Below are 56326 nucleotides of genomic sequence, written 5' to 3' on the forward strand. Positions count from 1 at the left end.
CCTGCGGACTGAAGGGACCCGGGTTCGATTCCGGTCAAGGGCATGTACCTTGGTTGCGGGCACATCCCCAATAGGAGGTGTGCAGGAGGCAGCTGATCGATGTTTCTCTCTCATCGATGTTTCTAACTCTCTATCCCTCTCCCTTCCTCTCTGTAAAAAATCAATAAAATATGTTTTTTAAAAAAACACACAAAAAAACACAAAACAGTTGGTTCAGGCATTCCAGGATCTGCACCCCTTTTAAATCCCAGGTAAATCGCGAGAGGGATAAAGCCCCTGTGGATGGCATACCGGCTCAGCTTTACCATGGTGAACGGACCCGGTGGCACAGCGAGCATCCACTCACAACTGTGCTTGAAATGCATCCCAGGCAGTGAACAGAACCAACACAATTAAAGACAGAGGAGCAAAAAGAGCTTTGCAAAAAAAAAAAAAATCATAAACCAGACACACGTACAGCAAGAGGTATCCAGGTTGGTAAATTATAACCTGAAGAAAATTCATCTCCGCATACTGTGAGAACCACAATGTCGCCGAAAGGGGTAGCAATTCTGGGCTGAGGGTGGGCGTTCTTCACCAGCTCTGGGTCAGGTCCATTCCCTAGTTAGAGAGAAGGAATTAAAGATCCTGGCAAGAGTTCGGTCTTCATCATTCCTTCAAGCAGAAGTGAGGGCACGGAATACATTTCCCTACGCACGCAGGGGTGGTTGTGACTGATGCACACTCTTCAGGTGAGGCAGAGGGTAGAGATGAAAGCTCTTCAGCCTCTGCTACTCGCAGTGACACTAATCAGGTAGGAGGCCTGAGCAGGTTAGCAAGTGCATTACAGCTCCTTCAAGCCTCACGTGTTCATCAAACTTTTGAGGAATCTACTAGAGTGCATGTTCCAATAAAAGGGGTTTATATACAGGTAAAAGCGTTTAAAAGTATGTCATTTTTTTTTTTTTCTGAATGAAAAGATAAAACATTGCCTGTATATTTCAATCTTTTCTCCACTGTGAACCCTATCCAGGGGTGGGCAAACTTTTTGACTCGAGGGCCACAATGGGTTCTTAAACTGGACCGGAGGGCCGGAACAAAAGCATGGATGGAGTGTTTGTGTGAACTAATATAAATTCAAAGTAAAGGAGCGGAGGGGAGAGCAAGAGAACCCTCCGCTCTTTCGGCTCCGCGGGCCGGATAGAACAGCCGAATGGGCCGGATCCAGCCCGCGGGCCGTAGTTTGCCCACGGCTGGAGGTGAGACCTTTGACTGAATGACTTCCCACAAGCACTACACTCATATGGCTTTTCTCCAGTGTGAATTCTCTGATGTTGAATGAGGGCGGAGCTATGACGGAAGGACTTTCCACAATCTGTACGCTCATATGGTTTTTCTCCAGTGTGAACTCTCTGATGGTGAATGAGGATAGAGATATCCTTAAATGACTTCCCACAAGCACTACAAACATATGGCTTTTCCCCAGTGTGAACTCTCTGATGTCTGAGAGCATAATTTCGCCTGAATGACTTTCTACAATCACCACATTCATATGGCTTTTCTCCAGTGTGAGTACCAGGTGTTGAACTAGGCTAGATTTGTGGCTAAACGATGTCCCACATTCACTACACTCATATGGCTTCTCTACAGTGTGAACTCTCTTGTGGGCACGAAGGTGACTATTGCGCCTAAAAGAGTTCCCACATTCACCACACTCAAAGGGCTTTTTTCTAGTGTGAACTCTGCGGTGTTTAGTGAGGCGAGACTTTTGAGTGAAGAAGTTCCCACAATCACTACACTCTTAGGGCGTTTCTCCAGTGTGAACTCTCTTATGTCGAATGAGGTTGGAGATTCGTCTAAAAACTTCCCCACATTTGTTACACTCATAATTCACTTCTGCAGAATACAGACCCTGATGTTGAACAAGTTTCTGTGTGTGGCTGGCAGCTTTTCCACCTTCACCCCAATGGTGATGACTTTTTTTTCCACTGAGAAATTCCTGTGAAATCTCACTGCCACTGTGTGGCTCCTCAGTGGTGAGAGGGGCCTGGTGCTGGAGAAGGTCTGAGATGGCTGGGAAGTCTTCCCCAACCTCTCTACTGGTTGAAGGCATCCTTGATAAGTAGAAGATGAAGTTGGTCACAAACGAGGCCCTGTCCACAGCGTCTTTCCAGGGCTTCTCTCCACTGGCTTCCCTCTGCTGCTGGGGAGGGTTTGCAATGAAACAGAACTCTCTCACACATGCATCACTGAAGAAGCCTTTCTGCTCAAAGTCTGCTGCTGGTGACTCAGTCAGGTGCAGAATATCGTTCAATATTGAGAAACACCACTTACAGCCCTAACCGGTTTGGCTCAGTGGATAGAGCGTCAGCCTGCAGACTGAAAGGTCCCAGGTTCAATTCCGGTGAAGGGCATGTACCTTGGTTATGGGCACATCTCCAGTAGGAGGTGTACAGGAGGCAGCTGATTGATGTTTCTCTCTCATCGATGTTTCTAACTCTCTCTCCCTCTCCCTTCCTCTCTGTAAAAATTCAATAAAGTATTTAAAAAAAAAATAGAAACACCACTTACAGCGATGAGTCTCTTGGGTTGCTGGAGCTGTCTTAGAGGCCCTGACCTGTGACTCCCCCTGTACAGATACACTGTGCTCACAACCGGCCTCCGCATCATCTATTTTATGCCAACCACCTGCAAAGAGAAAAACGGTGAGGAAATGAATGTTGACTATGGTGACAGGGTGAAGTCCCTTTACACAAGTGTGTTGCGTATAGTACGTGGGTTCCATACAATTGTCTGAAAATAAGAGAGGTGCGGGAAGAATGAATAAGACGCTGCTGTGAAGTTCTGGGCTACTGACGATCACAAAACAAGGAAGACCTCACCAGGAATATCACACACACACACACACACATGGCAGGTACCACATTGACGAGAAGCAGGAAGTCCCGTTCATTCTTCTGCTAACAGCATTCAGTATGGCTTGTCTAATGGGGACATGGGCAAGCTGGTCTGAAATCCAATGGACCAGTACCTGGTGTTTGTGGAATACGTAGCAATGTATGCACACCTCATAAACCATGTTCAGGTCTGTGTAGGAGAATACCGCCGAGGGAGCGGTGAGGAGGAACAGGTAATGAAAAAAGCAAAAGTGAAGGTAGCCAAAAGCCAATATGTTAGAAATAAAAAAAAGTCAGCAAAGTGTCACGTATGGGAAGGAAAAAGCAGAAATGAGGTGTGGCCAGTGGCACCTGCACCTAAACATCGTTGGACAGGAGCAGGTTCCTGGCGTGATACCAACAACTCCCCTATGGCCCTAACCGGTGTGGCTCAGTGGATAGAGCGTCGGCCTGCGGACTGAAAGGTCCCAGGTTTGATTCCGGTCAAGGGCACGTACCTTGGTGGCGGGCACATCCCCAGTGGGAGGTGTGCAGGAGGCAGCTGATCGATGTTTCTCTCTCATCAATGTTTCTAACTCTCTATCCCTCTCCCTTCCTCTCTGTAAAAAAGCAATAAAATATATTAAAAAAAAAAAAGCTAAATATTCTGAGTATTAGCGAGAGACAAAAGAGCTGAGCAGCCAGCACTGGCCCAGAGCAATTCAGTGTGTAAACGGTGTGCAGGGAAGAGAATATCGCAGACACTTGAAGGAGGGTCTGACAAGAACAGCCCCCGGTTCACTTCACTAAAACCATAACCTGGTGCAAGCGGCCTCAAGCAACGTTTTGCTAGAGGACGGGGGCAGAGTGGAAGCCACGGAAATGGACACAGTCACCCTCTCAGGAAGAGGAAGCGCAGGTGGGACCCACTAAGCCAGGGGTGGGCAAACTTTTTGACTCGAGGGCCACAGTGGGTTCTTAAACTGGACCGGAGGGCCGGAACAAAAGCATGGATGGAGTGTTTGTGTGAACTGATATAAATTCAAAGTAAACATCATTACATAAAAGGGTACAGACTTTTTTTTTTATTTCAATAGTTTTATTCATTTCAAACATTTTAACAAGAAGAATGTAAACACTAATTATTATAATTTGAAACTTCAAATAATGGAGGAATCATAGCACAATAACATACCTTATATTGAAGATGGCAAAGGCAAAATAAAATTGCCTAACAAAGGAAAGGTACAAAAGCCTTTCAAATTAAACTTAAATATAGTAAAATAATTTAAAACTAAAACAAATAGAAAAGAACAAAATGTGTAAACAGTAAATTAAACATTTTCTCTAGTGCAACTTCCAAATTATGCCCGGGACGTAGATGTAGATGGCAATGTAGACTGGGTTGAAAGGTGTTTGGTCTTTAAAACATCCACTTCAGTGGGAACAGTGTTGTTGGTCTCCTTTTTAGCTAATGCTTTGATACTGTGCTCTCCAGGGGCGTGTCTCCCTCCATCACCACGATAAGGTGTCTCCGTATTCCCAGGGTGATGTTGGGGACGCGTCCGCGGGCATTACCAGGAGCCTCTGGAAGATGGAGAGGTTGTTCCTTCTACTGAATGGGGGATATAAATCAGCCCACTCAGAAGAAGGAGCTGCGGCCGTGTTTCCCCACGTTGCCATGTTAACACTGCTGCTGGTGAAGGAGCGGAGGGGAGAGCAAGAGAACCCTCCGCCCTTTCGGCTCCGCGGGCCGGATAGAACAGCCGAACGGGCCGGATCCCACGGCTGCACTAAGCTCACGGCAAGACTCCCGATTCCCAGACGCTTCCTGCAGTTTTTGAGGCAATGGAAGTTAGGGATGTTGGTGACGCCCTTCCCCAGGGCTCTTCACACAGCTCAGCACATTTGAGAAGAAAGTGGGGGACTTACCAGAGCCCGTGGTCTGGCTCTGGGTGAAGAAAAGCTACCTCTGGAGAATAAAGGAAGGAAGGACCTCACCTCAGGACACTGGGACAATGTGAAGGCCTTACGTACAGATGAGACCAGTGCCAACACTTCCAGCTTCACGTCGCAGCACAGAAGTCTCTGAGCCTCATCAATAAGGAGCCCCCACTCCTCCTGAGAGAAGACCACGTCCTCAAAGTCCATATCCTAAGCGGGAGAGTTCAGCCCATGATCAGCTTCTCATCAGACAGTTCAGCCTGATCACCCCTAACCCCTCTGCCTGCCTGCCTGATCACCCCTAAATGCTCCCCTACCAGCCTGATTGTCCCGAACTGCTCCCCTGCTGGCTTGTTCGCCTCTAACCGCTTCTGCCTCACCCCACACACGAGACCCAGTACTCCCTCCTCCGGCTGGTCGTAGTCACCCGGGACCCGTGCTTCCCTCTCTCTGGCTGGCCGCAGGTACCCAGGACTGTGGGGCGTATGGCTTGTCCCTCTCCTGGGCCGTAGCCGCTGGCACCTGTGACCTCACGATGGGTGGCTTGTCCCTCTCCCAGGCCACAGCCTGGCTGGTCCCCATTCCTCTCTCGCTAGCTCATTTGTGCCTGGCTGGTCCCAAATCCTCTCTCCCCAGTGTTGAGTGACTGAGCCCATTTGGCATTACAGCCTGAGGGCCTGATGACCATTTGCATATTAGTTCTTTGTTATATAGGATGAACGCTTTGTCTTCTCACAGCAATGAAGGTCAGTAAGCAGATGGATTATATCTGAGCTCTGGACCTCCCATGTAGGCCACACTGCCTCTTGCTCTTGTCAATAAAGTTGATGTCAGGAACATTAGGTAACAAGAAATGTTGGCCAGCCCTAACCGGTTCGGCTCAGTGGATAGAGCGTCGGCCTGCGGACTGAAAGGTCCCAGGTTCGATTCCGGTCAAGGGCATGTACCTTGGTTGTGGGCACATCCCCAGTGGGAGGTGTGCAGGAGGGAACTGATTGATGTTTCTCTCTCATCGATGTTTCTAACTCTCTATCCCTCTCCCTTCCTCTCTGTAAAAAATCAATAAAGTATATTTAAAAAAAAAAAGAAAGAAACGTTGGCCATAAAGAGAGTGTAAGTGATTTGACACTGGTCTTGTCAGGCAATACCATTCTTGTCCCCTAGATTCTTCCTCCAATACACCAAAGGAAAACGTGGCATCACAGTTCACCCTTTTGAACCCAACCCCAGGGTGCTGAGGCCGTCACTTTGCATGACCTGTGTACATAAATCTATAAACCACACTTCTCTCACACAGCGTCATTCCCAGAGGCACAACATCAAAGAGAACGCAAATATGCTGAGAATCCTTGATCGGCTGCCTCCTGCATGCCCCCTACTAGGGATGGAGCCTGCAACCCGGGCATGTGCCCTGACCTGGAATTGCACCGTGACCTCCTGATTCATAGGTCAGTGCTCAACGACTGAGCCTCCATGATCAGGGTCACCCCAATTTTTAAAAAAATATATATTTTATTGATATTTTACAGAGAGGAAGGGAGAGGGAGAGAGAGTTAGAAACATTGATGAGAGAGAAACATCCATCAGCTGCCTCCTGCACACCCCCTACTGGGGATGTGCCCGCAACCAAGGTACATGCCCTTGACCGGAATCGAACCTGGGACCCTTCAATCCGTAGGCTGACGCTCTATCCACTGAGCCAAACTGGTTAGGGCAACACCCCAATTTTTAAAAGTGTTATTTTTAGCCCTGGCTGGTTCGGCTCAATGGATAGAGCATTGGCCCGCGGACTGAAGGTTCAATTCCGTTCAAGGGCATGTACTTTGGTTGCAGGCACATCCCCAGTGGGGGGTGTGCAGGAGGCAGCTGATCGATGTTTCTAACTCTCTATCCCTCTCCCTTCCTCTGTAAAAAATCAATAAAAAATATTTTTTAAAAAAGTGTTATTTTTAAAGCGAAGGCTGCACAGGTACCGTGTGAATGAGCACAGGTTGTGACTTAGTGGAGTTTTAGGCGGTGCGTGTCCTGTGCAGCCTGGTCAGGACGCAGCCTTTGGCGTGTGTTCGTGTGTTGAGAGCATGCATGTTTGTGTGTGCTGAGCGCTGAGCTGGACTTGGGGGCACAAAGGTGTGTTTGCCCCCCCCCCGCCCCCCCCCCCCGCTGAGCTCCCTGCTGCTCCGGGTCTGCAGTCTGTTCTGGCTTCTGGGTCTGTGTCGCTGTCCCGGGTGGGTGATGAGAAGGTCCCGTGTGACGTGCCGCTGTGAAAGGTGGTGTCCCCTCCAGGTCCTTCCAGCCCCGGGGGCGAGGGCGGGGAGGTGGGGGGAAGAGGAAGCAGGTGGGGTGCAGCCCCAGGAGCAGTGCAGTGTGAGGAGGCTCCCAGGGCTGAGGACCTGGCCCTGGAGGGACCGGGGAGGGGGCGCCTGACCCCTCACCCCTTCCTTTGCTACAGTCACGCCCCTGCTGGAGGCAGGAAGGGCCCGGAACTCCCCTTCTTCTCGGGTCTGTGCGCCCCTGTCTGTCTGCGTTCCCGCTGCTTAAAAGCAAGGAGGAAATCTGCCCTTTTCTGTGTTTACCTTGTTTTTATCTCGTGTAGACTTTTTCTTTTTTTAAATATATTTTATTGATTTTTTGCAGAGAGGAAGGGAGAGAGATAGAGAGTTAGAAACATCGATCAGCTGCCTATTTCACCTGTTGTTAGCTCTAGCCGGAAATGAGGAGGTCCCCGACTCTTCCGGAACATGGCCCTTGGGTGGAAACATGCCAAGAAACATAGATTAGCACAACACCTCTTCCTGCCCTTCACAGTGATCAAGAGTTGAGCCCTGACTGGTTTGGCTCAGTGGGTTGAGCGTCGGCCTGCGGACTGGGGGGTCCCGGGTTCGATTCCGGTCAAGGGCATGTACCTTGGTTGCGGGCACATCCCTGGTAGGAGGTGTGCAGGAGGCAGCTGATCGATGTTTCTCTCTCATCGATGTTTCTAACTATCCCTCTCCCTTCCTCTGTAAAAAATCAGTGAAATATATTTAAAAAAAAAAAAAAAAAAAAAAGAGTTGAGAGCTGTATTTGAAGTTCTGTTTCCTGAGAAGCTACTGTGGGTCTCTGCCGTAAGGAATGCTTCTACCCTCCCTAGGTCGGTGCGACGTAACTGCAAATTGGGTTCCACCCCCTAAGCCCCGCATACGATTATCATGATGCTCGGGAAAAGCACCATCCTTCTGAACCCCAAATTAAGGCCACTTCCCCGGCTAGAGGGGCATGAGGGTTGGCCGTGTACTAAAACTCTGCTTCTAACAGGAGAGAGCACTGGATTAGAGCCAAAGCCATGGTCAAATTCTTCAAACCAAAGAAAGAAGGTTGTGGAGAATGAGTGAAGTCAATCCCAGACAACCCTCCTGGGCCCTTGGAAGCCATGCTATCATGCTCATACTAGTGGAGGGGTGAGAAGACTGCACTGGGCTCCAGCTGGTGTGGCTCAGTTGGTGGAGCAGGCGTTCCGCACCGTGCTAGCCGCTCTGGGCCTCCGGGCAACGTGGGAAGGCGGAAAGGCGCCTCCAGGCCGGAGAGAAAAGGAGGGTCCAGCGGAGCGGAGGAGGTGCCGGCAGCTAGGGGAAGGAAGGCCCGTTCTTGCACGCATCTTCATACATCAGGACTCTAGTTAATAAATAATAGAGAAAGAAACGCTTCCCGGCCAGTGTGCCTCGGTTGGTTGGGCATCATTCCTTGCCCTGAAAGTCTCAGGTTCCATTCCTGCCTGGATGCCCTGTGGGTGGTGTGCAGGAGGCAGCAGTTTGCTGCATGTTTTCCATATTGACATTTCTCATTCTGACTCCCTCCCTCTCTTTCTAAAAAGTCAGTTAAAGATATATAAAATACTTATTTTTAAAAAGAGAATAAACACTTGGTTTTGCATATTCACATCTCTAAGCCTATTTTTGACCTAACTTGTATGTGAGAGATAAGTTTATTTCACAAGTGATGGTTTTATAGATTGATCCCTATGTCCAAGCTCACAAAATACACACGAGAAAAGTGCATTTTGTTACATTTCAGTTTTTTTTTTTTTTAAAAGACCAGCATGAGCGTGAGAAGTGTGCCGAGGATTCAGAGGCACTCACAGAGTCAGAGTCTTTTTTTTTTTTAAAATATATTTTATTGATTTTTTACAGAGAGGAAGGGAGAGGGAAATAGAGTTAGAAACATCGATCAGCTGCCTCCTGCACACCTCCCACTGGGGATGTGTCCGCAACCAAGGTACATGCCCTTGACCGGAATCGAACCTGGGACCCTTCAGTCTGCAGGCCAACGCTCTATCCACTGAGCCAAACCAGTTAGGCTACATTTCAGTTTTAAAGATACCTAAATAAAGCCTTAAAAGAACTTTCAAATAAAGACCTAGATATACCTGTCTTATTAGAAAATTAAAATGTCAACCCTATATGGGCTCTACCATCTCTTTCCTAATTTCCTGAGAGGACCGGCCTTGCCTCAATGGCAGCAAATATTGTCAAGGAGTGAAGACTACTGCCATTGGAATCAACAGGAATCACAAAAGACTCGTGGTGGGACTGATTACAGGCTTATTCTTCCTCTAGCTCTGAGGTCTTGCCTGCTGAGCAAACCCTGAGGTGAACACCCTAGATGGGCAAGGGGAATCCAAACAACCATTACATTATTTTTTCTGCCAATTATTTCAGCCACAGGAGACAGTGATGGAGGTCCTCAGAATGTACGTACACAGAGATCACACAAGCCACAGCCCACTGACCATTCGTGGATAACGCTGACAAGAGGCACTTTTCATCTAATTTACTCCAGTCTTATCCACTCATTACGAACACGGTGTTTATCTCCTAATTGTGGTTCAATCTAAACCTGTGTGTCTTAAAACAAATGGCACCAGCCTATGACATTTTAAACATTATGGCACTTGGCTCCTTTAAAGTATGTGGGTAGGAATCCCTGCTGCGAGTTGTGTAATAAATGCTGTGAATAGAGAATACAATTGATATTGTTCACAGAAGTACAACAAAGGCCTTCTTTTCTGGGTGACCATGACATCACCATTAATAGAGGCACCAGGCTGCAAATTAGAACCACAAAGTCATGCAGACTCTCTCTCAAGGCCTTGGTCAGCAACACAAAATAAGCCAACACTGGACAAAGAGTGCTGTTCTGAAATCATGCTGTGCTTTCCAAAGCACAAAAAGCTTGGGACCCCACCATATCTGTTCACCTCTCCATGCTGACAGAGCACTACTTTCCTTTTTATCATCCCAGGGAATTAAAACAACCAACAAAATTAAAGGTTGAAAAGAAAAAAATCCTTTACATAAAGATCATAACCCAGAGCAGAGGAAAGCAAGAGGCTTGCATGTTGGTGATTTGAAACCTGAAACCCTTCATCACAATGTAATGTGAGACCCACAGTGTCCCTGAAAGAGGTACCACTTCTTAGCTGAGGATGGGTGCTCTGGACAAAACCTGGGTCAGGTCAATTCCCTAGTTAGAGAGAAAAAATTGAAGATACAGCCAAGAGCTCAGCGAATTCATAAATTTCTCAAGCACAAGTGAGAACACAGAATTCCTTTTCCCTGAGCACACAGGGGTGGTGACTGATGCACACTGTTCAGGTGAGCCAGGTGGTAGAGGAGGTCACTTCAGCCACAAATACTCGCAGTGACATCAATGTGGTAAGAGTCCTCAGAAGTTAGCAAGTGCAATGCAGCTTCTTCAAGACTCACTTGTACCTCAAACTTATGAGGAATTTTGCAGAGTGTATGTTCAGGTAAGAAGGGTTTATATTCAGGTAAATGGATTTAAGTCTCCTCCAGTGTTGTAGAGTGAAAGATAAAAATCCCCTACACATTTAAGGACTTTCTCCAATGTGAACTCTCAGATGTCTAACAAGGCTTGGTTTGCAGCTAAAACATTTCCCACATTTACTACAATCATATGGCTTTTCTCCAGTGTGACTTCTGTGGTGGTCCATGAGCGAACGTCTTTCTCTAAAGGACTTTCCACAATCACTACACTCATATGGCTTTTCTCCAGTATGAACTCTGTGGTGTTCAATAAGGTTAGACTTTCGTCTAAAGAACTTCCCACAATCACTACACTCATATGGCTTTTCTCCAGTATGAACTATGTGGTGTTGAATGAGGTTCCCCTTTAGACTAAAGAACTTCCCACAATCACCACATTTAAATGGTTTTTCTCCAGTGTGAACTCTCTTGTGCCTAAGGAGATTACTATTGTTCCTAAAAGATTTTCCACAATCAGTACACTGATAGGGTTTTTCTCCAGTGTGAACACGGTGGTGTTCAGTGAGTTGAGAGTTTTTCCTGAAGGACTTTCCACAATCACTACACTCATATGGCTTTTCTCCAGTGTGAACTCTGTGGTGTGAAATGAGGTAGGACCTTTGTCCAAAGGACTTCCCACAATCAGTACACTCATAGGGATTTTCTCTAGTGTGACTTCTGTGGTGGTCCATGAGTGTAGGTGTTTGTCTAAAGGACTTTCCACAATCCCTACACTCATACGGCTTTTCTCCAGTATGAACTCTGTGGTGTTGAATGAGGTTCCCCTTTAGTCGAAAGGACTGTCCACAATCACTACACTCATATGGCTTTTCTCTGGTATGCACTCTGTGGTGTTGATTGAGGGTAGACTTTCGTCTAAAGAACTTCCCACAATCACTACATTTAAAAGGTTTTTCACCAGTGTGAATTCTCTTGTGTTCAAAGAGGACATGGCTTCTCCTGAAGGACTTCCCACAATCAGTACAGTCATAGGGTTTTTCTCCAGTGTGAACACGGTTGTGTTCATTGAGGTGAGAGCTTAGCCTGAAGGACTTTCCACAATCAGTACACTCATACGGCTTTTCTCTGGTATGAACGCTGTGGTGTCGAATGAGTGAAGACTTCTGTCCAAAGAACTTCCCACAATCACTACATTTAAAAGGTTTTTCACCAGTGTGAACTCTCTTGTGGTTGAAGAGGTTATTATTGTTCCTAAAAGATTTTCCACAATCAGTACACTCATACGGCTTTTCTCTAGTGTGAATTGTTTCATGTCGAATGAGGTGAAAGATTCGTTTAAAAATTCTCCCACATTTGTCACAGTCATATTTCACTTCTCCAGAGCAGGAACCCTGATGCTGAACAACTTTCTGGATGTGGCTGCCTAATTTTTCACAATTACAAGTCTGCTGAAGACTTTTTCCACCAAGATATTCCTGTGAAATCTCACTGCCAGTGTGTGGCTCCTCAGTGTTGAGAGGACCCTCCTGCTGGAGAAGGTCTGAGCTGGCTGGGAAGTCTTCCCCAACCTTCCTATTAGTTGAAGGCACCCAAGGTAAGTAGAAGCTGCACCTGGTCACAAACGAGGCCCTGTTCACAGCTTCTTTCCAGGGCTTCTCTCCACTGGCTTCCCTCTGCTGCTGTTGAGGGTTTTCACTGAAACAGAAGTCTCTCACACATGCGTCACTGAAGAAGGCTTTCTGCTCAAAGTCTGCTGTTTGTGACACAGTCAGGTGCAGAATATCTTTGAACACATAGAAACACCTCCCACAGATATGGCTCCGCTGGGTTGCTGGAACTGTTTTAGAAGCCCTGATCTGTGACTCTGCTTGAACAGATATGCTTTGCTCAAGACAGACCTCCTCATCATCCATTTTATGCCAACAACCTGAAAAGAGAGAATTGAGGAGGAACTGAATGTTGACTGTGCTGACAGGAGAAGTGCTATTGCTAAAGTGTTTTGGAGATAATACATGGGTTCAATGCAACTGTCTGAAAATAAGAGATGTGCAGGAAGGATTAACAAGAAACTGTTGTGAATGTCTGGGCTTCTGAAGGTCCCAAAACAGGGAAGACCTCACCTGAAACATGACACATACATGGTAAGGACCACATGGAAGAGAAGATGTATTTTCAGCTTATTCTTCTGCTAAGAGTGCTCAGCAGGACTGGTCTGCTGATGACAGGGGCAAGTTGTGAAGAAGGTTGGTTATGTCTTATTCCAAGTAAAATTCAATAAATGAGTAGCAGGCATTCAAGACGATTTAAGCATATATGTGCAACTCATAACACATGTGCAGGGCCATGTAGGAGAATACTGCAGAGGAAGCAGTACAGTGGGAGAGGTGATGCAAAATGGTGACAAAGGTGAAGGTGGTCAAAAGCCAGAAAGTCACAGATGAAATGCAAGTCAGCAACGTGTCAACTATGGGAAAGAGAAGGTAGAAATGGGGTGTAGCGAGTGGCACCTGCCCCTAAACCCTGTTGGAAATTAGCTGGTTCCTGCTACCATCTGACCACCACATGTCATACCTTCCCCCCAGTTGTCATTCAGCATGGCCAGATCTCCTCTTGAGACTATCTTCCATGTTCACCCTGTAAGGAAACCAGGTTTTCCCCGGAATCTTCTACTCTACCTATGCATAAACCCTAAATATTCCAAGTATTAATGAAAGGCAACAGAGGGGAGCATCCAGCTCTGGCCCAGAGCAATTTGGCCCACAATAGTCCTCAGCTAAGGTGATATTACAAACAACAACTGAAGAAGGTCTTACAAGAATAGCCCTCGGTTCATGTCAGTGAAGAACATAACCTGGCACAGGCTGTCATAAAGCACCTTTCCCCACAGGAAGAGGGAAGAAGGGAATAAATGTGGGTATTGTCACCCTCCCAGGAAGAGCAAGGGGAGGATGGGACCCATTAAGCTGCCTGTAAGACTCCCGATTTCCAGACACTTTCTGCACTTTTTGAGGCAATGGGTGTTATGGATGTTCCTGGAGTCAATTGTAAGGGGTCTCCACACAGCTCAGCATGGGCAGCCACAGCACATTTGACAAGACAGGGGCAGAAATCAGCACAACCCGTGTTCTGGATGTGGGAGAGAGGAAGCTGTTTTGAGAATAAAGGAAGAGAGGGCATCACCACAGAACACTGGGACAATGTGAAGCTCTTACCTACAGATGAGACAATTGCAAACACTTCCAGCATCACCTCGCAGTACAGAAGTCTCTGAGCCTCATCAAGGAGCCCCCACTCCTCCTGAGAGAAGGCAATGGCCACGTCCTCAAAGTCCATATCCTGTCATAATGGGCACAGTTCAGTCCATGATCAGCTTCTCTCCTAGGCTTTAACTTTCGTCATATGTCCCAATCTCCATATCCATCTGCTCCCTCCACTCCCCACATCACAGAAAATAGTGGACCTTGCATCCACCAAAGTCACTCTCTCCTTATATTCCTACTCATACTGTGTCTTCCCACAGCAATAGAGCAGATGCCCAGATTGATGATACCTGACCTCAGGGCCTCACATTTAGAGTCAACACAATGGGTGTCACCAACATAGGGTACAGATAAATGTTGGCCATAAAAAGAGATGTGAGTGATTTGACACTGGTCTTGTGTGGCAATATCCTTGTTGTCCAATGCATTCTCCTTCCAAGACCCCGAAAAACATGGCATCACATTCCACCCTTTCGATTCCAATCTTAGGGTGCTGAGGCCAACACTTTGCCCTACCTGTTCCACATAATTCTTTGTATCACACTTCTCTCATACAGCTTCATTCCCAGAATCACAACTTCAAAGACAACACATATACGCCATGAAGAATAAGGCATGTTCCTAATAACCTTCTTTCAACATTCTAACTCACTTCCTCTGTAATGTATTTCTCTCTCACCCTTCTCCCCTCCCCAAGCCAGTACAGATTTTCAAGCCCAGGTGACACTGATGTATGCTATCCCATTCCCATTGATCACTGTATCAGCCCAACTACAACAGGCAGGTGTGCACCTATATGACACCTAAATTCTGGACCTGGTGTGTAGCGCCACACACCCGTCTTTTCAGGAATTACCCTAAAATTCCCCATGTTGTATCACCCAGTTATCACAAGAAATAGACTCAACCTTCATTCCCTCTATGTCAGGATCAGGGATCTGTGGCCATGAATTCACACTCCCTCTCCAAGAGCACATCACTCCTTCACCCACACCTCTCTCACACCTGCACTCCCGTAGCCCCAGCTCCCATAGACATCTCCTTGGTCTTAGTCATAACTCAGCATGTGTGTTCCAGAGAATGCATGGCAAGTTCAAACAGTATCACGTACTAACATGACTCTGATTGCCCACACCCAAGACACAGCCTTCAGTTCTGCTATGAAGGCCTCCATCCCAACTTCTTTTTTCCTTCAACCTCACCTACTGAGAACCACATCAGATCTCAGTTATCCAGAGCCCACCTCTACTGCTGCTGCAGTTGATGTCCCTTCTCCACTCACAGCCCTCAGTACTCAAGTCCCACTGCCTATGGCCCTCTACCCCATGCCCAGTGAGTCTCACAGATGCCCACTCAGGCCCATAAGCAAATCAACCAAACTGGATGCAACACACCAGGCCACACAAAGGGTCACAAGAAATCCTCGTGAGTGTTTAAGAAGTAAATATGCACCAGCCACAGTCCCACCTTTTTTGAATTACTCTTCAACCTCCAATAAAATAAAATAAAAAGGTGATCCACAACTCCTCCCTGCTCCAAGGTCTTTACTATTTTTTTAAGTAGTCTTCATCTTGAACTACTCCTCAGAGTTCCAGATGGTCATGAACTGGTCTCTGAAATATCTCATACCCTAATAAAAAAAACAAAAGATTTTATATTCCTCATGAATATGACTGTTCCCACTATGAATTTCTCCATGTCAGTTGATGGAGCTTTCATACCTTCAGGTGCTAAATCCAAACCTTTACATCATCTCTGATTCTTACCTCTCTCTCCAATCCTCAAAATTAGAAAATCCAGGTGGCCACACCTAAATCACTGATCCATGATGGAACTGCTTCTTCCACATCCACAACCACCACTGAGCTCCAGGTACCATCACACTCACCAAGACCATTACAGCAGCTTCCGTCCTGGGCTTTCTACCACCGTCCTCACACCCATATTGTGCATCATGCTGCAGTCACAGGAGTCTAATGAGACCTGGGACACATCACCTGCTCTACTGCTCCAATGACCTCAGTGATCCCATCACCAGCAGAACAGACACCCAAGTTGTCACAAAGCTCCTCTGGACTCGATTCCTGTCCCACTGTTTCCAGCTCCTATTTTTTAAAAATGGACACCTGCTCGTCCCTGAATCAGCTTAGTCTTCACTTCAACCCTTTGCCCATTCTGGAACCCATGCATGGAAGGACCTATCACCCACAATTCCACTGGATGCCAAAATCAGCTGACACTCATCTGACCCTTGACGTGGACTTAGGATTCTGGGCTTGGTGTCCCTTCAAGGTCCCCAGGACCAAGGTCCCCGAGAAGAGCGGCTGGACAGCCCCAGGACCCCACTATCTCAGAGGCCACGACAGTGTGAGGCCCTGACATCAGCCCCACAGCCCAGCCCCTAAGCGGCTCTGCACCTGCAGGAACCTGTGGGGACGGAAGGCCTGTGGAGGGCCTGGCACCCACCGCCAGGACCCGGGGGCTCAGGCTGCTCAGGGCCCTGGCCCAGCCCCGGGGCCGGTGACGCCCGCACCCCTCGGGGCCCAAGGTCCCTCTGTGGTTCCCACCGCCCACAGCCCCGTCCCCTGAGGAGGAAGGGACGCTCCTCCCGGAACCGCCTCTCCTCCTCGCTGTCGCCTTTAGACACAAACAGGCCTGGGCTCCCCACCTCCCGGCTCAGCCCCCCACGGCCTTCCCCGGGGCATCGCAGCCCGTCGCCCTCCTCCCCTCACCCCCTGCGTCCCCCACGGGCACTCACCGCTCTGGGCGCTGCGACCTGGGCTGCGGGGCCTGAGCGGCGCCGGCCCCGAGGCTGGAGGGCCGATGGGGTGACGCCGAGTGAACTCTGTCAGCGGAGAGGAGGCGGGGAGGCACGGGGACCCCAGTCCCGCCGGTTGGGGGTCACCCGGCCTCAGACTCACCCTGCCCAGCGGGGACGCCGCCTCCCGCGTCTCCTCCCACTCGCCACCAGAGCGCTGACGCTGTGAGTCTGTGAACCCACAGAACAGGCCAAACGGCCGCCAAGAAGACGATGCAGGAAGTCCCGCCCTAACCGGATGTGCAGGAACCAAAGTGGTCTTTACCGCCTCTCACTCTGGCGCAGTGCTTTCTGGGTAATGTAGTTTTCGCAAAGGCCCAGAGGAGGGCTCCTCCCAGCCAATGACCTTGGTGAGTAAGGTGTTGAGGCCCCACAAGTGGTGCTGGAGGAGGAGGTGGGGCTGGAGGTCTGCTTACCTGGTCCGTATGGACAGATCCACCGAAGAATACATATAAGGGGGAAATGGGGGACATCTGTAATACTATCAACAATAAAAACCACAAATATATATATTTTTAAATTTAAATACTATAGCCCAGCTGGAGTGGCTCAGTGGTTAACCATCGACCCTGAACCAGGAGGTCATTGTGCTGTTCATAGACAGGGCACATACATGGGTTGCAGGCTCAATTCCCAGGGAGAGGGGACGTACAGGAAGCAGCCTATCGGTGATTCTCTCTCATCATTGATGTTTCTATCTCTCTCTCCCTTCCTCTCTGAAATCAATTAAAAATATTTTTTAATGTATGATTTAAATCAATTGTACTTAAATCAAACTTTAAAATAGGTTTAAAATTTGAGGATCCCAATAATTTTACTGTGTTATTATGAACGTTCTGGGGCATATTTGTTGCTACTGTATCAGTTTGTTGGAAAAAAAAATCCAATGATGTGCTACTAAAGTATCTTATCGTGACAATGTTCACTGCTATCATTTTGGCAGTTTAAAACTCACCATGATGAGAATATTTATGCCATGGAAATGGATAAATACTGCAAAGCTAGACTTCATTTAATGTATTAATAAATTCTTAGAGTTACATAAGAGTGGCTCTGAATGTTAGCAATGCAGATTAGATATATAAGTATATGGTATAAGTTGGCTTCAGTTGTACAGAGCATTAAAACTGAGTAAAACAACTTTCCTTCCAGGATTCAAAACCAATGCTTTCATATGGCAAGGGCGTCATTTGAGTCACTGAGGAATGAGGGACATTTAAGCGGATGTAAATGGTGCACAGCCCTCCTTCAGTTAAAATAATAAATTTAGCCGAAACCGGTTTGGCTCAGTGGATAGAGCGTCGGCCTGCGGACTGAAGGGTCCCGGGTTCGATTCCGGTCAAGGGCATGTGCCTTGGTTGTGGGCACATCCCCAGTGGGAGGTGTGCAGGAGGCAGCTGATCGATGTTTCTCTCTCATCGATGTTTCTAGCTCTCTATCCCTCTCCCTTCCTCTCTGTAAAATATCAATAAAATATATTTAAAAATAATAATTTAAAATAATAAATTTATTTAAACAATTTGAAAAAGATTCTCAGCAGACATTTTAACAAAGCAGATAAAGACAGTGCAAATACATATATGAAAAAATGTTCATCATAAAAAATTCTTAGGTAGATGGAATTAAAACAAAAGCGAGTTAACATTCTATGCATTTCCGGGGTTACTATTTGAAAACCATTGTATGTCCTTGAAGGGTAGCAGAAAAATTGGAATTTTTATATTCTGTGGGATAGGGGGAAGGCAAAGGAAATGACCATTTTGGTTCACAGTTCTGCATATCTTTTTTTTTTTTTTTTTTTTTTTTTTTGCAGAGACTGCAGCAGTCTGTTAATGCTGCAGTATTTATTTATTTATTTATTTATATTTTATTGATTTTTTTACAGAGAGGAAGGGGGAGAGATAGAGAGTTAGAAATATCAGTGACAAGAGAAACATTGATCAGCTGCCTCCTGCACACTCCTCACTGGGGATGTGCCCGCAACCAAGGTACGTGCCCTTGACCGAAATCGAACCTGGGACCTTCCAGTCCGCAGGCCGATGCTCTATCCACGGAGCCAAACCGGTTAGGGCAATGCTGCAGTTTATATTTAAACACAAACATAGTAAAATCATTTTCTTTTATCCTGTGAAATTTCAGTAAATAGAAATGTGCATGCTTTATGTTAACTTAGACATGGTGATAGGAATTAAGACCAAAGAAGGGCTTTGGGGGAAACTCCCACTATTTCTTTCAGAAGATCTTTTTTTTTTTTTTTTTTTTTTTAAATATATTTTATTGATATTTCACAGAGAGGAAGGGAGAGAGATAGAGAGCTAGAAACATCGATGACAGAGAAATATCGATCAGCTGCCTCCTGCACACCTCCCACTGGGGATGTGCCCGCAACCAAGGTACATGCCCTTGACCGGAATCGAACCCGGGACCTTTCAGTCCGCAGGCCGACGCTCTATCCACTGAGCCAAACCGGTTTCGGCTCTTTCAGAAGATCTTTGAGGCAGGGGCTGACTTCTCTCAGCTTCCCCACACTCCTGCCCATAGGCCTGAATACACACACTGGCCTAACTTGCAAAGTAGCTTCTTGAAGATGGACCATCTGTTCAGAACAGCCCGTTCACCTGCTCGGTTTCTGGGTCCAAATCAATGTCATAGAAACAGGGCCGGGTAGGGAGTCCAGGCATTGTGCTCATCGTTCCAACCAGGGGGTACAGAAAACCAGCCCCGATGCTGGCACGGATGTCACGAATGGGCAGGACGAAGCCGGTAGGTACACCTTTTTGCTCTGGATTATGAGACAAGGACAGGTGTGTTTTGGCCATGCACATAGGCACATGCCCAAAGCCCGGCTTTGTGTAGACTTCTGCCTTGCGCTGAGCCTCAGGGAGCAATTCAAGGTCATCTGCCCCATAGATCTTCTGTGCGATGATCCTGATTTTATCCGCAACGGGGAGCTTGAGGTCATACAGGACCCGGAAGCTGCTGGGTGCCTGAGCTGCTTTCTGGACGGCCTGAGCCAGGGCTAGGGCCCCCTTGCCTCCTTCTGCCCAGTGAGTACACTTCACGGCGTCGAAAGCCCCATGTTCTTGGGCAAGGCGGCTGACGAGGTCCAGCTGGGTCTCTGTATCTGTCTTGAATGCATTCACAGCCACCACTACTGGGACCCCAAACATTCTGGCATTTTCAATTTGTTTCTTCAAGTTACTGAAGCCTTTTTCAACCAGCTCCAGGTCCTGCTCTATGGAAGCCTTGGGAAGAGGCAGTCCGGCAGGAACCGTGGGGCCACCTCCGTGCCTTTGAAGAGCCCTGACAGTGGCAACAAGCACCACTACGTGAGGGCGGAGACCGGGATACCGGCATTTGGTGTTAAAAAACTTTTCCATTCCAATGTCTGCTCCGAATCCTGCTTCCGTCACTACAGATCCTCCAGGCCCAACAAGCTTGAGTGCAATGCGGTCTGCAATGATAGAGGAATTTCCGTGTGCGATGTTGGCAAAGGGTCCAGCATGAACAAATACTGCAGTGCCCTCCAGTGTCTGCATGAGGTTGGGCTTGGTGGTGTCCTTCCTGAGCACGGCCAGCGCTCCACTCACCCCCAGGTCCTCGGTACTGATGGGCTCCCCTTTCTTGCTGGATGCCACCACCGTTTTGCTCAGTCTCTCTCTCATGTCTTCCAGGGAACTGGTGAGGGCCAGGACAGCCATGATTTCACTGGCCACAGCTATATCAGACTGGGTTGTCCGTGTGTAACCTTTCTCCGTTGGAGCCTGTCCAGTTGTGATCTCCCTCAGGAATCGATCATTGGTATCCAGCACCCTTGGCCAAGTTCTGGTTTCCGGATCAATAGCCAATCTTGCAAATCTGTTTATCTCTTCCTCTGTCAATGTGGTAGGGTCGGTCTTTTCAATGCCTGGTCTCCGTAACCTTCGGATTTGGATATCAGAAAACGTTCTCACTCCATTTACTGATGGTACCAAACGATTAAAGAGAGCTTTGTCCACCTGAGTCTGTTCATGGAACATCCGGGCATCAGTGGCCGCGGCAACGAGGTTATTAGCTGCAGTGATCGCGTGGATGTCACCAGTGAGGTGCAGATTAAACTCTTCCATGGCAATGACCTGAGAGTAGCCACCGCCTGCAGCGCCACCTTTTATTCCAAAGGTGGGGCCCTGAGAAGGCTGCCGTACACACGCGAAGACGTTCTGATGGCCGAGACCGGTGTGGCTCAGTGGATAGAGCGTCGGCCTGTGGACTCAAGGGTCCCGGGTTCGATTCCGGTCAAGGGCATGGACCTTGGTTGCAGGCACATCCCCAGTGGGAGGTGTGCAGGAGGCAGCTGATCGATGTTTCTCTCTCATCGATGTTTCTAGCTCTCTATCCCTCTCCCTTCCTCTCTGTAAAATATCAATAAAATATATATTTTTTTTAAAAAAAAGACGTTCTGATGGAGGTGGGCGCCAAGGGCTTGCACCAGCCCAAAGTGTGGTCGTGCTTTTCCCTTCTCCAAGGGGCGTTGGAGTTATTCCAGTCACCACCACGTATTTGCCATCGGGCTGCTGTCTCAGGCGGTCCAGCACCGACAGCAGTTCCGCATATCTTAAATGTAAAACATTCACCTACACAACAGTTTGATAAGTAAACCATATGTCTATATAGAGAACTGAATGCAAATATTCCCAGAAGATTTATTTATAATACTCCAGCCCTGACCAGTTTGGCTCAGTGGATAGAGCATTGGCCTGCAGACTCAAGGGTCCCAGGTTCGATTCTGGTCAAGGGCATGTACCTTGGTTGCATGTACCCAGTGGGAGGTGTGCAGGAGGTAGCTGATCGATGTTTCTCTCTCATCGATGTTTCTAACTCTCTATCCCTCTCCCTTCCTCTCTGTAAAAAACCAATAAAATATATTAAAAAAATAAAAAAATAAAAAAAATATAATACTCCAAACCTGAAAATAACAAAAAACATAGATCAATAGATAAAGTGATTATTCACCAAACACAGTACTACTCAGAAATAAGTAAATTATCTCTTCACATGAGCCTTTGTGTTAAATCTCAAAATGACTGTGTACATGGAGGAAACCAGTATTTGTTAAGGAGTACACACCAAGTAGTGCCTATAAAATTATGAACAGTGTGAACTATTCCATTGTAAAGAAAAGAAAACCCATGACTGCATGGGGGGGGGCTGAGAAAGGCAGAGAGAGAGATTACAACAGGGCAGTAGGAACATAGAGGGTGTGGCAAAAGCAGGTATAGAGTTGTTGGTATGGAAAATAATACATTAATTAATAATAATAAACAGGAATAAACGCTGCCCCGGCCAGTGTCCTCAGTTGGTTGGGTGTCATCCCATTCACGGACAGGTCTCTGGTTTGATTCCAGGTCAGTGAACATCCCCAAATGGATTTTGTGGTGTGCAGGAGGCAGCAGATCTATGTTTTTCTCTCTCTTACAGTCTCTTACTCTCTCCCCCCAAAAAAGAATAAAACTATTTTCTAAAATATTTATTAAAAACAATAATCTCTGTGTTTTCCAAACATACAACTGTGAGCCTATTGTTGCCCCACCCTGTGTAGGAGTTACAGGTGGTGAATGTCACATGTGACAGTTTCACAGCTTTCTCTCTAGGTCAGGGCTCACCAAATAGCACACATGAGAAAGGTGCACTTTGTTGCATGTGAGTTCTCATTTCCTGGGGGAACAGCCTTGCCTCAGTGGCAGCAAATGCTGTCAAGCAGTGAAGACTATTGCCATTGGAATCAACAGGAATGCTGACTGGTTACGAAAGACACATCCTGGGACTGATTACAGGGTTATCCTTCCTCTAGCTTTGAGGTCTTGCCTGTTGAGAAGAACCTTGAGATGAACACCCTAAGGGGCCAGGGAAATGCACAAAACCATGAGATTACTTTATCTGCTAGTGATGCCAGCTACAGGAAATAGTGATGGAGGTCCTCAGAAAGTTCTCAGAGATCCTACAAGACACAGGACATGAAATAATTTTAATTTATGTCCAAAAGAGGCAGTCTTTATCCAGTTTAACTGCAGTGTCTGCCATGACTATGAAAACAGTGTTTATGTCCCAAACTACTTCCACCTCAGAGTCTTACAGTAAATGACACCAGCACACGAAATCTCATACATCATGACACATGGCCTCTTTGGAGCGCGTGGACAGTAGTTTCCCTAAACATTGCTGACACTTATGTAATACATACTGGGAACAGAGAATATAATTCATATTGTTCACAGGAGCACAATAAAGGCCGCCTGTTCAGAAAGACCATTGACCTCTACAATAAAAGAGGCACCACAGAGCACATTAGAACTACAAAGTCATGCACACTTTCTCTCAATGCCTTGGTCAGCAATACAAAATCAGCCAATATTGAACAAACAGTGATTTTCTGCCATCAAGCTGTGCCTTCCAAAGCACAGAAAGTTTGGGACCCCACCATATCTGTTCACCTGTCCATGCTGACAGAACACAACTTTCCTTTCAATCATCCCAGGGAGAGAATAGAACCAACAAAATTAAAGGTACAAAAGAAAAAACACCTTTACATAAAGGTCATAAACCAGAGCAGAGGACAGCAAGAGGTTTGCAGGTGGATAAATTGGAACCTGAAACACTTCATCACAGCCTAATGTGAGACCCACAATGTCCCTGAAAGAGGTAGCTCTTAGCTGAGGATGGGTGCTCTGGATAAAACCTGGGTGAGGGCTATTCTCTAGTCAGAGAGAAAGGAATGAAGATCTAGCCAGGAGCTCAGAATATTCATACTTTTCTCAAGCACAACCTCAGAGTGTGCAGGGGTTGTGAGTGATGCACTCTCCTCAGGTGAGCCAGGTGGTAGGGGTGAAAGAGCTTCCACACAAATACTTCCAGTGACATCAAGCAGGTAGTAGGCCTGACTAGGTTAGCAGGTGTGATGCAGTTTCTGAAAACCTCAAATGTGCCTGAAACTTATGAGGATTCTAGCAAAGTGTATGTTCTGATAAAAGAGGATCCTATTCAGGTAAATGGGGTAAAAGCTTCTCCTTCAGTGTTGTTATTCTGAGTGAGAAAGTTAAAACATTCCCTGCACATTTAAAGCTTTTCACTTGATTTTTAGATTCACTTGTTGATAGATATATATTTGTTGTTCATAATTTTTATCTTTACCTTTTTCTTGTTCTTCCTCTTCTTAAAGAATACCTTTCAGCATTTCATAAAATACTAGTTTGGTGTTGATGAACTCCTTTAGCTTTTTCTTATCTGTGAAGCTCTTTATCTGACCTTCAGTTCTGAATGATAGCTTTGCTGGGTAGAGTAATCTTGGTTGGAGGTTCTTGCTATTCATCACTTTGAATATTTAAGAATGTTTCTGGAAGTGGAAAGCATTATTTAAAATATTACTGAAGACTACAATTTTTTTGGATATATATATATATATATATATATTTAATTGATTTTTTATTTTTTTTTTTTTTTATTTTTTTTTTTTTTTTTAAATATATTTTATTGATATTTTACAGAGAGGAAGGGAGAGGGATAGAGAGCTAGAAACATCGATGAGAGAGAAACATCGATCAGCTGCCTCCTGCACGCCTCCCACCGGGGATGTGCCCGCAACTAAGGTACATGCCCTTGACCGGAATCGAACCTGGGACCCTTCAGTCTGCAGGCCGACGCTCTATCCACTGAGCCACACCGGTTAGGGCTATTTAATTGATTTTTAAAGAGAGAGGAAATGAGCGAGAGCGAGAGCGAGAGAGAGAGAGCGAGTTACACACTGATCAGCTGGCTTCTGAAAACCCCACTCTGGGGATTGAGCCCTCATACCTCCCTCCTCCCCCCCACTCCCCCGTGCCCTCACTGGGAATCAAAGTGAAAACTTCCTGTGCATGGCACCCTGCTCAACCAACTGAGCCACTCCGAAGGCCGATTTCTTATTTTTAATATAAAACATCACATTAGTAAGAGAAAATGCAGGCCACGAGAGAATATGCATCATCTTATCCTATTCGTTTAAAGACGAAATTTGAAAGTATGCGTACATAGGTGACCAAGTTGACATTCCCTACATTGTCTGCATGTCTGTGGTCAGTACCCATTGTGAAGCTAAGGAGCTAACAGTTACTGAATGTTTTACTACAGGTGCCAGGCCCGGTTTGATGCTTTACCTGCATTATTATTTCATTTAATCCTCTCCGCAACCTGAGATGGTTTAACCATCTATTTAATGGGGAGGAAATCCAGGCTCAGAGACTCAACGTAAATTGAATGATTGTAGAGTTAATAAAGGCAGGGCTGGAAGTCAAACCCATGTGTCTCTAATAAAATAGGTTGCTAGGCTTACAATGTTAGGATCTGCTGCATTCTTTTTTTTTTTTAATATATTTTATTGATTTTTTACAGAGAGGAAGGAAGAGGGATAGAGAGTTAGAAATATCGATGAGAGAGAAACATCGATCAGCTGCCTCCTGCACACCTCCTACTGGGGATGTGCCTGCAACCAAGTTACGTGCCCTTGACCGGAATCGAACCTGTGACCTTTCAGTCCGCAGGCTGACGCTCTATCCACTGAGCCAAACCGGTTTTGGCTGCATTCTTTTTTTAAAAAATACATTTTATTGATTTTTTTAAAAAAATATATTTTATTGATTTTTACAGAGAGGAAGGGAGAGGGATAGAGAGTTAGAAATATTGATGAGAGAGAAACAGCGATCAGCTGCCTCCTGCACACCTCCTACTGGGGATGTGCCCGCAACCAAGGTACATGCCCTTGACCGGAATCGAACCTGGGACCCTTCAGTCCACAGGCTGACGCTCTATCCACTGAGCCAAACCGGTTTCGGCTCTGCTGCCTTCTTGACAGTAGAACTGTTAATGAATCACCATGAGGACAGGCTAGATGTGACAGTGAGTAATAAACAGGTGCAAAGCTTTAGTGGCGTATAGTAATCACAGGTGTCTTTCTTTTTGATGCCTCATGTCCACACTGGTTCTATAGGGACCAGGATAAAGGAGAGACCCCCCCATGGAGGCACTGCTGGGTGTTATCAGGGATGGACAGAGAGGATGGCCAGTCTCAGTGCTGCCAGACTCTTCTGTTAGAGGTGACAGGCTTCAATCCCATCACATTTCATGGGCCAAGCACATCACAGGCTGCAGCCAACATCAGCGGGTCAGGAGGAGAAGAGGGCATACTTGACTAGCAAACGTAAGGCCACCACAGGGTGCAAACCTGTTTGGGGGACTGTGCAGGGGTGCAGGGAGGAGGGGAGATTGGTAGGGAAGGACAGCTGGACTCAGGACGGTTCGCTTTCTCTTCATCCAGGTGACTAGGTCCCGGAACTGCCACCTACAGCCATCGGCCAAACTCACAGGAGTGGATTTTGGAAAAAGGGAGTTTGGACAGGTGTCATCGGCAGCAAACTCACACCCGCTTCTGAGTGTGACCGTGTTTACATCCCTGGCTACGTCGGTTCCCCCACTGTGGTGGCGGTGAAGACCCACATGTTACGTGTGTTGACTGGGGAGGGCCCAGGGCTGCCAGCATCCGGCATCTACGTGCTTTTACATTAACATCAGTCGCCGCCTCGCCTCCGAGGCTCTGTGCCTTTTGCGTGGCCCAGGTGAGTGCCCCAGCAGCTGGGGCTGATGGGAAACACGCCGCCATGAACACCGATGGTGACCCTGTGGTTTCCATTCGTTCTGCGCAGGAACGTGTGCTGGCCATGCACACCCAGTTGACCAGAACCCAGAGGCTCAGATGTGACACCTGAGCAGCCCCCAGGCACCTTCTTCTATTAGGTGTCAGCCTAGCTTTCACGTGGGCAAGGGAGTGACCTGCTCTCTAGGGACCAGGAGTCCCACAGGACGGCCCAGTTCTCCCCAGGGGTATCATTATTTGGGTGGTGGGGGGAACTTAAGATCCTAGGAGTCTTCCCCCTCAGTTTTCCCCCATATGCACCCATCCACTCCTTCCTGGCCAGGGATGCAGGATCCTACAGCTCCTTCCCGAAGGACCAGAGTCCTACCCACACATGCCTCCCTCCGCGCTCTATATCTCCTGTCGTTCATCAGAGTCTCCCCCAATTCCCCACCTTCTCACAGCCTGGGGAACTGACCCTTCACTTCATCCATCTCTGGGGCTCTGATGGATCCCCCAGGGGACAGCAGATGCTGGGAGAACAGGGGCAGAACGGGGTCGGCCAGGGGGCTGGGAAGAACATATTGTCCTCTCCGTCGCCCTCAGCAGATTGCCTATGCATTTGCTTTCAGCTGGGGTACACAGACACAGGAATTCACAGGCATACATTCAGACACACAGACTCACAGGGAAACATACAGACACCACAAGCACAGGATCACACAGGTACACAACCCTCACCGCCGATGGCAGGCACTCAGGTGCAGAGCTTATGGCCAGGCCCACGAAGATGCACACTGTAGCCATAGGCAACACCTTGAGGGGAACACACACACATACACATACTTACGGGCAAACACACATGTATAAGAATACATGCGGCCACCCAGACAGCACAAAACACACACACACACACACACACACACACACACACACACACACACACGATAACAGACATACAGTGACACAAAACAGACACAAAGAGGTCACAAACACACACAGATACCATCAGGAACATCCAAAGAGGCGGCAAATTCACACATACAACCAATCCACATACATGCAAAACACACACTCCTGGAAACGCTGGGTCATGCTAACACCACACTAGTCCACTGTAATGACGTGCTCCAGCCACTGACCTGCCAGGGGCGGAGAGGAGCTCTCTCTGCAGAGGCTGGTTCCCTGTCTGCCCAGCGGGTGGCGATGCTGGCTGCTGAGCCACGTGGTTGTCTGCTGGGTTGGAAGTGTCTTGAAGATCAGAAATTAAAGGAGATGGTAGATACGTATCCATCTAGTTAGAGAAAATGGCCCTGTACAATGTGTTGAAGGAAACATCAAGAACGAAGGGGTTGCTGAAACCGGTTTGGCTCAGTGGATAGAGCGTCGGCCTGTGGACTGAAGGGTCCCAGGTTCGATTCCCGTCAAGGGCATGTACCTTGGTTGCGGGCACATCCCCAGTGGGAGGTGTGCAGGAGGCAGCTGATTGATGTTTCTCTCTCATCGATGTTTCTAGCTCTCTATCCCTCTCCCTTCCTCTCTGTAAAATACCAATAAAATATTTAAAAACAAACAAACAAACAAACAAAAAAACAAAGGGGCGCGCCTGGTCTGGTGGCTCAAACGGGTGTGGGTTCGACTCCTGGTTGGAGCACGTACCTGTGTTGCCGATTCCATGGTGACTCCAGGACTGCCCGGGGGAGAGCTTTTAGCTTCGTTACATCGCAGCGGGAAATGACCCCCAAAAGGCAAAAACAGAGCCCCAAACCATGGCAGTGGGAGCTCAGGAGTGAGTGTGGGCTGGCCAGAGGCAGGACTTTGCAAAGGTGAACTGATGTGGGGCCCAAAGCATCAGGGGGCTTCTCCCAGACACAGAAGTAGATTCAGGTGCAGCGGGCCAGGGGCCTGGGGGTGGGGAGAGCAGGCTGGGGAGACCTCTGGATGGAGACAGCAGAGCCCTGGCCAACTCTTCTCAGGCAGACACAGAACTCCAATCCCTCCCAGGGACCTGCCTCGGGCTGCTCTCTGCCAGCTCCTGGGAAGGACACAGTGTGCCCAGCTTCAGGGGGGAACATCCCGGGCAAAGGCAGGAGAGAGTGAGGAAAGGTGGGCTGGGCAGCACAGTGGATGGTACTTTAGTTTATTTGTCTTATAGTCCTCACATGTGGATATTTTCCCATTGATATTTAGTCAGAGTGGAAGGGTGTGTGTGTGTGGAGATGGGAAGAGAGAGAGAGAGAGAGAGAGAGAGAGAGAGAGAGAGAGAGAGAGAGAGAGAGAGAAATAGAGGTAAAGAGAAACATCAATGTGAGAGAGACACACTGACTGGATGCCTTCTGCACGTGGCCCAGTAGGGCCTGAGGATCGAACCTGCAACACAGGTACATGCCGTTGACTGGCCATCTGATCTGCCACCCTCCAGATGTGGGGGGTGAAACTCTTACTATCGAGGCACATTAGCCAGGCCAGGGTGCATGTTCACCCATTAAGGAAAGTTCAGGGCCATTTTCTCTAACTAGATGGATACGTATCTACCATCTCCTTTAATTTCTGATCTTCGAGACACTTCCAACCCAGCAGACAACCACGTGGCTCAGCAGCCAGCATCGCCACCTGCTGGGCAGACAGGGAACCAGCTCTGCAGAGAGAGCTCCACTCCCTCCCCTGGCAGGGCAATGGCTGGAGCACCCCCTCATTACAGTGGGCTAGCTTGGTGGTGACACCACCCCCCTCCCGCCCCCCCCCCCCCCCGGGAACTCCTGCAGCAGATCTTACTCCATTTCCCACTCACCATGGCCCCCAGGAACAGAGCGGCCACAGCCTGGACTGGGACGAGAGAGAGCCTTGGAGCCACACACATGGCCCAGCACCCACTCCCCGTGGGAACTGCCCTGAGTTTTCCTGCCCACACCCCCCCCGTCCAGCTGCCACCGCTGCTCCCAGCCCTGACACCTGAGAGGAAGGAACCTGAGCTCCTCAACCCCCTGAAGGTGCAACAGCCCAGGCTCAGCCCCCGGCTGGAAGGTGCGGAGACCGCAAGGGGCACGTGCAGGCCCAGAGCGTCTCCCGGCCGCTGAGGTTTTAGTCCAGGGAGCACACTGACGTCATCGACCCCTGTGGGTGACTGTGCAGCTCAGCCCGGGGCCCCCACCTGCTACACGGACAGCCCTGGCACCGCCCTTCCTGTTCCCGGGGTCACTGCCTGCTCTGTCCCCAGGAGAACCCTGGCTGCTGGTCATCACGGGGCCCTGGGCGGCTCTGGTGTTCACAAGTGTGTGGACGGACTGGGCGGGTAAAGCATATATATTGACTTTGAGAGATAAAAATAGGGATGTAGAGAGAAACAACCATTTTTTTGTTCCATTACTTTCATACCTTCTTTGGCTGATGCTTGGAATGGTCCTGACCTGGGATGGAACTTGCAACCTTCACATTATTGAGATGATTCTCTGACCCGCTGAGCCAGTGGTCGGCAAACTCATTCGTCCACAGAGCCAAATACCAACAGGACAACGATTGAAATTTCTTTGGAGAGCCACATTTTTTAAACTTAAACTCTATAGGTAGGTACATGGTTATTAACTTAATTAGGGTACTCCTAAGCTGGCCTTTGCTAAAAACTCAAGGGGCCAAAGAGCCGCATGTGGCTCGCGAGCCGCAGTTTGCCGACCACTGCCCTGAGCTATTTGGAGACAGCCAGCCATATGTGACTGTTTAGGAAAGATAACCCAACCATGTGCCTGAGAAGAGATACAAACAGATACCATCACGATGACACATAGTGGTGGGAGGCTGGAATGGGATTCGTAGGGTTTCCTGCGTCTTTTTTCCATGGATGTATTTCATTAGCTACTTCAAAGGCAGACTGTATTTTTCTTCAGTTACTTTAAGTGCCATGATTGAAGCACTGATAAGGACAGGAGGAACTTGGTTTCAGCGATGCAGGAATACATGGAAACACCAAAAGCGTATGTTTAAATAGACACTGAGCGGCCAGATTATGAGGACCACCGGACGTTTGTAGGCAAATGAGCCGTACGCTGCGTTGTATGGGATATGGAAGCCGAGGGCCTGTTCGAACACTGAAGTCTGCAGTTACCAAGATAAAACGTCTCCAATTCGCACAGGAACACAAGGATTGGACAGTCGAGCATTGGAAAAAAGTCATGTGGTCTGATGAATCACGTTTCCAGTTGCATCATGCAGACGGCAGAGTGAGAATTTGGCGGACACAGCATGAAAGCATGCACCCCACATGCATGAGTGCAACCCTTCAAGCTGGTGGGGGCAGGGTTATGGTTTGGGGCATGTTTTCCTGGCATGATTTGGGCCCTTTAATTCGTGTGGAACAACGTCTGAATAGCACAACATACCTAAGTATCATTGCTGGTCAAGTTCATCCCATCATGTTGATGGCGTATCCCCATGGAGATGGCTTCTTCCCACAAGACAATGCGCCATGCCACGGTGCTCATGTTGTGCAGGAGTGGTTTCAAGACCATGAGGGAGACTTTACCTTGCTTAGGTGGCCCCCACAATCACCAGATCTCTATCCAATTGAGCATTTGTGGGACGAAGTTAAAAGAGCCATCAGGCAGCTGGTTCCACAACCATCCAATCTCCCAGAACTGGACAGTGCTATCCATCAGGCATGGTGTCAGATTCCTCGCATCACCTTTCAACATCTCGTGGAGTCAATGCCAAGAAGAATCGCCGCAGTATTGAAGGCAAAAGGTGGCCCAACGAAGTACTGATGGGGTGGTCATAACAATCTGGCCACTCGGTGTATATATAATATATATTTAACATATACTATATATATAATCAATCATACTTAAATCAAACTTAAAAAAGGTTCAAATCTTGAGGATCCCAATAATTTTACTGTGTTATTAGGAAAGTGTTGGAGCATATTTGTTGCTACTGTATCAGTTTGTGGGAAATACAATACAATGATGTGCTACTGAAAGATCTTATCACATCCATGTTCAATGCCATGGTTTTGGCAGTTTAAAACTGACCATGATGAGAGTATTTACACCAGAGAAATTGACAAATGCTACAACCCTAGACTTACTAGTATATAAGTTGGCTTAATTTGTACATAGCATAATAATTGAGAAAAACAATTTTCCTTTCAGTATTCCAAACCTATGGTTCCATATGGCAAAGAAGTCTCTTGAGTCACTGAGGATCGAGGGAAATTTAAGCAGATGTCTTAGATGCTGCACAGTCCTCCTTTGTTAAAATAATAAATTTATTTAATCAATTTGAAAAAGATCCCGAGCTGACATTTTAACAAAGCAGATAAAGACAGTGCAAAGAAATGTATGAAAAAATGATCACCATAAACAATTCTTAGGTAGATGGAATTAAGATGAAACAAGTTAACATTATATGCATTTCTGGGATTACTATTTGAAAAGGTTAACCATTGTATGCCCTTACACGTTAGCAGAAAAACTGGAATTTTTATATACTGTGGGTTAGTGGGGGAGGCAAAGGGAATGACCATTTTGGAGAACAGTTCCACATATTTCAAATGTAAAACATTCATCTACACAAAGTTTGATAAGTAAAACATATGTCTATATAGAGAACTGAATACAAATATCCCCAGAAGATTTATTTATAATACCCCAACCCTGGAAATAACAAAAAACATAAGGCAGATCAAAACATAAGGCGGTTATTCACAGAACCCAGTACTATTCAGAAATAAAAAGATAATTAACTCTTTACATAAGCATTTGTGTTGAATCTCAAAATGATTGCATAGCATGGAGGAAACCAGTATTTGTTAAAGAGTACACATCAAATAGTGCCTATAACTATGCTATTGTAAAGAAAGGAAAATCCATGACTACTAAGAGGGCTAAGAAAGGCAGAAAGAGAGATTATAACAGGGCAGTAGGAAAATATAGGATGTGGCAAAGTAGGTTTAGAGTTGCTGGTATGGAAAATGATACAACCTATACTAATAAAAGGGTAATATGCTAATTAGACCAGACAGCTTCCGGATGTCCTTCCAGACAAAGCCACAATGGTGGGGCTTGGCAGAGGGGGTTAGGGGCAATCAGGCTGGCAGGGGAGAACAGTTAGGAGGATCAGGCAGGCAGGCAAAGTGGTTAGGGCAGGCAGGCAAGTGAGCAGTTAGGAGCCAGTGGTCCTAGATTGCGAGAGGGATGTCTGACTGTCCCTGCAGGATCAGGCCTAACCCGGCAGTCAGACATCCCTCTAGGGGTCCTGCATTCGAGAGGGTGAAGGCTGGGGTGAGGGATTACCCCTCCCCCCCCGCCCCGAGCACAAATTTCATGCACCGGACCTTTAGTAATCTACTTAATAAAAGAGCAACATGTTTTGGAAACAGCCTAGGTGCCCGCCAGCAGATGACTGGATCAGAAAACTATGGTACATCTACACAATGGAATACTATGCTGCCATTAAAAAGAAGGAATTCTTACCATTTGTAGCAACCTGGATGGAATTAGAGAACATTATGCTAAGTGAAATAAGCCAGGCAATGAAAGAAAAATACCACATGATCTCACTCATTTGTGGATAATAAAAAACATTATAAACTGAAGAACAAAAAGATAGATACAGAGGCAGTAAAGCATCAAACAGACTGTCAAATTACAGCGGGAAGGTTAGGGAGAGGTGGGGGAAATAAGAGATCAACCGAAGAACTTATATGCATGCATATAAGAATAACCAATGCAAAACATTGGGGGGTGAGGGCATGTATGGGAGTGGGGGGGGGGGGCAATGGTAAGATATGTACACATATAATACCTTAATAAAAAAAAAAGAGCAACATGTTAATTGACCGTACCTTCACAACACCTACCAGCCAATCAGGAGTATGCAAATTAAGACAACGAAGATGGCAGGTTAATTTGCATATGCAGGCACTACCGCCTGGGGGCAAACCAGGATGCTTGCATCGTTGCCATGGCGACGATGCAGGCATTCTGCACCACCCCAGCCGCTCCGGGCCTCTGGGCAGCGTGAGAAGGCAGAAAGGCAGCTCCGGGCCGGGGCGGAAAGGCTACTCGGGGTCAGAGTGGAAAGGCGGATCCGGGATGGAGCAGAAAGGCGCCTCTGGCCAGAGTGAAGGTGGTGCTGGCAGCCAGGGGAAGGAAGGCCCATTCTTACATGAATCTTCATGCTTCGGGCCTCTAGTTAATAATAATAATACAGACAAACCAAGATGGCGGCATAGGTAAACACCTGAAATTGCTGCCTCACACAACTTCAAAACTACAACTAAAAGACAAAATGGACATCATCCAGAACCACAGGAAGGCTGGCAGAGTGGAAATTCTAAAACTAGAAGGAAAGAGAAAAGCACACTGAGACTCAGATGAGGTGCGGAAGTAAAATGCAGAGGTACGGTGGCGCGCGCTCGGAGAGGGCTGGTAACTGAGTACGCGGTTGTCTTTTTCAGTCGGGAGGGAGACACAAGCTCCCGACTGCTCTGAACTCCAGTTCCGGGTGAGACTCTGGGGACCCAGACTCATACGGGGAGAAACTGGACTGGCATAGGGTGGAAATAGAGGGCGGCTTTCTCTCAGAGGTGCTTGCAGCGATTACCGAGGGACACTGAGACCCGGGGGCCTCTAAGGCAGGGCTGAGGATCAGCCATGGCAGTTTGCTCCACCCTGTTAATTCCCTGAGACCCTGCCCAACCCAAGCTGTGTGCAGAGGCTTTTGCATATGAATGGCCTGGCCCTGTGCAATATAAAATTACCTAACAAACTGCAGCTGGGTCAGAGAGACCCAGAACATCCAAAAGAAGGCCCAAGGCCCCACAGCAGCTTGCATTGCGGGCCTCATCTGGGCACCTCCAAACCCCAAACAAAGAGGAGGAATCTGCAGATCTCTCTGTAGCTCCTGCTGGGTGGCCTCAGGCAGAGGCTAAATTAGCACCTCCTTGGAGATCCAAGAGCCAGTGTACCCAGTGGTCAGAGTGGGAATATCCAGAAAGGACACACTCCTCAGATCCATAAGGGACACACTTAGGGGGCAGACTCAGTAAGCACCAAAGCCCCACTGAAGCAAGTCTTGCCCATAAGGGTGTCTCCAGCACTGAAGTTCTCCCATTGTAGACACAGCTGATTCTCACAGCCCATTGGCCTGGAGGCCAATTCCTCCCAGTGATACCAACAACAATCAAGGCTTAACTACAACAAGACTGTGCACACAGCCCACAAAGGGGTGACCAAGAGTGTCCACCTCAGGTAACTGGGGAGGCTGAGCCACTGGGCCCTATAGGACACCTTAGCACACAAAGCCACTCTATCAACACAGGGAAGCAACCAAAATGCGGAGACACAGAAACAGGTCACAAATGAAAGAAATGGAGGAAAGCAAACTACTGGATATAGAGTTCAAAACCACGGTTATAAGGTTTTTCAAGAATTTTCTAGAAACCACCCACCCTCAAGGATATGAAAAAGGACCAACTAGAAATTAAGCATACATTGACTGAAATAAAGAATAATATACAGAGATCCAACAGCAGACTACAGGATTGCAAGAATCAAGTCAAAGATTTGAAATACGAAAAAGCAAAACACACCCAACCGGAAAAGAAAAAAGAATCCAAAAATATGAAGATAGTGTAAGGAGCCTCTGGGACAACTTCAAGCGTACAGACATCTGAATTATGGGGGTGCCAGAAGAAGAGAGAGAGCAAAATATTGAAAACCTATTTGAAGAAATAATGACAGACTACAGCGGGAAGGCAGAGGAGGTTTTGGGGGGCGGGGCTGTAAGAGATCAACTGAAGGACTTGTACGCATGCATATAAGCATAACCAATGGATAAAAGACACTGCGGGGGGCGGGCAGGTAAAGGCATGTACTGGGGAGAAGGAGAGGCTGGGGGGAGGTCAATGGGAAAAAAAAGAGACATATGTACTACTATTTGTAATACTTCAAACAATTAAAAAAATAGATAAATAAACAAATATAAATTTACCCATTTAAAAATATTAAGGAATTATGTACAATAAAACTTAGACATTTAAAAAAAAAGAAAAGAAAATAAATAATGACAGAAAACTTCCCCTACCTGGTGAAAGAAATAGACTCACAAGTCCAGGAAGTGCACAGAACCCCAAACAAAAGAATCCAAGACACATCATAATTAAAATGCCAAGAGCAAAAAAGACAGAGAGAATCTTAAAAGCAGCAAAAGAAAAACAGTTAGTTACCTACAAGGGAGCACCCATACGACTGTCAGCTGATTTCTCAACAGAAACTATGCAGGCCAGACAGGAGTGGCAAGAAATATTCAAAGTGATGAACAGCAAGAACCTCCAACCAAGATTACTCTACCCAGCAAAGCTATCATTCAGAACTGAAGGTCAGATAAAGAGCTTCACAGATAAGAAAAAGCTAAAGGAGTTCATCACTGCCAAATCAGTATTATATGAAATGCTGAAAGGTATTCTTTAAGAAGAGGAAGAAGAAAAAGGAAAAGACAAAAATTATGAACAACAAATACATATCTATCAACAAGTGAAACTAAAAATCAAGTGAATAAAAAAATCTGATGAACAGAATAAACAAGTGAATATAATAGAATCAGAGGCATAGAAAGGGAGTGGACTGACAATTCTTGCGGGAAGAGACTGGACAAAAAGCGTACACCTATGGATGAGGACAGTGGCGGGGGGGAAAGGGCAGAGGGTGGGATGGGAACTGGGTGGAGGGGAGCTATGGGAGGAAAAAGAGGAACTGTAATAATCTGAACAATAAAGACTTATTAAAAAAATAAAATAAAAAATTTAAAAGAGAAAAAAAAATAATACAAGAATAAACTCTGGCATGGCCAGTGCCCTCAGCTGCTTGGGTGTAATCCCATTCACTGAACGGTCTCTGGTTTGATTCCAGGTCAGTGCACATCCCCAAATGGATTCCCAGTAGGGGGCATGTAGGAGGCTGCAGATCTGTTTATCTCTCTCTTCCCCTTACTTCATCTCTCTCCATCCCCAAAAAGAATAAAAGTAGTATCTAAAATATTTTTTAAAAAGAATAATATCTGTGTTTTCTGAACTTACAACTGTAAGACTATTATTGCCCCACCCTGTGTATTTATCTCTAGGTCAGGGCTCACCAAATAGCACACATGAGAAAGGTGCACTTTGTTGCATGTGAGTTCTCATTTCCTGGGGGAACAGCCTTGCCTCAGTGGCAGCAAATGCTGTCAAGCAGTGAAAACTATTGTCATTGGAATCAACAGGAATGCTGACTGGTTACAAAAGACACATCTTGGGACTGATTACAGCGTTATCCTTCCTCTAGCTTTGAGGTCTTGCCTGTTGAGTAACAACCTTGAGGTGAACATCCTAAGGGGCCAGGGAAATGCAAAAACCATGAGATTATTTTCTCTGCCAGTGACTCCAGTTATAGGAAATAGTGATGGAGGTCCTCAGAATGGTCTCAAAGATCATACAAGCCACAGGCCCTGGAATGATGTGGAATTATGTCCAGAAGAGGCACTTTTCATCTAGTATAACTGCAGTGTCTGCTATGACTTATGAAAACAGTGTTTCTGTCTCAATAATAATTGCACCTCAAAGAGTTTTACAACAAATGACACCAGCCTATGAAACTTCATAGATTGTGACACATGGCCTCTTTGGAACATGTGGTGAGTAGTTCCCGTAAACATTGCTGACACTTAAGTAATACATATTGTGAACAGAGAATATAATTCATATTGTTCACAGGAGCACAATAAAAGCCGCCTGTTCAGGGTGACCATTGATCTCTACAATAAAAGAGGCACCAGACAGCACATTAGAACCACAATGTCATGCACACTTTCTCTCAAGGCCTTGGTCAGCAATACAAAATCAACCAATATTGAACAGAGTGATTTCCATCAAGCTGTGCCTTCCAAAGCACAGAAAGTTTGGGACCCCACCATATCTGTTCACCTGTCCATGCAGACAGATCACAACTTTCCTTTCAATCATCCCAGGGAGAGAATAGAACCAACAAAATTAAAGGTACAAAAGAAAAAACTCCTTTACATAAAGATCATAAACCAGGGCAAAGGAGAGCAAGAGGTTTGCAGGTTGATGAATTGGAACCTGAAACACTTCATCACAGCATAATGTGAGACCCACAATGTCCCTGAAAGAGGTAGCACTTAGCTGAGGATGGGTGCTCTGGACGAAACCTGGGTCAATTCACTGGTCAGAAATAAAGGAATGACGATTCCTCCAGGAGCTCAGAATATTCATAATTTTCTCAAGCACAACCCCATAGTATGCAGGGGTTGTGACTGACACTCATTCTTCAGGTGAGCCAGTTGGTGGGGTGAAATATCTTCCACAAAAATTCTTCCAGTGACATCAATCAGGCTGTAGTCCTGAGTAGGTTCCAAGTGCGATGCAGTTTCTGAAAGTGTCACTTATACCTGAAACTTAGGAGGCATCTAGCGGAGTGTATGTTCTGATAAAGGGGTTTGCATTCAGGTTAATGGGGGTAAAGCTTCTCCTTTGGTGTAGTTCTTCTGAGTGAGAAAGTAAAACATACTCTGCACATTTAAAGCTTTTCTCCAGTGTGTTCTCTCAAGTGCTGAACAAGGACATAGTTGTAGCGAAAAGATTTCCCACATTCACTGCACTCATTAAGGTTTTTCACCAGTGTGAACTCTCTGGTGTGGAATGAGGTGAGCCCTTTGACTGAAGCACTTCCCGCAATCACCACATTGATACGGCTTTTCTCCAGTGTGAACTCTCTTGTGGATAAGTAGGTAACTGTTGTGCCGAAAAGATTTCCCACATTCACAACACTCATAAGGTTTTCCTGCAGTGTGAACGCTGAGGTGTTGAATGAGGTTAGAGCTTTGACGGAAGCACTTCCCACAATCACTACATTGATGTGGCTTTTCTCCAGTGTGAACTCTCTTGTGGATAAGGAGGTGAGTACTTTCCTTAAAAGATTTACCGCATTCACTACACTTATATGGTTTTTGTCCAGTGTGAACTTTGTTGTGTTTAGTGAGGGAAGACCTACGATGGAAGGACTTCCCACATTCACTGCACTCATAAGGTTTTTCTCCAGTGTGAATTTTGCGGTGTCTACTGAAGTTAGCGTACTGACTGAAGGACATCCCACAAACACTACATTGATATGGCTTTTCTCCAGTGTGAACTCTCTGGTGGGTAAAGAGGACAGAACTGCGGCTAAATGATTTTCCACATTCACTACATTTGTAAGGCTTTTCTCCAGTGTGAACTCTCTTGTGGATAAAGAGGTCATAATTGCACCTAAATGATTTTTCACATTCACTACATTTGTAAGGTTTCTCTCCAGTGTGAACTCTGTGGTGTTTAGTGAGGTGAGCTTTTTGATTGAATGCCCTCCCACATTCACTACACTCATATGATTTTTTTCCAGTGTGAATTCTGTGGTGTTTTGTGAGGGAAGACCTGTGATTGAACAGCTTCCCACAATCAGTACACTCAAAGCACTTTTCTCCAGTGTGAACTGTTCTATGTCTATTGAGGTTAAAGTTACATGTAAAAACTTTCCCACATATATTACACTCATATTTCCCTTCTCCAGAGCAGACACCCTGATGCTGAACAAAATTCTGGTTGTGGCTGGTTGCTTTTTCACAATCGTCCCATTGGTGACCACTTTTTCTATTGAGAAATTCCACTGAAATCTCACTACGACTGTGTGGCTCCTCAGTGGTGAGAAGGGCCTGGTGATGGAGAAGGTCTGAGATGGCTGGAAAGTCTTCCCCAACCTCCCTACTGGTTGAAGGCAGCCCTGATAAGGAGAAGATGCACCTGGTAACAAACGAGGCCCTGTCCACAGCTTCTTTCCAGGGCTTCTCTCCACTGGCTTCCCTCTGTTGATGGGGAGGATTTGCACTGAAACAGAAGTCTCTCACACATGCGTCACTGAAGAAGGCTTTCTGCTCCAAGTCTGCTGCTTGTGACTCTGTCAGGTGCAGAATATCTTTTAACACAGAGAAACACCTCCCGCAGAGAAGGGTCCTCTGGGTTGCTGGAGCTGTCTTAGAGGCACTGACCTGTGACTCTCCTTGTAGAGATACACTCTGCTCAGAACAGGTCTCCACATCATCTGTTTTATGCCAACAACCTGAAAACAGAAAAATGGTGATGAAATGAATGTCGACTGTGGTGACAGGGAGAAGTGTCATTACAAAAGTGTGTCCCACATAACATGTTGGTTCCATGATATTGTATGCAGTAAAATATCTGAAGGAAATATTGGTAAGATGCTGTGAAGATCTGGGCCTCTGAAGATCACCATACAGGGAAGACCTCAAACAAAATATGAAACAAACATGGCAAGACCCACATGGAACAGAAGCTGGATCATCTGTTCATGCTTCTGCTAACAGTGCTCAACAGGGCTTGTCTGCTGGTGACATGGGCCAGCTGTGCAGAAGGTCGCTTACATCTTATTCCACGTAAAATTCAAGAAACGAAAAGCTTGTGTCGAGGTCTAGTGAAGCACATCTGTGCACCTCATAACACATATGCAGGTCAATATTTGAGAATACTGCAGAGAGAGCAGTTCAGAGGAACACGTGATGGAAAAGGGCAAAAAGGTGAAGGTAGCTAGAAACCAGGAAGGCACAGATTAAAAGATAAGTCAGGGAAGTGTCAAGCATGGGAATGAAAAGGCAGAAATCAGGTGTTGCCAGTGGCACCTGAACCTAAAGTCTGTTGGACATGAACACGTTCCTGGTATGATTTAAATGCCACCCTTATGTGATACCTCCCCCCAGTAGCAACTCAGGAGGGACAGGCAGCCCTTTAGATCATCCTGCATGTTCACCCTGTGAAATAACAGGGTTCTCCTTGCACCTTCTCCTGTACAAGCACATAGAACACAAATATTCTGAGTATTAGTGAAGGACAACAGAGATGAGTCGCCAGCACTGGCCCAGAGCAATACAGCATGCAATAGTATTCAGGGAACAGAACATTACATACAATGCAAAGAGGTCTTTCAAGAACAGCCGATGGTTCATGCAAGTAAAGACCATAACCTGGCACAGTGAGTGACAAAGAGCCTGTAGCTGGAGGAATGGTGCAGAAGTGGAAGCCATGGATGTGGACACAGACACCCTCCCAGAGAGAGAAAGTGCAAGCTTGGGTCCATTAAGCTGTTTGTAACAATCCTGACCCCCAGACACTTCCTGTCCTATCTGAGGCTATGGGTTCAAGGGATATTCACGGAGTCCTTTGCTCTGGGCTCCCCACACACTCAGCACTCTCAGCCACAGCACATTTGACAGGATAATGTGATTAAATAGAAGAGCCCATGGTCTGGCTGTGGGAGAGAGAAAGCTGTTTTGAGAATAAAGGAAGAGAGGGCATCACCACAGAACACTGGGACAATGTGAAGCTCTTACCTACAGATGAGACAAGTGCAAACAATTCCAGCATCACATCGCAGTACAGAAGTCTCTGAGCCTCATCAAGGAGCCCCCACTCCTCCTGAGAGAAGGCAATGGCCACGTCCTCAAAGTCCATATCCTGTCATAAGGGGGACAGTTCAGTCCATGATCAGCTTCTCTCCTAGGCTTTACTTTCGTCATAGGTCCCACTCTCCATAACCATCTGCTCCCTCCACTCCCCCATCACAGAAAATAGCAGGCATTGCATCCACCAGAGTCACTATCTCCTTATATTCCTACTGATACTGTGTCTTCCCACAGCAATAAAGGCAGATGCCCAGATTGATTATACCTGACCTCAGGGCCTCACATTTAGGGTCAACGCAATAGGTGTCACCAACATAGGGTACAGGTAAATGTTGGCCATAAAGAGAGATGTGAGTAATTTGACACTGGTCTTGTGGGGCGATATCCTTGTTGTCCAACAGAATCTCCTTCCGAGACCCTGAAAAACAAGCATCACTCATCACACTTTGGATTCTAATCCTAGGGTGGTGAGGCCAACACTATGCCCTACCTCTTCCACATAATTCTTTGTAACACACTTCTCTCATACAGCTTCATTCCCAGAGTCACAACACAAAGATAACACATATACGCCATGTAGAGGTGGGGTTGTGTTCTAATCTCCTTCTTTTCAACATTCTAACTCACCTCCTCTGTAGTGTATTTCTCTCTTACCCTTCTCCCTTCCCCAAGCCAGTAGAGGTTTTCAAGCCCAGCCGACTGATGTATGCTATCCCATTCCCATTGATCACTGTATCACCCCAACTACAACAGGCAGGTGTACACCTACATGACACCTAAATTCTGGACCTGGAATGTAGCACCACAACACCCGTCTTTTCAGGAATTACCCTAAAGTTCCCCGCGTTGTATCACCCAGTTATCACCAGAAATGGACTCAACTTAATTCCCTCTATGTCAACATCAGGGATCTGTGGCCAAGAATTCACACTCCCTCTCCAAGAGCACATCACTCCTTCTCCCACACCTCCCTCACACCTGCACTCCCGTAGCCCCAGCTCCCATAGACATCTCCTTGGTCTTAGTCATTACTCAGCATGTGTGTTCCAGAGAATGCATGGCAAGTTCAAACAGTATCACGGAATAATCTGACTCTGATTGCCCACACCCAAGACAGCCTTCAGTCCTGCTATGAAGGCCTCCCTCCCAACTTCTTTTTTCCTTCCACCTCACCTATCGAGAACCACATCAGATCTCAGTTATCCAGAGCCCACCTCTATTGCTGCTGCACTTGATGTCCCTTCTCCACTCACAGCCCTCAGTACTCAAGTCCCACTGCCTATGGCCCTCTACCCCATGCCCAGTGAGTCTCACAGATGCCCACTCAGGCCCATAAGCAAGTCAACCAAACTGGATGCAACACACCAGGCCACACAAAGGGTCACAAGAAATCCTGGTGAGTGTTTAAGAGGTAAATATGCACCAGCCACAGCCCCACCTTCTTTGAATTACTCTTCTACCTCCAATAAAATAAAATAAAAAGGTGATCCACAACTCCTCCCTGCTCCAAGGTCTTTACTATTTTTTTAAGTAGTCTTCATCTTGAACTACTCCTCAGAGTTCCAGAGGGTCATGAACTGGTCTCTGAAATATCTCATAACCTAATAGGAAAGAATAAACGATTTTATATTCCTCATGGACATTACTTTTCCCACTATGAATTTCTCCATGTCAGTTGATGGTGCTTTCATACCTTCAGGTGCTGATCCAAACCTTTACATCATCTCTGATTCTTACCTCTCTCTCCAATCCTCAAAATTAGAAAATCCAGGTGGCCACACCTAAATCACTGATCCATGATGCAACTGCTTCTTCCACATTCACACCCACCACTGTGCTCAGGTACCATCACGCTCACCAAGACCATCACAGCAGCTTCCATCCTAGTCTTCCTACCACCGTCCTCACACCCATATTGTGCATCATGCTGCAGTCACAGGAGTCTAATGAGACCTGGGTCACATCACCTGCTCTACTGCTCCAATGACCCCAGTGATCCCATCCCCAGCAGAACAGAAACCCAAGTTGTCACAAAGCTCCTCTGGACTTGATTCCTGTCCCACTGTTTCCAGCTCCAATTTTTAAACAATGGACACCTGGTCGTCCCTCAATCAGCTTAGTCTTAACTTCAAGCCTTTGCACATTCTGGAACCCATGCATGTTAGGGCCTATCACCCACAATTCCACTGGTTGCCAAAATCAGGTACCACTCATCTGACCCTTGACCTGGACTTAGGGTTCTGGGCTTGGTGTCCCTTCAACATCCCCAGGTCCAAGGTCCCCCGAGAAGAGCGGCGGGACAGCCCCAGGACCCCACAACTCAGAGGCCACGACAGTGTGAGGCCCTGACATCAGCCCCACAGCCCAGCCCCTCAGCGGCTCTGCACCTGCAGGAACCTGTGGGGACGGAAGGCCTGTGGAGGGCCTGGCACCCACCGCCAGGACCCAGGGGCTCAGGCTGCTCAGGGCCCTGGCCCAGCCCCGGGGCCGGTGACGCCCGCACCCCTCGGGGCTCAGGGTCCCTCTGTGGTTCCCACCGCCCACAGCCCCGTCCCCTGAGGAGGAAGGGACGCTCCTCCCGGAACCGCCTCTCCTCCTCGCTGTCGCCTTTAGACACAAACAGGCCTGGGCTCCCCACCTCCCGGCTCAGCCCCCCACGGCCTTCCCCGGGGCATCGCAGCCCGTCGCCCTCCTCCCCTCACCCCCTTCGTCCCCCACGGGCACTCACTGCTCTGGGCGCTGCGACCTGGGCTGCGGGGCCTGAGCGGCGCCGGCCCCGAGGCTGGAGGGCCGATGGGGTGACGCCGAGTGAACTCTGTCAGCGGAGAGGAGGCGGGGAGGCACGGGGACCCCAGTCCCGCCGGTTGGGGGTCACCCGGCCTCAGACTCACCCTGCCCAGCGGGACGCCGCCTCCCGCTCCTCCTCCTTCTGGCGACCGGCGCGCTGAAGCCCGTGAGCCGGTGAACAGCCTGGAGAAGTCAAAATGTCCGCCAGGAAGAAGCCTCCGGAAGTCCCGCCCTAACCGGATGCGCTGGCACAAAAATGCCCTGCGTACGCATTGCTTTCTGGGAAATGTAGTTTTCCCAACCGCCCAGGAGAGGGCTCGCTTTCCAGCCCAGGAACTTGAGGAACCAGGTGGTGTGGCGCTGCCAGTGGGGCTGGGGAAGGAGGAGGTGGGACCAGAGGGACAGACTGACGGACCTCCCAGGGGAGGGGTGGGAGAAGAATTCCTGATCTGAGCTCTCTAGGTGAGAATTCACAAAATAAGATGAACGTGTTGTTACCTAAAAGGAACGATCACATTTCTGTAATTAGGCTGATGGGAACAAAATACTTTTTAGAAATGTGGATAGACAATAATAGAATTAAGTGGTTAATTTTCACTTATAATCATATAGTAACTGTGTGTTGAACAAAAGCTCACCCAAATAGCCATTTATTTCCAGGAGCCACATCAGCGGAGCCACTGTGGGAATTGAGAGGCCTAGACTCAGCCCTCAAACCCGGTGCAGACCCTCAGCCCCACCCCTTCCTTGTTAAGGAACCGGCTCAGCCAAGTCCCAAACCTGTCAGCAGGTGCACTCCTCCCACCAGGCGAGGCTGTACCCCCAGACACGCTCGCACCAAATGTACAACAGATGGGGGCAGTTTTCATTTATGTTGTGTTCTTCTCTGATCTTCCGCTGCTGGGTTGGTGCTGCTGCCAATACAGTGACCTGCTGATGGCAGAGTGTCGCTCGCTTAGCTCAGCAGCTTGAGTGGGCACCACTTAAAGCTCTCCAGACAGACACGGCCTGCCCGGCCAGTGCTGATGCCCAGGTTGTGGGCTCCATCCCCAGGGGTGGCCTGTGGGAAGCAGCCAATCCATGGTTCTCTCTCATTGATGTTTCTATCTCTCCCTCTCCCTTCAACACTGACATCAATAAAAACATATTAAATATATATATATAATCAGAAAAATAGATAGGGCCTGACTGTTGTGTGGCTTTTCTCTAAGGATGGATGTAGGTGGATGTCTGTGGCAAAAAGGGTCTCTGCTGTTGTTCGGGGTGTGGGTTGAGCTGTGATTGGGGAGTCCATACGGCCTTTCTGAGATGTGTTAAACCTGCTCAGGGGCCTCAGAACTGCCCGGCATCCTATCACTTGCTTTACAGCCCTGTGCTGTGCGTCACTGAGCTCACATCCACTCAGAGTCCTCGGGTGTCTTCACCACGTCCTAGGTTACTGGGTCAGCATGTCCTTTAGCGGCTGTAGGTCTCCCAGCTGCGCCCTGGGTGGGAGTCACTTCTGTGCAGCTGTGCTTTAGGAAGTGAGCAGTGCATGGAGGCCCTTCATCCTGGGGGAATGAGGGTAGGTGCATGGGGATAGGGCCTGCCCACAGGGTGCCCCGGGGAGCATCCTCACTCCTCCCCTCTTCCTGCACTCGAACCCTGGACACCTCCCAGAAGTGCCTGGAGGAGCTGCTGGGGGAGAACGTGGCCCTTGAGGCTTCACAGGTCCAGAGGATGAACCAGCTCGACCACCGGAGCTGGGAGATGGAGCAGCTGTCAGACGGTAGGCACAGCCCCTGGTGCCGGGGAGCCAGCCTGGCTGCGGCTTCTCCCTCAGCCAGGGAGCTGAGCCCTGGGCTCTGAATCTCCTGGGTCAGCCCATCCTCTGCCAAGTCCATAGGGTTTTATTTAAGGGCCATTTGGAACTGTTCCGCTGCCATTCTCCCCAAGGAGAACATGAAGGGTCTGGCAGCCTTGACGTCAGGACATGAACCACAAAGTTTGTGTTACCAGATTCCTCAGCGGCCGTGGGGACAGCCCCAGGAGCTTCCAGATGACAGCACGCTGACCCTGAGGCTGTCTTAGATGTGTCCATGGGGGACTGAAAGCTCTGCATGGCAGGAGCCTTCCCCAGTGGTCACTGACCTGCATTGTAACAGCAGCCTGGGCTGATTCCCTCCGTTCATGTCATAATCGGGCGGATGGGTGCGGTCTGCTCTCTGTCTCCCTGGGCACGGGTTGCTAATTTCTTAGGCCTCTCCCTCTCCCTCTCATGTTTGGGCCCCTCCTAGCACCCAGACAAGGTGTGCGGTTGGCCAGGGGAAGGTGGGTGGGGTGGCAGGCCGTGCAGCAGGGAGCCTGGGCACCCAGCCAACAGGAACCCAGGTCCTGTGCTCAACACCAGCTCCACAACACGCGTGCACCTGGGAGGGCAGGGAAGGTGTGCTCATGGCTCTGCAGGCGCAGGAGGGCCTTGGGCTGGTTTGGGGAGGGGCTGCTTTTCCAGTTCTGAGCAACATTCCTCAGCGGCATGGAGAGAGGCTGTGGAAAGCAGGTAGATCTTCCTTCTCTCCGAGGGGTCCCATCAGCTCCAAACCTAAAGTCAGTTCACTGAACTGCGGGTCTGGGTGAGAAGGTACTTCTTTCTGTGGGTTGGTGTCCTGGGCATCCTGGGGCTAGGGGTGGGCAAAACGGGAATCCCTGCTCTGGGAGTTCAGGGTCATGGCGAGGACACTGCCCCCTGGCGGAACACACGAGTGGTGCGGGTGGCAGGGGCCCTCTCAGACCCAATGCTTGTCAGAGACCAGGGTGGCTGGTGGGGTTGGTTGGAAAGCCCCCTGACGCGGGCACTGCGTGGAGCTTGCGAGCCCTTGCAGGCCAGGGCCCGGGACTTCTTGGTGTTCCCACGCCTGCTGCTCAGCTGGCAGCCCAGGGACCAGGTGTGGATGGACCTCTGCCTGGATGGCGTGGTGGGTTCTTGAGTTAGAAAGGCTCGGGGCCGAGTCCTCCTTCCTCCACCTGCTGGCCAGGCGGCCTCTTTGAAACCTCAGTTTTCTCATCTGCAAAACGGGGGCAATGCAGCCGTCTCACGGGATTGCTATGCGTGTCTCGTGAGAGAAGACCGCGAAGCTCTCCGCCGGCCTGGCCCACAGGGCGCCAACACAGGATGGCTGTCCGCGCGCCCTGCTCTGATGAACGGTCCTCACTGCTCTGGCTCTGGGTGCTCCTGAGCGTCGCACCCAGGAGAGGACCGTTGCTGTTGTCCCCATAAACGGGGGCGTCATCCTGAGAGCCTGTGGGGCGCTGGTCTTCAGGGAAAAGAGGCTTGTCGTCAGGCCCGCTGCTGCCCTTGGAGGTCACTCACCCTTACTTCCCAGGAGCGCAGCGCCTTGGCGTGAGGTAGTGACCGTCAGGAGGTGGGTGGGGCGGGTGCAGGTCAGTGGGAACCTATCAGATGCCACAGAACTGTACACTGGAAAATGGTTAAAATGGTGAACTCCGTATTGTATACATTTCACCCCAATTTTCTCCAAATATATACACGGTATTATTTATTGATTCAGAGAGGAAGAGGGAGGGACACAGAGAGAAGCATCAGTGATGAAAGAGAATCCTTGATCGGCTGCCTCCTGCACGCCCCCTACTAGGGATGGAGCCTGCAACCCGGGCATGTGCCCTGACCTGGAATTGCACTGTGACCTCCTGATTCATAGGTCAACGCTCCACCATGGAGCCTCGCTGATCAGGGTCACCCCAACTTCTAAAAGTGTTATTTTTAAAGCGAAGGCTGCACAGGTACCGTGTGAATGAGCACAGGCTGTGACTTAGTGGAGTTTTAGGCGCTGAGTGTCCTGTGCAGCCTGGTCAGGACGCAGCCTTTGGCGTGTGTTTGTGTGTTGAGATCATGCGTGTGTTGAGAGCGCTGAGCTGGACTTGGGGGCACAAAGGTGCGTTTGCCCCCCGGGCTGAGCTCCCTGCTGCTCTGGGTCTTCAGTCTGTTCTGGCTTCTGGGTCTGTGCCGCTGTCCCGGGTGGGTGATGAGAAGGTCCCGTGTGACGTGCTGCTGTGAAAGCCGGGGTCCCCTCCAGGTCCTTCCAGCCCCGGGGCGGAGGGGGGAGGTGGGGGAAGAAGAAGCAGGTGGGGTGCAGCCCCAGGAGCAGTGCAGTGTGAGGAGGCTCCCAGGGCTGAGGACCTGGCCCTGGAGGGACCGGGGAGGGAGCGCCTGACCCCTCACCCCTTCCTTTGCTACAGTCACGCCCCTGCTGGAGGCAGGAAGGGCCCGGAACTCCCCTTCTTCTCGGGTCTGTGCGCCCCTGTCTGTCTGCGTTCCCGCTGCTTAAAAGCAAGGAGGAAATCTGCCCTTTTCTGTGTTTACCTTGTTTTATCGCGTTTAGACTTTTCCAAGCAATTTAGATCTCCTGTCTCATTCTTCCTTCAATGCGATCGTGAAATTGCAAAAGGAACTCTCCACCCGAAGGACCTTGCCCGGGGATGGCAGTACTGGGCACACGCCCCAGAGCCTCTCACACCCGCAGACATGTTGGTCAATGATCGTGCCTGTCACCCCCCAGCTGAGCCCCCCACTCTGAAGGCTGGCACAGACCACGCCATCACTTTGCCGTCTCTGTGAGTCTCCTCAATCCTTGAGTAGACAGTCAGGTTAGAATTAGCATAAAGGGGTTCCACCATCTTGAAGTTTTCCACTGGCACCCCACGGTCACCTGCTTTCTTCTTAGCTCTGGGTGGCTCCCCTAAAGGACACAGCTGAGCCAGCAGGGGGGCCACAACAGCCTGAGGAACCCACAGGTGCTGACAGCAACAGCACCCTGGGGAAAAGGGAGGGCACCCAGCTGCCCATCCCCGTCCCCTCAGACCTGGCGCTTGGGGGATGGCCATCAGGGGCCGGGGGCAGAGAGGGGAAGTGGAGGCCCTGGAATCTGGGCTCTGACTCCACTTTGCTCTTCAGCCTCCAGCTGGATCCTGGTGTTGGAGGAAAACCAGCCCCTCCAGGGCAAGTCCAGGAGCTGCGGGTGCCGCCCTGGCCCTGCACGAGAGCAGAGTCAAGTACAGGGAGCTGCAGGAGGAGAACCAGCGGCTCCGGAAGCAGGTAACGGTGGGTGGCGTCCGGAACATACGGGCAAGCCGGTGGCCAGGTGTCTGCTGGGGTGACAGGTGTGGGGTTTGCTTTAAAGCCAAGTTCACTTTGTGACCTGTGTGGGCTGGGTCGTTGGCTCTGCAGGTGGGAGAGCTGGGAATCCGATGCAGCAGGAAAAGGCCAGCAGACAGCACTGCGAGACCCCCAATGAAGAGCTGGAGGGAGACCTCGAGCACCTGCTCAGCATCACACACACCCGGAGGGCACACAGGGCCGCGCAGGTCGGCCTCCAGAGCGCATGTCCCCCTGGCGCCCTGCCTGCCAGAGGGAGCGTCCAGGGTCACAGCCAAGTCCTGGTCATTGATCAGTGATTCCTGGGTGACCAGTTGCCTCGCTCAGCTGCAGCTCAGACCAGCAATTCTCAGCCAGGGCAGGGGGACGGGGCAGGTACGGCCTCCCAGGGACACTGGCCATCTTGTTGTTGATGGACAGGACTGGGGGAGGAGAAGGGAGGTGCTGCCCGCTGTGCTGGGTGGATGCTTGTTCCATAAACATTAGATAAAAGTGGTTGGTAGTGTTGTTCATGTATTCTGTATCCTTCCTGATTTTCTAAGTACTTTCTTTTTCAATCGGCTTTTATTTTACTATTATTTTTAAAAATTTTTTCAAATATATTTTTATTGATTTCAGAGAGGAAGGGAGGAGAGAGAGATAGAAGCAGCAATGATGAGAGATAATCACTGATTGGCTGCGTCATGCACATCCCACACTGGGGACCCAGCAGGCAACCTGGGCATGTGCCCTTGACTGGAATGGAACCCAGGACCCTTCAGTCCACAGGCTCACGCTCTATCCACTAGCCTTGTCCCCATCCAGCTAGGGCTACTTCGCCTTTTTCTTTCCAACAGGCTTTTAAAAGTAGTCGGTGTAACCAAGGAGCTGACCTGGAGAGCGGGCGGCATTTGCCCCTGAAGGTCCCGTGTGTGGAGAGGAAGCAGGACGCAGTGTAGCACCCTGTGATGGTCCGTTCATGCCATGGGCCCGGCCCAGCGCGGTTCCTTAATTCCTGGAAGAACCATCCTCAGCGCGGCTGGGTGCTGCCTGCCCCGAGGGCCCCTGCTCCTTTGGGGCCTGCACTTGCCCTGCTCTTGGCCCCTCACTGCCTGTGGGGGTGCAGGGATGCGGAGTCCGTGGCTCCCCAGGGGTGCACCCAGTCAGGCATCCTCACCTTTTCCCTCTGGGGCAGGAGGAACCTTCCATTCTGGGCACTGAGAACCAGCAGGGGGCCGAGGAGTGGGAGCTTGAGGAGCTGGGGGAGCAGCAGGAGCAGCTGACTGCAGTCCAGGAGGCCCGGCTGCAGGACCCCGCGTGCCTGGGGGCGCCCCGTGACCACCTGTCGGGGCAGGACGAGGCCCTCATGGAGGAGCACAGTCACCCGAGACGCTGCTGCGTTGGTCCCTGGAGATGGAGAGCCGGGCAGTCAGGCTGAGGTGAGTGCCGGCCACTGGCGGGGTGCCTGGGGGGCTCCCCAAAGCTCCTGTCCTCCCTTCGCTGTGGTCCCTCATGTTTCCTTTGGACTTCCTGCTTCACAGGGACTGGAAGGGACCCTGGGGACACGTCAGGGAGGGGGGAGATGGTGGACTGGGGTCTGGAGGAGACCCCTCCCATCCCCGCCTCCCTCAGCTCTTCAGAGAAGCCGCTCACGGAGGCCGTGCAGGCTCCTGAGAGCCCGTGCCTAGTGGGTGGGATTCCCCCCTCAGGCAGCAGGACCAGCTCCAAGAGGGGGCAGGACTGTAGGAGCTGAGGAAGCTCTTGACCACCAACCTGGAGACCCTGCAGCAGGAGCAGCAGGCCAAGGTCCTGGCCGCCCAGGAGAAGGAGAGGCCGCGGCAGCAGGTGGACAGGTAACGGCCTCCGCCCCTGCAGGCAGCTTATTAATGGGGGAGTTTACATTGTTTAAGTCCCCAGAACCTGCTGTATATGTTGCACTGATGGTGCGTCTCAGCTCAGACCGGCTGCGTGTTCAGCGCTCTGTGGCCACACGTGGCAGTGGCTGCCCGACTGGAAAGCGCACTTGGCCATCCCCATGTCACTGGCTGTGTTGGCCCTTCCCACGGTGTCGATCACACCCAAAGGGCCTCTTTGTGCACGTGGTCTTTTTCCTCTTTTGGGAGCGGATTCCCAGCAGTGGAGTCCCAGGGGCGTGTGGCGTGTGTGACTTTGCTGATCTGGGTTTTAGGTGCTCACCCGCGTGAGGTAGACCTTGGAGGAAGAGAAACATCACTTCAGGAGCCAGATCAAGATGTTGGCCGAGCAGAACCGGAGCCTTCTAGAAGAGAGTGCGGAGAACAAGGCTCAGTGCATATAAGGGGCGGGGCTGACGGACGCCTGTCCACAAAGGGCTCCTGGCTTCCAGCTCCACGCCCAGGCCCCCACGTTCTGGGCAGAGAGCCCCCTGGTGCACTGGTGTCCCAAAGGCAAGGGACAGACCATCTTCCCAGCGCATCCTTCTCTTGTTTCCTGGAATGGTTCCAGCTTTCTGCAAGGAGGGGTGTTTGGCTTTTCAAAGACATGGCCCATTGCCAGACAATTCTTAATCTGCTTTTGGAATTAAATCCAATGTAAGAATATGACAGAGGTACCTAGGGAAGGAATTCAGGTCGCAGGCTGAGCCCTTTCTGAGTCAGATTTCCCCTGAATAGGCTGGACGGGGGTTGTGGGTGCGCCGTGGTTGTCCTCCCTCTGCCGACAGGACACGGACCTGGCTGGGGCGTAGGCCCTGTGAGGCACGCAGAACCAGTGACCCGATGGCCAGGAACCAGGAGGCATGATGGGAGGTGAGCAGAGCTGTGTGCACACCAGATAGGTGTTGAGGAGCTCCATGGAGGCGTAGAAGGCAGCAGGGCGGTGGGAGCTGGAATTCTGCTATTGACCTGGATGGGGACGAGGCTAGCCAGTGGGGCAGGAGGTGGGGGCAGGTAAGTTGGAGCACGGCGTGGTCTGCGTGCAGGGAAGTGCAGGCATGGCACAAGGGAAGGCTGGAGCAGGCAGCACTCAGCTGTGGAAGGCTTCCATGCCTCACTAATGATTTGGATTCACTGGGAGTGAGTGTTTATGGGAGGCTGGTCTCCAGGGCCGTGGGAGCTGCCAGAAATGAGGCAGGAGGAAGAGGCTTGGTGCTGGAAACCTTGTGGTTTGGACCTCAAGTAATCTGAGATGCATCTGGTGGGTCCAGGGTGGTCTTCACCCCTCGGTGCTGTGCTGTTGGACTGTCCTTGCTTTTGATCGGGAATGGCTGGCCATGAGGGACAGAGGGACATGGTCACAGTGACTTCAGGGGCACTGGCCCAGCCCCCGGGGGTCACAGTGCTGCTTTCCTGTTCTCCCGGATTCTTCTGCTCGTCTACAAGCGGCTCACCACCTACCAAGGATGGTTTACAAGGAAAACCACACTATAGTTTTGGTGTAGAAATGACGGTGGCCTGAAATTGGCTCTCTATAATGCAGCTGGTAAAAATTACCAACAGAGGGCAGCAGGTGCCAACTAGAAGAGCAGGGCCTGGTACCCAGGAGGAAGATCTGATCATGGTTTCACATTAGACAGTGTCTGCAGGGGGCCAGGGAGTAGGCAAGCTTCCTGAGCCTGCTCCCAGTGGAGTCTTCCCCAACATGGGGAAGGTTGCGGGGCCTGCCCTGTGAGTTTGTGTGTCTAGGGGTGGGGGGTCGGTCAGAACCAGACAGGAAAGCGCTGTAGCACAAGGCCAAGCAGCAGGGCTGTGGGAAGAGATCACCACAGACTAGAAGACCAGATGCCGAGCCAAGGGCGCTGGGAGCAGAGCAAGGTCAGTGGACAGGGGCCCAGCGGTTTGTGAGCCATCACTGTTCACGGGCTGCTCACTTCATGGTGAGCTCTCAGAAAAGCCCTCGTATTAGGTGGGACCTCATCAGCTTCATGGCTGAAGGAGCCTGAGCAGCTGCCCCAATCCAGCAGACTCATTTTCAAGCAAGAAAACCAGGGTCTGACCTGTCAAGGCCCACATGTTTCTGAGCTGAGGTTCAGATGGTTCAAGGTTTGCTCTCCTGAGATGATGTACAGCCTGATCCCGATGCTTCTGCAGGTCTTGTCGACATTTACAGTTCACAGACCCATGTCACGTGCTTCGATCCTCATATTCCCAACTCCATGATCATGACGGTCATGAGCACCATCATGTCTGAGTCCCAGAAAAATGCCGGCCTTTCTGGGCCAGGTGTCAGCCTGGGCCGGTGAGTGAATTTATTTTTGTTTTATTTGAAACACAAGACTGTTTTTTTCTTTCGCTTCTGTTTATAGAGACAAGTTCAATGCCTTACACAGAATAAAGGAAGAAGAGGAGTATATAGTCATGGATGAATACAAGTCCCAGGATCCTATTCCCAAGAAGTGAGTTGATTCAAGCAGCAGTAACTTAAACGCAGAACAGGAAGCTTGCATTTTCACGATCGGGGAAAGCTGTAGCCATCTATAGCAGTGACCAGTTGGTTGGGCCTGCATCTTCTACTCGATAGCAGGTCCCTCCCTGCACGGAACGAATTTAGAGTTTCTTTCCGTCCTGCCCTCAGAGTTATCCTGTGAGGGATGGTGAGTGCCAGCTGGCCGTGAGCCTGTTTAAGGGGACAGAGAGTCTGTGGTTTAGAGCCACTAAAGCAGGAGTATCAGGCTTTGTCTCAAGGTTTCAGGACCTAGGAAACCATGTTTTTGTTTGGGAAGGAAGCTTGAGCCAGACACCTGGACCAGCAGGAGGCTTGGTCTTCCCTACATTCTTCTGGAGTCATGGGCCCCAGGATGGTTCACAAGCACGTTCCCTTCTCCAGAGACCAGCAGTCCCGGTGGTGGGCCGGCTCGGGCCCCGAGACTTCTGGCCTCTGTCCTGCAGGGCTTCCCCGAGGCTGGGGCCTGAGCCCCAGATGATGGGCCTTCAGATTGTCCTGTCCCGGTCCAGCCTTGAGGTCCAATCACCATGAATCCTGCAAGGCCTCTCTGTTGAAATCACAGAACCACAGAATTTCCAACCCCCCAACCTGTCCCTTCTGTTGACAGGGACATTGAGGCATCGATGAGGAAAGGAAGCGAGGTGAGTAAGCACAGTGCTGCTCCGTGGCAGAGCCAGGATTAAAACCCAGATTAGGTCCTTCTTGTGACATGAGAATGCCTCCATTTCCGGTTAGCTGCAATGTATTGCACTTTAAATTCACTGGGTCAGCGGAGGCACCTGTAACTGCAAATTGCGTTCCACCCCCTAAGCCCCGCATACAATTATCATGATGCTCGTGAAGAGCACCATCCTTATGAACCCCAAATTAAGGCCACTTCCCCGGCTAGAGGGGCATGAGGGTTGGCCGTGTACTAAAACTCTACTTCTAACAGGAGAAAGCACTGGATTAGAGCCAAAGCCATCGTCAAATTCTTCAAACCAAAGAAAGAAGGTTGCGGAAAATGAGTGAAGTCAATCCCAGACAACCCTCCTGGGCCCTTGGAAGCCATGCTATCATGCTCGTACTAGTGGAGGGGTGAGAAGACTGCACTGGGCTCCAGCTGGTGTGGCTCAGTTGGTTGAGAATTGTCCCATGAACCAGGAGGTCACCGTTGGATTCCTGGTAAGGGCACATGCCCGTAATATGGGCTCGATCCCTAGTAGGGGGAGTGTAGAAGGCATTAATCCATATCTCTCTCTCTCTCTCTCTCTCTCTCTCTCTCTCTCTCTCCCCCCCTCCCCTCCCTTCTGTGGACAAAAAAAAAAAATCCATGCCCTAAATTAATAAACATCCTTGTTTAATAATTTAACCCACTGAAATTGAAAAATAGTCTAACGCATGGACTCCTTGAGAAATATAGAATTCCCCTCATGTGCTAAGTAAAGCATTGGCACAAGGTGCCACTACATTCATTAAATGGAGTCAGAGCATAAATGACTCACTGAGTCCTGATTCTGGTTTTGCCGTGGGTAATGTTTCCATCACTCCTGGGCTGGAGAGAATTCTGATTTTCCAAGGACATTCAGCTAATGTGGCGTCATTTGTTATTGTGTGGGCATTTTTTTTGCCTCCCTCTCTTGGGTTATCCATGGATAACAATTTAGCAACTGGGTGCAAAGAGAGTCAGGTTTGGAGAAGCAAAAGCAAGGACAAGGACAAGTCTCCTGTAGCCTGCCCAGCTCTGTCTAAACGTCTACGATTCTGGTCTTACGCTGACATGCCACCCTCTCCTAACAAGCCTCCGTTTTCCTGACACTAAGGGTTTCCAATCCTTTCCCTTTATTAGTGTCTTCACCATACACCCTCCTTCATTTCTGGGAAAAAAAGAAAGCAGTACCTAAAAAACAACAACAAAAAAAACAAAAAAAACCCGTACCTAAAGGCGAGATGACACAGAGTGGACACCGCCTCCTGACCCCAAGTTGAAGTAGCCAACGTGGGTTCCGATTTCAGAAGAGATGAGGTGTCACAGCCTCTGGGCCGTACTCCAGCACAGCGCAGTTTACGGAGCCTTGGGACATACACACAGGTCCTTGGGCCAAAATGTCTGTGCTCGGTAAGTCCCTGGCTGACTGCTACCCCCTCTCGAGAACCTGCAGGCGTGAAGGTCATGCCCGTGTGCAGCGCAGAGCTCATCGGCTGTCACTAGGCTTCATCACATGTGCGGCCTCCGTTGGAAGATTTTTTTCCTTAAGAGTTCTTTTTGAGCAGCTAAATTAAAAACCGCTGCCCTTTATTCCAAGTTCATTGTCAGAGCATGGAATCGTTGGCTTTTGCAGATAAGTCCCTTTTTACATAGTTTTATGTTTTGAAGTATTTATTGCTCCACTCAAGCATTTTGAATAATTGGGTCGATGTTGTCGAGCCAGGCTTCAGCCCAGAGTGACATCAGGACCATGCTAAGGTCGTGTGACATCTTGGATGCTGCTGTGAGAGCTGCAGTGGACAGAGAGAACATCAGCTCACAGTCACTGTCAGAGCTGGGAGCGCTGGTCCAGAGGCCTTGAGCTACTGCCTTGTTTTGTCTCCAGCCATCCTCGTACCATCTCTCTGATTTTGCCATGCTGATATCACCTGTTACATCTTTTCCCTCAAATCGAGTCACCATTTCCACTTGCCTTTATTTGAAAAGGAAAGGTTATCATCGGTCCTGTAAGTGGCAAAGCGGTATCACCGTAAGAACAAGGTCACCAGAAAGGAAATGCGTGACCATCACACTGTCCCATTCGGTGGAAGTGGCACTGACTTGACCTCATGCACCTGCTCTGATGCTGGGCTCCCAGGTCCTGCCTGCCCTCCGCCTGTCTCCCGAGCGTGCTGCTGGAAACTCACAATCTCTCAGCCTTTGTTGCTGTCTGCACATCTCCACCTCTCTGCTCCTCATGCTGGCTCCATACAGTGGATGCTTGCCCGGTTCATAGCACCAGACTTAAAGCCATTTTCCCCTGATTTCAAGTGGTAAGAGGTGGGTGCTTCAAACTTCACGGTGAGTGCAGACATTGAGTGGCTGAGGGGCAGGGGGGTCAGGTCCTAGGAGAGTGTGGAAGGGGCATGAATCCCAACAGTGGGCGTGGCTCTGGGCCCACAGTCCTCAGGCGGCCTGGAGGCAGACACTGTGCAAAACAGCCTTGTCCTAATGCTCCTAGAACTCGAACCGCATGCATGTTTCACT

The 56326-nt window shown here is 49.1% G+C and overlaps 1 protein-coding gene and 1 long non-coding RNA gene across 2 annotated transcripts; both read right to left on the reverse strand.

The window, feature by feature from the left end:
* Positions 1 to 8939: 8939 nt before the first annotated feature.
* LOC308234850 lies at positions 8940 to 16871 on the reverse strand. Its single transcript, XR_013959143.1, has 3 exons — positions 16580 to 16871; positions 13774 to 13897; positions 8940 to 12488 (listed from the first exon to the last, which is right to left on the reverse strand). It is a non-coding gene; the product is annotated as an uncharacterized lncRNA (long non-coding RNA).
* Positions 16872 to 19201: 2330 nt separating this feature from the next.
* On the reverse strand, positions 19202 to 27086 carry LOC308235271 (C-1-tetrahydrofolate synthase, cytoplasmic-like; the record flags this gene model as incomplete). The annotated part of the gene is given in 5 exon segments (XM_080644032.1): positions 19202 to 20838; positions 21078 to 21113; positions 21115 to 21232; positions 26742 to 26812; positions 27021 to 27086. Coding segments are annotated over 5 exon segments (1890 nt in total). The 3' UTR covers positions 19202 to 19239.
* Between the last annotated feature and the right edge of the window lie 29240 nt (positions 27087 to 56326).

Source organism: Plecotus auritus (assembly GCF_963455305.1).
Source record: "Plecotus auritus genome assembly, chromosome: 10".
NCBI lineage: Eukaryota > Metazoa > Chordata > Mammalia > Chiroptera > Vespertilionidae > Plecotus > Plecotus auritus.